The sequence below is a fragment of the Pavona decussata genome, unplaced genomic scaffold, assembly GCF_977016875.1.
Source record: "Pavona decussata unplaced genomic scaffold, jaPavDecu1.1 SCAFFOLD_602, whole genome shotgun sequence".
Classification (NCBI taxonomy): domain Eukaryota; kingdom Metazoa; phylum Cnidaria; class Anthozoa; order Scleractinia; family Agariciidae; genus Pavona; species Pavona decussata.
In genome coordinates, this window is record NW_028145860.1 from 766,535 (window position 1) to 817,153 (window position 50,619).

The 50,619-nt window shown below is 39.0% G+C and overlaps 3 protein-coding genes across 5 annotated transcripts; 1 reads left to right on the forward strand and 2 right to left on the reverse strand.

The window, feature by feature from the left end:
• The first annotated feature begins 5,275 nt into the window (after window positions 1-5,275).
• On the forward strand, window positions 5,276-33,246 carry LOC146449223 (uncharacterized). 3 transcript variants are annotated; one of them, XM_085101496.1, is made up of 17 exons: window positions 5,276-5,418; window positions 5,735-5,776; window positions 7,466-7,539; window positions 8,432-8,509; window positions 9,379-9,493; window positions 10,597-10,735; window positions 11,424-11,489; window positions 13,796-13,922; window positions 14,520-14,622; window positions 15,331-15,389; window positions 16,886-16,950; window positions 17,775-17,817; window positions 18,627-18,741; window positions 29,555-29,654; window positions 30,483-30,552; window positions 31,033-31,136; window positions 31,614-33,246. In XM_085101496.1, exons 1-17 carry the CDS (start codon window positions 5,280-5,282, stop codon window positions 31,876-31,878), a joined length of 1,704 nt encoding a protein of 567 aa, XP_084957622.1. In that variant the 5' UTR covers window positions 5,276-5,279; the 3' UTR covers window positions 31,879-33,246. The 3 variants fall into 3 exon arrangements, with proteins under 3 accessions (XP_084957622.1, XP_084957623.1, XP_084957624.1); XM_085101497.1 differs by having other exon boundaries at window positions 15,331-15,368; XM_085101498.1 differs by lacking the exon at window positions 5,735-5,776.
• A 280-nt stretch (window positions 33,247-33,526) lies between these two features.
• Window positions 33,527-38,580, reverse strand: LOC146449224 (mannose-P-dolichol utilization defect 1 protein-like). The gene is made up of 6 exons (XM_085101530.1): window positions 38,364-38,580; window positions 38,127-38,192; window positions 37,152-37,200; window positions 35,540-35,623; window positions 34,499-34,703; window positions 33,527-34,125 (listed from the first exon to the last, which is right to left on the reverse strand). The coding sequence occupies exons 1-6, from the start codon at window positions 38,458-38,460 to the stop codon at window positions 33,892-33,894; spliced, it is 735 nt and encodes a 244-aa protein (XP_084957656.1). The 5' UTR covers window positions 38,461-38,580; the 3' UTR covers window positions 33,527-33,891.
• A 358-nt stretch (window positions 38,581-38,938) lies between these two features.
• On the reverse strand, window positions 38,939-44,804 carry LOC146449225 (mannose-P-dolichol utilization defect 1 protein-like). The gene is made up of 5 exons (XM_085101522.1): window positions 44,660-44,804; window positions 44,458-44,523; window positions 43,669-43,801; window positions 41,554-41,758; window positions 38,939-40,492 (listed from the first exon to the last, which is right to left on the reverse strand). Exons 1-5 carry the CDS (start codon window positions 44,754-44,756, stop codon window positions 40,259-40,261), a joined length of 735 nt encoding a protein of 244 aa, XP_084957648.1. The 5' UTR covers window positions 44,757-44,804; the 3' UTR covers window positions 38,939-40,258.
• Between the last annotated feature and the right edge of the window lie 5,815 nt (window positions 44,805-50,619).

Genomic DNA, 50,619 nt, shown 5'->3' on the forward strand with positions numbered 1-50,619 from the left:
GGATCCGAACTCTTTTTATTTTTGTTCTTGAATAATTATTGTTTTGTTTTTTGATTATGTCTGTATATTTGTTTTGGAATTCCGTCTGTAATTACCTCTTTCTGCCTTGACGTGACCAGTCCAATTCGCGCGAAGAGGAGAAACCTTGAGTGACGTCTCAAATAAAGGCCACCCCTTTCACGATTTTCTCTGTTGCAAGATGTGCAACAATAAACGAAATAAAAAGGAAAAACTACTGACCAAATCAAATCAAATAAAAATCTCTACCACATATACAACTGACCCGATAGAAGACAACTTCTGAGAATCGAAATATTGGCCTTTAAATCTGACCTATTGTGACCTATTGCGCACTGTATACAGTGCACAGATAACCAAAGATTAACTTCAGTCGTATGAGCGTGTCGGTCGGGTCACAGAAAAGTGTCCGTTGTCCCTAAACTATGAGCCTGTGTTACTAATAAACGTCTAATACAGGAGAATATGTTGAGCTTTTTGTCGGCCAACACATATCCGCCTGACGAAGCGGGTCTACCGCGTAAAGCGGAGTTCCCCTGGTACGGTTATCAAAAGCCCGTGCCAGCAGGCCACTGGCAGGCACAAAGCCCTGACTATCTCGTGCCGAGCGACTGCAGTTAGTATCGCGTGGATATAACGTCATGCCACAAGTTTTCACCTCTCAGCATATCCTCCCATTCCTCCGCTCTTTATTACAGAATTACAGAGCAGTTATTAGCACGAAAGACGTAAGAAAAATGTTTGTGAACAAGGTTTCCTTCATCCTAATTGGCTTTCTGGCGTTCTTTTTTAAATATAATGCACTGTGATTAAACAAGTTTAAAAAGACATCTGTTTAAAAACGAGTTTTTTTATCCTTCAGTTCTTATCTGGGAGACTTGGAATTAGTGCTCTCTCAGTTCCTTAGTATTCTTGACCATTTTGGCAGCAACAGTAAGCTGTGATATAAGAGATATAATCAAGGGGAAACTCAAAGAACCTCGAGCACACAAATATCTATACCGTTAATTGTTGTTCGCAGAATTTCTGCGGTAAAACGATGCAATAAAAAAAAATTCTTTTTTCGAATTCTCCAGAGTCTCTCCTGGCGCTGTACTGCAAGTGACTGTCAGCGGTCGTCCATAAAAATACGCATGCGTTGGAAAATGTCAATCATTCTCGACCCCAGAGCCGCTCGGCTTTTACTACATCATCGTCAGTCATGCGCAAAAGGGAAGAGCTCTGAATGAAATGTTAATCTAAAGTGCCGGATCCGAACTTTTTTTTTTTTTTTTTTAGTTCTTGATTAATTATGATTTTTGTTTTGTTTTTTGATTATGTCTGTATATTTGTTTTGGAATTCCGTCTGTAATAACCTCTTTCTGCCTTAACGTGACCAGTACAATTCGCGCGAAGAGGAGAAACCTTGAGTGACGTCTCGAATAAAGGCCACTCCCTTCACGATTTTCTCTGTTGCAAGATGTGCAACAATAAACGAAATGAAAAGGAAAAACTACTGACCAAATCAAATCAAATAAAAATCTCTACCACATACACAACTGACCCGATAGAAGACGACTTCTGAGAATCGAAATACTATTGCCCTTTAAATCTGACTTATTCAACGTCTGTTTTATGAGCCTAGCATTTAAAATTGCGTATCTGGACGCTTATGTTAGTCGCACTAAGTAAATTTTTGCGAAAATTTGAATTTCGACAGTTACTCCCACAAGTGCGACTCCACTCCGTTTGAATAAAAATTCAGTTCTTTTCCGATTGTGGCTTTCAATTTAAATGTAGTGCTTGCCTTATTTGGCAAACTAAACACTTGTCACACGTCACGCAAGTGGACAGCGCCTTGAGACGATAAGTGATTGAGCGGTCTAGATGACTATGATGCAAGGAGTTCTCATTCTGTTTGGAGTTTTGGCTTATTATGGTTCTGTGTCGTTAGGATCCCCTGTTAAATTCGGACCGTGCAAAGATTCGCCGGATCGGGAGCCTAACTCTGTGGATGTTACGCCGTGTCCGGAACAACCATGCGTTTTCGATAGAGGAACCACAGTGAACACCACGATCAGGTTTACTCCTAAGCAAGCCATGACAAGTGGAAAATTGGAGATTTTTGGGGTAATTTTTGGAGTGAAGACTCCTTTTCCGTTGAGAAATCCAAAGGCGTGTGAAAAGCATGGCCTCGTGTGTCCATTGAAGGAAAACGTGGAAGTTGCCTTAACACAGTCCTTGCCGATAAAGCCAGAATATCCCCCTATTCAGCTGATTGCCATATTTGATTTGAAAGACCAGGACGACAAGTACGTTTTTTGTTTCGAGATGCCCATTAAAATCGGGTAATCGATCGAAAAATCCAGGGATTGATGGCGATGGTGGAGTATGCAGCCGATTAGAATTGGCTTAAATTTAAATGACTTGGATATTGCTTGAACACTGTCCAATATAATTTTGTTTAAAACTGTTAGTATAGAGGGACTGTAGAGCCGAATGGAAGAAATTCTCAGCAATGCGGACTGTTTACATGTAAGTCATTAGAAGACAGAGCACTTTGTTCGCTGGCGAAGACGAAGGCGGAAAATAGTTCAGTATAAATTAAATTACTAAAGAACGTCGTTGATCACAGTAATTTAAATTGACCAGTAATGTTGATTTTTTTTTGCGCTTAAAATAAAACTTTCTTAACGTTTTTTAGCATTGCCTTTAAATATCATTTAACGCTGAATTACGACAAGATACTCGCTGAAATAGCCGGACCGTAGACTGAACAAGAGCTAGTAGCACGGTCTTATGATCACAAGATAGTAAAGAAATAAGCAATCCGGGATCGGGGCCGAACATAGTAGCGATTGGCAGGGTGAAAGATTGTCGAGAAATTCAGTTGAAGTTGTCTTAATTGATTTAAGTTTATATTGTCAATGAAACAAGGTTATTTCCCCTATAAAACAACGCTTTTATTGATACTCAAACTACTCCCTCCGTACTCCGTTTTCCACACGGAGGTGTAGATCAATCAAAAGTGTCTCTCAATTGTTCATCCCAAGAGCTATTACGTCAAGAATTGGTGGCGTGATCGTTCAGGTGGTGTCTCGTGATCGAATGATTTATTCGCGTGATTTAAACAGAATATGAAAAGGCCTTGGCCTGGCCACTCACTGACATGACATCGACAGCTCAGCTCAGCTCAGTTCCGGCCTTGTTACGGGCCGACCGCGTTAAAATCTCGGTCGAGTTTCTTTGTCGTCGTAGGAGGGCCTGAATAGGGTTTATTGTTGAATGTTATTTGCCTATAATTTTTAGCGTTTACTGCTAAATTGGCCAATTTTTTAATGTTTACCGTTTCCGGAGAAAATACTGAAAAAATCATATCTTTACACTGTAAAAAGAAAAAAAGATAATAATAATACTAATCTTTCATATGTGAATATAACGACGAAAGATAGCCGAAAATTTTCGGATTTCTCCTCGAAGATCTTCGGCAGTCTTCGGTAGTCTTTGGTGAATCTTTCGAAATGATCGGGAATCGTCGGAAAATGGCTGAAAACTTCTTGGTATACCAAACAAAATACTATTGGCCTTTTTGGAGCCATTTACGTTTCTTTCTGGCTAAATTTTACTCAGTTAGAGTGAATTTTGTTCTGTTAGTGTTAAAATGCTTAAAATTTAACTGTTTTATGTTACAGCGAGAGCCAAAAAAATAAGTATCTAGTGTTATCGAGGTGCCCCCATTCCGATCCTCTCGTAGTCATCCGTAGTTACAAATGTGCATACTTCATGTAATTCATTAAACCTGGATTAAAACCCTCTTCTCCCCTCATAGCCCAGTTCAGCGGCAATATTTTTTAATGTTTTAGACTCAAATACGCCGTTCCCAGAAAGAAAATTAACCCTTTTGAAGCGGTAAATCGAAAGGATACGTTCTGAGAAATACTCGACAGTTTAAATGGCGGAAATTGGACAGCCCATGGCGAAGAAATTAGGTTTTTGCTGACAGATTGTCAGTTTCGCAATGCGCAGAGGAAAGGTCAAGCTTTTAAAAGCTTACATCATTACTTGCGCTGCAGACTCTGTTGAGCTGATGCCTAAACGTTACTGGTTATACCGACCGTAAGCGAACTTTTTTAAAAAGCTTCATACAAACGCTTCTAATCATAATACGCCGGAAATACCCGCGAAGTTTAACTGACAATTGACCGTTACGACATTTGCCCATTTCAATTCAGTCGCTTGCACATCCGGAACTCACATGTACAATGCATATGGTTACAGTTTTCAGTTCTCGCGTAATTTTAACTTGGAAACCCCGTATCAGGGCCCGTATATTTTGAGCGGAATTACAGAGCGCACAGAGGTCCAAAGTCAACCAAACCTCATACATTTTGATTTACTTCACTTTTCAAACCCATCGTCTTTGTTCCCCTTCCTCTCCCCCCCCCCCCCCCCCCCCTACAACCAAGGCGTCCGAAATCAATGGTTTTCAATCAAATGGTGATTTGAGATTTGTAGGAATGAGGTATAACCACCCATGGACTTACAGAGAATAAAGGGTAACCCAATAATCCTTTCTAGGGTGGGTTTCGTTTCTAAAACTCTCAAAGCTGAGAGTTTTGGGCCGGAGAAGTTCAGTTTTTTTTCTCGAAATCCGTTTTCATCGGGTTTATGGTAGTTTTTCGTGCTACCTATGAAAAGTATGAAAAGTTGTTGTAGTTGTTGTTGTTGTTGTTGTTGTTGTTGTTGTTGTTGTTGTTTTTAATCGTGTTAAATTTTCTGATGATGCTACAGCTTACCGTGGCTCTATCTTTGAAAAACATCTTATTTCACTGGACCCTTATAACCTGCAGCTGCATTGCTCAGTTTTAGAGCTGGTAAGGCCTGTTCGGCAAACGTCGTGCTACTGCTGTGCCGAACTTAAATCAATTTGTCCCGGCAGTGGCCCGGCAGTAGCACAGCAGTGGTTTCAAACGTCGAATTTAATTCAGTGGCGCCAAATTCTAAAATATAGAAATGCGTAGAACGAGCAAATTAACCCAAAATACATTAAAACTAAATAATTTATGAATTTAGTTTCGCACGGCAATAGCACGCCGTTTGAAACCAAGTCGCGCTACTGCCGTGCGGCACGACAGGGCCTGCCGTGCTACTGCCATGCTCAATAGTCGTGCCGAACTAAATGGTTTCAAACGTCGTGCTACTGTTCGCCCCAGTACTTCCCCTCCCCTCCCCTCCCATCCCGGAGTACCACCCAGTACACTCTGCGAACCTTCAAAGAAAACATGGAGTACGAAGATGTAGAGGAACGCCAGACAGCTGCAGACGAACTGCTTTCGGAAAACCTTGGATTAAGAAGCTTGGCGACGGAAGTTGGGACCAGTGCCAAAAACAGATGGATAGCTCTAGGATATCTTCAATGTTGTGAGTTTAGTCAGCTCTTTAATTCGCTCAAAATAAGTAGTCTGGTCCCTAACTTGCAACAGGTTCATTTAAACTTGAGCTCGCATATTTGCATCATTTCGTTGTTTTTGGACAGCTCCTGAGTGTGCTCAATACTAGGTTTGATTTCTTAATGAACGTAGTCTAGAGATCCCGGCTTCGCTTTTTTCGTATTGTTTAAAATTAACTCATTTAAGCTTAAGCCTATATGCAGGTTAAAATTTAAGTGAAAATGAAAGAAATAGTAAGAGGTTGTTTTGTAATGCTTTGTTTAACATCTATAATTGTTTATTTTAAGATTTTGTTACCGTTGGTACAATTTTGGGAACTGGAACATTGGGTAGGTATTCTTAAATGTATCTCTCATATATTCAGTTTAACTTGTTGATTATATATTAACCTAATCCCTCTTGGAAGAATCATTTGGCTCACTGTATTTTCCAAATGAAGTAATTTCTCATTGTGCAGCTCCAGAAAAAAAATCCATACCCACCCCATGGAAGGTCATTGGAAATTCCTAGGGAGTGGGGGATGTTAAAAGTCAAAATTCAAGAAGTATGAACCTAAACTGGAATTTGCTAGGGGAAGTGGGGGGTGCAAAATAAAAAACCTTCCACTGAAGGATTATGGATATTCTCTGGAACTCCACATTTCTTGTTCATAGCCTGCGAGCAAGCTCTCTAAGGGGTGGGGGGCGAGAGGGGGAAAGAGGAGAGAGCTTGCAACGATGTCTCAGGAATTTGAATGCCGCCCCCAATACTCCCAGCAGCTCCGTGCTGTCCTAGCTGTCAGAATTTGGCCAATCAGCGCAAACCGGAAACAATAGCAAACGAAAACAATCATGTGAAACTAGGTACAATGTTATCAGATACACTTCGAAAGACGGGAATCCTTGCTGAAAAAAACTATAGTTTCTCTGATCGAGTATGCCTACCGAGTGCCACAAAAATTAGAAAATTTAGTGAAGGATTTTACTTAATTGTGAGCACACTAAAAGCCGATTGACCAAAAGGTCAAGGTCACAATGTCATCCCAAGGGTCAAGCGAATCTTGCCGACAGCAGTGTCAACGCCACAAAACTACTGGACATAAAAAATGTTGAAAACTTGACACGGGAAAAAAGAAGCACTGTAAGGAAATCGGAAGGATCTCAATTTTGCAGCCGGGTCTCCGAGAACGAGGACGCAATTCTCAATATCGACAATGTGGTTTCGTTGGAACACTCAAACCGTGTGAAATTTGTGATGTTGTGAACGAGCAGCAAAGCAGACATGAGAGTGCCAGATCAAAAGGAAATCATTGCGCTTCTAAAGAACGTTGCCCTACAAAACTGGCAGTTCGCTGCTAACCCTGTACCGAAGCTTTAATTTGTGGTGTAAGCTGAAAGATGTTCATATTTTTTTCGGCTGAGCCAAACACCAAACAAAAGCTTAAATTTGGCCGACCTTGACTCTCCCGTCTGAAATATCAGCAATCGAAGCGGCAGGCATCCCCATTCTTCTTGCTTCTACGATCAAGTAATCGATAATGATACTTTGTAATGGGCAAACAACTAGCATTGTTTGATGTTAGACTTTAGACTTTCAATTGCTGCAAAAGGTTGAAATATCACACTTTCCCAAATCTCGTAGGTAAACTGAACTGCAAGAACATTGCTACTTTGAAGTAAAACATTGGCAGCTTGACTTTGCTCGGGTTTTAATTCCAGAGAAAACCTAAGTTATTTATAGAAATTCTCGCAACCTTCACAAATAGAAACTCCGCCACCATTTTTGTGTTGTCAACACGATGCACGTGAAGAGCAATGACGTAAGCACCAAATTCAATACCCACCAATCAGCATTTTGCGTTGAAAAATTCAACGCAGAAATGAAAATTCCTGAGACATTTTTGCAAGCTCTCTCCTCTTTCTCCCTCCCGCCCCCCACCCCCCAAGAGAGCTTGCTCGCAGGCTACTTGTTCACAGCTAATTGAACTCACCATCACAAAATATATTTCACATGGAATTTATATATTATTCTTCATGTAGGCTTGCCAGTCACACTTTCCCAGTCAGGATTGATACCTTTTGTTGTGGTTCTCCTTACTGAGGCCTTGATACAGGTACAGAGCACACATAAAGTTCCTGCTTCCTGTATATTTGGAATTTCTCTGACTTTGATCAAGTACAAATTATGTATTATAAGCTACTGTACATCTCCTGTTGCATTAAATGTGGGTATCACCGCAGAAGCGTGAGGTCTGTATAGGAAAAACTCTACAACTGTAACATTGGTCATTGTAATTTATGTTTGGTTTTTTGGTTTTTTTTTTTTGTTGTTGTTTTGTTTTGTTTTGTTTTTGTTTGTTTTGTTGACATACAGGCATATTCTTTGGGAGAGTGAACCCTATACCCACCATTTTGGGTTTTAAAAGCAAGGGAAGATTGTGGAGAGTAGACTGCAGTTAAATGAGATTCTGGCACTCATGCACCCCCCCCCCCCCCCCCAAAAAAAATGCCTGTGTTGATGATAGATAGCCAATGAGGTGCACAGCACCAGTTTGTCTATACTTATCTTGTATCCAACAAGCACAAGTGCAATAATAATTGTTTTATTAAAAATAACCACGAAAGGATTGCTCAATCTTGCTGATTTAGTGATATTTCTTTTCCCTGTGATGCATATTCTTACCATATTTGTGGGACATGGTATAATGGCTCAAAAATCAAGGCCGCTAAGTCAATTTATACTTTGAAACTGCATTTATCCAGTGTATCAGTTTTTTATATTAATGCATTTTCTCCTAACTGTCTTTCCTTTAATTATTTTGTATCATGGTACATTTTAGTTGGGAGAATTTGTTCAAATTAACATTAAGGAATTGTCATTTTGTTTGTGGTGATCATTTTCCTTTTTCTCGTAACCTATACATCTGATCATGTTGTAATAGTATAATGAGAATTTAGAGGCTGATCAATGTTGGGGCTTTAATCAAGAGTTCATTGAATTTACAGATTTTGGCGATATTGTATTTTGTGGAGCTCTTACAACGAGGATATTTGGTGAAACAACAACAAATTCTAGAAACAAATGTAAGTAATTAATCTGTGAGTCTAAAGGGCACGCTTATGGACCCAAAACAGCACAAATTTTTCTTTGCAGAAATTATGGTTACCATACCATACACTGTACATAGTTGGTTTTTGTACATTAGTTTTGAGCAAGGAATTACTATAGCTTCTTACTTATCTTTAAGATGCAAGTGACCTTCGCAAAATGAGGAATCAAGAAACGCTTCAATTTAATTGGTTCACTTTTAAGCACAAAATGCATGTAATATTGTAATGTTAATTCTTTGCTTTAAAGCTTTTTGGTCCAAATAAATACAGAACAAGTTTGTTAATCACATTATAACCAGTCTTTCTTCCAAAATACAGCTTATTTGGAGCAATTTGATTTCACAACACAAAAACATAACTTAAAATAAATACAGAACAAGTTTGTTAATCATGTTATAAACAGTCTCTCTACCAAAATACAGCTTATTTGGAGCAAATTTGATTTCACGGCACAAAAACATAACTTCAAATAAATACAGAGCAAGTTTGTTAATCATGTTATAACCAGTCTCTCTACCAAAATACAGCTTATTTGGAACAATTTGATTTCACGGCACAAAAACATAACTTCTAATAATACAGAAGAAGTTTGTTAATCACTTTATAACCAGTCTCTCTACCAAAATACAGCTTATTTAATTTGGAGCAATTTAATTTCATGGCACAAAAACATAACTTCATAATCAGCTGTTGTGATTTATGTGCCTTGGATCATTTTGTTGTATTTTTTACAACATAAATTTTAATTCAAATTATTTATTTTTCAGGGGTAGCAACCCCCACAGGTCGAAATAAAATTGCTCATAAAACACAATAAAATGTGATTTTCTTTCTTTAATTAGTTTTCTGGGGATGAAGATATTCCCCTAAATGATGTGGACGATGAAATTGAGGAAGAAGAAAACAATGACAAATCAGAGATTGAGATGGAGATGGAGATCAATAGAAATGATTCATGTATGTACCTTTGTAAATTTAGAAATATTTGAGGTACGGCCAGTATAGACCTTATTCTAAAATGGCTACTTTTTTAATCTTTTCTTGTTATTTAATCAGCCCTTCTTACCTCGTTCTTAAGCTCAAAAATCAAAAGTACATTTTACTTTGAACGAGGCAAGAAGGACTTATTTGAATGCAAACAAAAGAATATTAAAATAGTAGCCATTTTGGAGTAAGGGCTATTTGCCTAAAAATAAGACCTGTGGTTTGCACAGGACAACTTACATCAACTGCAGCCAAATTTAAAAATATAAAATATAGGAAAAGTCCATTTAAAGATAACACTTTTACTTTGAGAAATCAAAGACTTTTATGAGTCTATGAGGTTTCAAAATTATCATACAATTTACTAAAAGAGTTTCAAGTCTATTTTTTTTAAGTGAAGGATGTTAAGTCTGGTTGGTGCTCAGTGTGTCATAGTTTTCTGTTTGAATATGTGACGTCCTTAAACCAATTCACCTAAAGACATTCAAGAAAGTTTTTTAGTATGTCATAAAATGGTCAAATAGTTAGTAAGCTTACAGATTCACAAACAACTCATAGGCACTGTTACACTAGGCAATTTTTCTTGCAACTTGTCTCACAATTTCGTTGCGCTGTTGCGACACAAGTTGGTCGAATTGTTGGCTAGTGTAACATGCCCTGAAATGAACGTGTCTCGCAACATTGTTGTTGCAGTCACCGTTGCGAGAAGTACAACCAACTTCTACATCTAGCAAGGTCATTACGCGAACAAAAAAATTGTGAGACGTGTTCACTTCAGAGCATGTTACACTTGGCAACGATTTGTGCAACTTGTGTCGCAACAAAATTGCGAGACAAGTTGCAAGGAAAACAATGCCCAGTGTAACAGTCCCTTATCAGCATTAAGCTCTCAAAACAAGAACCAATTGCTGTGTTTTTTAAAGGGCTCCTCTTTTTTTTCAACTTACATGATATCAAGGGATTTATGCAGCGACAGTACATTAAATACCTGAAAATGAATTCAGTTTTATTATCAAACATGAATTAATAGGTAACTCTATCTTACTCATTTATAATTTCAGTCTTTCGTCTTGCAGGTGAAGCTACTGGAACCATGTTACCAATACCAGAGAGCCTACATACCGTAAAAACTTATCCCAGTCTTTACGTACTAGCAGAACTCTTCCTGGCCAATGGTCCAAGGCAGATCTTCGAAGTGATCATGCTTCTTATGTTGTATGTAACACCAGTTTTCAATCTCTTATGTACAACTGCAATCAATGTACAACAGTTACTTTAATTAAATAGGCATTTCCCTTGGTCGAACAATGTTGAAGGGCTGCATGCATAACTGTCTTATAAAAATCATTCAACATAAAATGGTTACGCACACCTTCAATTATACTCACCTTTGCTGACAGCTGACACTTTTGAATCTTTAGTGATTGGCTTCCATTCTCTCAAACAACCTACTGAAACTTTCATGAAATCCTATTTGAATTTATAGACGTTACTGCGCCTTCCAATAGCAAACGGACTCTGAACTTCAACCCTAACTAATGATTTGCATGTTCTAGAACATGCAATATCGAGATACTGCTGTTAATCAAACTTATGCCGACAACTGACTTATTGCAAAAATACAGAAACTGACAAAGTGGATTGAAATTCACTAATCACAGCATATGAACATGACCTTTTGACTCCATTGATCCAAATGATTTTGTTTTCTTGGTCCGCTGCAGTGAATGACAGCAGTGAAAAGCATTATAGTTGGTTGAATCTTGAACTTCAGAGTCTGCATGTTATTGGAAGGGCGGTAATCAAACATTATCTCTTCCAGTAGGTGCTGTTTGATATCTTATGTTAGTATAATTTAACTACTAAGCACAGCTGGTTTGTATACTTGGTTTTTTTTTGTCAGTGTTTCCATTCTCATCAACTGCACTCTGGCAGCAGGTCAAGTGTACACTCATCTGTTGGATCTCAAGTGAGTTCTTTGAGTTGTTCACTAAGTTTGTACGGTCATGTGTATAAATTAAATTATTTTGTGGCCAACATAATCACTACTAGAGTGAAACATCGGGGGAGGGGGAGGAGAGGTGCCTGAAACCAAGATACTCAGTCCACAAAAAAATATGACTGCAAAAACCAGTGACAGTTATGTGTGAAAAACTAGAGACATATAAAACCTGATTTACAAATCTCATTACTAAGCATGCATTTCAGTTTTGCGGTGTCTGAATGATGATGAGGGTAATCTTTAATGAGGATGCCAACATCACAAAAGTGGTTTACAGAAGGGTCCCTTCAGGGCCGTACCTAGAGCGGGGGCAGAGGGGGCAGCTGCCCCCGCCAGGAAAACTCAATTTGTTTCTAACATCACACTGATCACAAGAAAGTCGACTAATTGACTGAAAAAATATTCCTTCAATGTGAATTCCAAATAATTATTTTGGAAAATCTTTTGAGGCAAAAGCCAGTACCGGTTTTCTTATGAAAATAATGATTTTGTCAGTTTGTGCTGCCTATGGTTTAGAATTTGGTGTGTAAATAAAGACTGACAAGCCTACGCCACTTTCTGGCGCGTGTTTTAGTCTTTTTAAATCTAGGTTATACAAGTATATTTTTTTTCAGAGATAAATTGGTTTTAAAAGCCTGCCCTGCTCGCAAGTATTTGTAGCGGGTTTGGATTTAACCATCACATGTTCATCATCCGACAGCTCATTTGCGCCTAATGATTTTTGAGTTTCCTCTTTTGAATTCTGTAGCCGCTGCTAATTACACTCAGCTCTCTACTTTATCACTTTATTCGAAAACTTCACCATTCCAAACACATCCCGACGGTAAACAAATCCGTACCAGAACGGTTCTTGAAATACAAAGATTAAATAAAAGATGTTAAAAAATACTACAAGTAACGACATGGAATAAGCAACTGAGAAACAATAGAAAACGAACGACTAACATAAAAACGGCGAAACACAACTTTGCAACACTGAAAATGACGCGCACACTAAAAACTTATGCAAAGAAAACTGGCTTAAAAAGGGTAAAAGGAGTGTCAGAAAGGCTCTTTACATACATAATCATCTTTAAAGGTGTGGGGGCGAAAGGTATGAAAGATGTAGCACAAACAAATACAACAAAAGTAGGTGTAAATTAGGCGCGCAGAAAAAGCTATAACTCGCTGTAACAAATTCTCTTCCTTTTGAATATGATCTCTTATTCCGCGTGTTCGACGACGGTGTTTTTATGCCACATAGGGCATTTCAGCTGGGTTTGGCTTGGATCTTTTAAGTGCTTGATAGTTTTAACTGCCTTTCTTGTTGAGATTTGTGTAATGTTAGGACAGAAATTAATCATTGCCTGTATCATGCAATGAGCTTCATTCTGTAATTGTTGGAATGCCGGGCCCGACTATTAGTGTTTTTCACAAGGAGTTGTGTTTCTTGGCACGGCTATTTGGTTTTTAGGTTCTCTAGTAATCGTTGTAGCGTGTTATAGAGCTATGCAACGTGTCACAGTAATACTGAAAAGGCTTGAATTGTATTTAAATAACAACTGTGTTTTTGCAAATGCTTCGCTCCACTGATATAGTGCGTTTGTATTGTGGAAGCTCAGTGATTTTCTCCCTTTGTTTACAGCAGTGTATCGACTGTGTTTTAAAATGAGAAACAATATTTACTTCAAGCTAAACAAGATGTTAACTCCATAAGAAGTCATGGCAATTAAAAAAAAAAAGCTTCGGTGTGTTTTTTTTCTCTAAACGTCGTAGAGGCAACTTTCTGTGTAGGAGTGAAAACAAAATTAATGTTCAACTAGAAACCCTGTCTACATACGGTAGACCCCTGTGAGGGGTGTGCGGAGTTTGCCCCCACAGACAAAAAATCCTAGGTACGGCCCTGCCCTTCTAGCTTAGATGACTTTGATACACCTGTGATTGGTTCTTGATGTTGTGCCTGGCTCCAAAATAAGAGAGATTTAGAATCCCGTTTATATATAGCAAACAACAAATGTGCGATTTACATTTATGTTTTCTTGAAAAAGTTAGTGCAGAGATGAGAAAACTTGCAAAATACACCTTTGATGCTGATACAAAACTACTCAATTTTACTGGGAAACTGAAAACAGCAAGCGAAAAATACTTATTGGGTAAACATGGTTACATGGTCATTTCTGCTATTTGCTGTTTGCCGTAAACGCAATTCTAAATCTTGTATCCATCTTGAACGTGCTGGAAGAGGTGAGAAGAGACTGTGTATTTAAATTGATATATTCTTTTGTTATTTACAGTATGGAGTGCACATTAGCAGTATTTGTGGGGAGCTGTGCATTTCTGATCATCTTTGTTAATTCCTGTATTATACCCTTTGTGTCACTGCTGACTTTTGTGGTTGGTTGCCTTCTTCTCACTTTCACTGTAAGTATGGCTAGTTGCAGGCTCTGCAGTAGTTGTATGACTCATGCAAACTAATATCTTGCATGATTGTCTCATTCTGTGCCCTTTTTTTTGAGGCCACAGTCCATGCATTAAATTATTATTTTAAAAACTGGCCCTTGCAAATAAAATGTATTGGTTGAACATCTAGATTTTATCCACTGGATAGTGACGAATCTGTTGAATAGCTCTAGTTATCCCCTCCTTGAACAACCGGGGCCTGGTTGACAGCCAGCTAGAGACCAGTCTTTTAATTTGTCCGAGGTTAGGAACAGCTCTAAATCAAAGAAAGGAAATTCAAAAGATACCAGCTGAGCTTCCTTATTCACCCATTGGCACACAGGGGAACCAAGAAACATCTTCTCACAGGGTACACTTTTTTAGTCCACCTTAGTAATACCTTAAAGCTATCCCCCATATTGGCCTAAAGAGCAGCAAAATTATGTTTGCTATTGCGGACCATTTAGGCAAAACATTCCTTATTTCAGACACCATAAAGTTCAAAACCTATACTCAATTTCCTGAACCAAAACGGCTCCCAAACTCTTAGAGTGTTCATTGAGAAAATCTTTTTTGCAGGTGTGTTCTAAACTGTTTATAGAAAGTCATTTGAATCAAAATCAGCATCAAGGTGAATTCAAGCATATTGGTCAGCCTTTTGTCCTGGCTACAGTGGCAATGGGTGAGTAAACCAGTTATTGAGAAAGCGTGCTGTCCATTAACACACACCTTCGGCTTCCAGTTTTTCATGATAGGTTTGTGTCGGTATAGAGAAGAGGATGGTTGGTCAGTGTCCTGAGCATGATGTAGTAGCTCTGATTTAGCCTTGGCAAGAACTATGAACAATCTAAAAAATAAATTAAATTATCATGGAGGCCCTGGCACATATGCAGAGAGCTTTAAGTCTCCTATTTGCACTTTCCATTTTCTGTTTCCATAGAGTTATAGAAACATTGCGCTCAACTTATCAGTGCTCACTCACTAATCAGGATATTTTGTAATGACTATTAAACCAAAATATGATGATGATGATGATGATGATGATGGTGATTGTGGTTATGGTAAAGATGATGATGATTTTTAATGGTGATGATGATGATGGTGATTGCGGTGCTCTATGGTAAAGATAATGATGATGATTTTTAATGATGATGAAGATATGATGATGATGATGATGATGATGATGATGATGATGATGATGAAGATGATGATGATGATGATGGTGATGGTGATTATGGTGCTCTATGGTAAAGATGACGACGATGATGATTTTTAATGATGATGAAGATATGATGTTCAAATGCACATTATCCTTTACCTAAAATCATTACTTAACAATCATGTATGTCCATCTTGTTTCAATGCTTTTACTTCTGCTCTTGTGTTCTAGGCGTTGTTGTGAATATCCTGCCAGTACTTTTTGAAAAAGTAAAGCCTTCAGCTTCACAGGTACATGATGCATGTTGTTAGTGGTAACCTAGACTTGACCTGTGGAATGCATGGATAATTTACATAAGTATTAGTGCTGATGCTTACAGCTACATTGGAACCCCTCCTTACAGACACCTCTATAATACTTAACAATTATTCCACGAGCGCGCGTTGGATGTGAGATGATAGATAGCCAACGAGGCGCATAGCGCCGAGTTGGCTATAATCATCTCATATCCAACAAGCGCAAGTGGAATAATTGTTTTATTAAAAGCAGTCCGGAAATATTGCTAGGTCGTGCTGATTTCGCTTTGCAAGAACAACCAGAAGACAATTTAATGGTCCCTATTTCTCGGGCATGGTATAATGGCTCATATACCATGGCTGCTATTAGCCAATCAAATCCCTGGAATTGCATTATACAATGATCCAGTTTTTAATAAAGACACTTATTCCTGTCCCCTTGGTGTCTGTAATAAAGAAGTTTGACTGTACATGTAAGTGTACTGTTACTGAGCTTAATTATTTCATTGCATTTAACATTGCGTCATTAAAAATGACTTGAAGTTATCTAAAATCATCTTCTAGATAGTTTGTCTGTTTTTGTTTTTGCTTTGTGAAAAATTGGTTAGGCAAACAATAATAATATTATTAGGAGTGATTTTTCCATTATATCTGTGAAGTTACAGTCAGGTTTTTTCATTTGTCAAGATATAAGTTAGATTGTAAGGTAGCAGAAAATATCGATACCTCCCCATGGAAAGTCCGTTTCAAATTCCAGGGGGAGGGGGCTCTCAAAAGCCAAAATTTTTAAAGGAAAATATAATGCTAAATTAGAATTTTCAGGGGTGGGGTGGGGTGGGGGGTTGGAGAGGAGAGTCCCCACCAGAAATCCTTCCATTGGAGGAGAACTAGAAGGGATATTTGCTGGAACAACACATTGTTGTAAAGGGGTATACGGAAATAGAGCAAGCCCGCAAATATTATACTATGAACATCTGGATCTGAATGTGACAGGGGTATTTTTATCAGCTAATGGTCAAGAAATGGCTGTTTTAATTTGCTCTTTAAACACAATCAGCCAGTTATCATAAGGAGTGGTTTCAATGTCGTTACAGTGGAACCTCCTCTAATGGACACCTCCCGTAGGTGGGCAACTCTCATAAGCAGATACTTGGTCATGTTCTCAGCTTCATACAAACACTACATCTTTAACCTCCTATAAGCAGACACCTCAGCCTTTTTCTGGCCCCAAGGGTGTCTGTTAACAGGAGGCCGTAACTGTAAAGTGAAAGTCAAGTTTTTCATTTGTCACAATATGCAGTCTGATTTGTTTATCCACCATTCAAAATGGTGATGAAATATTGCATTTGATATGAATGGGAACTCTGTTAACAGTACAGTACTGTACCTGTCTCTCCATCACCACCTTCAAGATATTAACTGTTATACTTGAGTTTGCATAATTTATTTCAGTTGTTAAGACCTTTCCTAATCATTTTAAACCTTAACAGATCCATGGTTTCTGCCAATCTGTCATTGCTGGACTACTGACCGGCGTTCTTATAATTATTCTATGGTGAGCTCACATGCAATTCCTTAGAACGTACTTTAAACTGAGACAATCGAACTAAGACTGCAGACAAAAAGATCGAGACACCTCCAGGTAGACACCTTACACCCCCTTCCCCCCCCCCCCCCCCCCACAGAAAAGTTGACACTGTGCAAAAGTATGGGGGCTTTAAGTGAAAATGTGTTTTTGGTTATTTGATTAGTGGGGAAGGGTTGTGCTGTACAACTGTAATTTTTTTTTTTTGTCTTGTCCCGCCTCGACTAGCTTTGTGGCTATTTGCAGGACAAGCCCTTTATATAATCTAAATCTGTAAATAAATTGTTGTTGTTGTTGTTGTTGGGTTGGTTGGGTTTCTTCCATCAAGTGTCTCATAGATTTTTGTCTGCAGTTGTAGCTAGCTTTCACTTCATTATGAGACTACCTTGTGTTGCTAATGACATATTTTTACTTCCAAAATAATATTATTTAACTTTCAAAAACTCATTAACAATTCATAAGCCCATTGACCTATCAAAATGGTTTATAATACATCACGTGCAGTGACTGTATATCAATAAACCTCCTCCTTATTAGTATGCAGTGTTCCAATGTTCTCAAAAGCATTATTGTTATGAACTCTATTGACACACGTTTTTCCAGGAATGTTTTTGAAGCCATTCACAAAACTCACAGCACGTGTTTTATCGGGTCTAAAACCACTCAGCTGACTGCCTTGTGGTTTTAAACCCGATAAAACACTCCTGCTCGTTTTTTAAACATTACTTGTAAATCTTACATCACTTTTTAGTTACAAAGGTGCCATCAAAGTTTGTTTTCCTTATTCTGAACAGGGCTTCAACACATGGATATGTTTCAGCTGTTCCTGGTACAGAGGTATGAACACTTGAGCCCAGTGTTTTACCCCCAAACATTCATTATAGAAGCAGTGGAGAGAAAGAATTATATTGTTGAAATACAGTATCAAGTTGGGTGATCTGATATCCTTAATTCTCACAATCTTACAGATTGATTAAGTATTGATAGTACAAGGAGAAATTTGATGTTGATCACTATCTTTGGAATTGTAACATAGCAGCACATCTTGTAACATTGATTTGTTTTCAAGATTCGCTTGACCACCTGTGCCATACAAGCCCTGTCTTCAGCATCCCATTGTAATTTCTAGTCTGTGCTTTGTTAAAGAGTTAAAGGAGTGAAAAAGGATTAATTAGTAAGCTCTTCACTTCCCACAACAGAATTGGCCTGTGAAGGGTTTATTAATGACTAACTTTTTTCCTTTCTCAAATTTTTATTGATCGTTTCCTGTCTATTCGTTTCAACTGTAATTGTGATACAAAAGGTTTTGGTATTCTTTAACGCTATTAAGTTTGGTTTATGTTCACATAAAACTTCATTAAACATAAACCGAACTTAATAGCGTTAAAGAATACCAAAACCTTTTGTATCACCTGAACAAGACGCTACGCAGTTTAAACAATATTATCAGTCAACTGTAATTGTATCAACCGTCTCACAGTCTTCAAACATTATATGTAACAACTCTGTAATAAGAAAGCCTTATTCTATAAGCTCTATGGTTTCTCCTAAGGCTTCCTCGCCACTTTCTCTGTAATATTTATTTTTTGTACTCTTATTTTGCTTTTATTATTTATTATTATTATAACTTTCCTTGCTGCCCGCAGATTATCAAATCAGATCATCCAGACCTTGGATGGATTGCTGTTCTCATTCAAGTATTTGTCGCCATTAGTGTCACTGTGTCGTTTCTCACAATGGGCGCAGGAATGAAACACATGGGTAAGCTGACATTTGAATCAACATACCATGCAGAGCAGATAAGCCTTTGAATACTTCACAAATATTCTGCAAAAACTAGTGGAATATCACATGATACTTTGCCAACAAGGCCATAGGCCGAGTTGGCTACAGTCAGAGCATATTCTGCAAGATTGAGTAGGATAATTGATTGTTTATTATTCAACACAATGCTAACAGAGCACAGAAAATTGCAGAAAAGCTGGAGAAAACCTTTATTTTCCATTTTTCTCCCCAACACACAAAATTACGTATACCGCAGGATATCTGTTGACTACCATGACCATATTTGAGCAGTGTTACATACAATTTTCTGAATGATATTTCAGATAGGCCAGTTCATAAGTTCATACAGTTTGTATTTGGCAATTTTTCAGCCTTAAGGACGTTCGCGCTAATTGTTTATGCGCATCTTTAGTGCGCAAGTAACGCATACGCCACGCAATGTCACGCGCAATTCATGATTGACGATACACGGAGGTAAACACACATGTCAGCCGATGTGACAGCATTAAAAAGAGGGAAAAGAGGGAAATTCATTTCCGTTGCGCAGTTTTAAAAAAGGAAAACTCGACGTGAAACGATTAGACGGGTTAAGGTTGCAACAAGGCGTTGATACGGTCCTGCGGGTATTTCGCGCCAAGAGATTTATATATTTACTTGACTCTCGATATCACAAAATAATTGAAATGCAACACTTTATGTAGTCTATTCGTCAAACGAAGTCACCTTTAAGCTTTTTTAAGTGTTGATAGTAAACGAGAAAGTCTTACCTTACAAGAGAGCAATTTTATTGATCACCAATCCCGTGTACAATCAATCTCCACCTACCCATTCTAGGTAAATAAATAAGCTTACCTCTCACATTTTCGCCTCGCTAACGGCTATAGATGCATTTTCTTGGCATTGGCTAAACAGCTGTATAAGTTTTGAAGGTAGAATAACAATAAACAAGATGCCTGCTACACTGGCATTACGCGTGATGCTGGGGCTGATTCATTTATTCCAACTGTATGCTTCGCCGATTGATAAATCTATCCTTGTTAATGGAATAGTTTGAGTCACGACGATCGCGTTACGTTGTTTCCCTTGTATAACGTGACCCAGACTTTCACTGGAAATTTTTGAAATTCCATTACGATAACATAAAGCTTCTCAATGACCTCTTTTCAGTCTCGCGTCGTGGTCTAAGACTGTCAAGCAAAGCACGATTCCTTCGCCAGGAACTCACCAATTTCCACCGTTTTAAATGTCGGGTGCTTCTTAGAAGTTATTCTTTCGATTCACCGCTTCAAAATGGTGAAATTTTCGTTTGAAAACGGCACACTTGAGTCCAGAACATGTTAACAATATGGCGCCAAATTTAATCCAAATTTGATAAATAAATCAAATGATGCGTTGACGTCACACAGGTAGGGGTGAGTGGATCCCCTCCCTCGCGATATAAGCGACAAAAAAGGATTTTGATTGGCCTTCTTTTGTTGAAGACAATCAGGACAATACATCCCGAGTAGGAGAGGGGATAGTTTAATGAATAAATTAATGTACAGATTTGCAGCTACGAGGAAGAAAAAAAAAAAACAAGATGCCTGCTATACTGGCATTACGCGAGATGCTGGGGCTGATTCATTTATTCCAACTGTATGCTTCGCCGATTGATAAAACTATCCTTGCTAATGGAATAGTTTGAGTCACGACGATCGCGTTACGTTGTTTTCCGTGTGTTACGCGACTCAGACTATCAGCGGAAATTTGTCAAATTCCATTACGATAACGTAAGCTTCTCAATGACCTCTTTTCAGTCTCGCGTCGTGGTCTAAGACTGTCAAACAAAGCACGATTCCTTCACTAAGAACTCACCAATTTCCACCGTTTTACGTGTCGGGTGCTTCTTAGAAGTTATTCTTTCGATTTACCGCTTCAAAATGGTGAAATTTCCCTTTGAAAACGGCACACTTGAGTCCAGAACATGTTAAAACAATATGGCGCGACTTAATCCGTCTTTAATAAATATATCAAATGATGCATTGACGTCACACAGGTAGGGGTGAGTGGGTCCCCTCCCTCGCGATGTAAGCGACAAGAATGGATTTTGATTGGCCTGCTTCTGTTGAAGACAATCAGAACAATACACCCCGAGTAGAAGAGGGGTGAGTTTAATGAATAAATTAATGTACCGATTTAAAGCTACGAGGAAGAAAAAAAAAAAAAAGAAAAAAAAAAAAACAAGATGCCTGCTACACTGGCATTACGCGTGATGCTGGGACTGATTCATTTATTCCAACTGTATGCTTCGCCGATTGATAAATCTATCCTTGCTAATGGAATAGTTTGAGTCACGGCGATCGCGTTACGTTGTTTCCCTTGTATATATATCATGTATTACGCGACCCAGACTTTCACTGGAAATTTTTGAAATTCCATTACGATAACATAAGCTTCTCAATGACCTCTTTTCAGTCTCGCGTCGTGGTCTAAGACTCTCAAACAAAGCACGATTCCTTCGCCAGGAACTCACCAATTTCCACCGTTTTAAATGTCGGGTGCTTCTTAGAAGTTATTCTTTCGATTTACTGCTTCAAAATGGTGAAATTTCCGTCTAAAAACGGCACAGTTGAGTCCAGAACATGTTAACAACATGGCACCAAATTTAATCCGGATTTGATAAATAAATCAAATGATGCTTTGACGTCACACAGGTAGGGGTGAGTGGGTCCCCTCCCTCGCGATATAAGCGACAAAAAAGGATTTTGATTGGCCTTCTTTTGTTGAAGACAATCAGGACAATACATCCTGAGTAGGAGAGGGGATAGTTTAATGAATATATTAATGTACACATTTGTAGCTACGAGGAAGAAAAAAAAAACAAGATGCCTGCTACACTGGCATTACGCGTGATGCTGGGGCTCATTCATTTATTCCAACTGTATGCTTCGCCGATTGATAAATCTATCCTTGCTAATGGAATAGTTTGAGTCACGACGATCGCGTTACGTTGTTTTCCTTGTGTTACGCGACTCAGACTTTCACCGGAAATGTGTGGAATTCCATTACGATAACGTAAGCTTCTCAATGACCTCTTTTTAGTCTCGCGTCGTTGTCAAGGACTGTCAAACAAAGCACGATTCCTTCGCCATGAACTCACCAATTTCTACCGTTTTAAATGTCGAGTGCTTCTTAGAAGTTATTCTTTTGATTTGCCGCTTCAAAATGGTGAAATTTCCGTTTGAAAACGGCACACTTGAGTCCAGAACATGTTATAAACAATATGGTGCAAAATTTAATCCGTTTTTAATAAATAGATCAAATGATGCGTTGACGTCACACAGGTAGGGGTGAGTGGGTCCCCTCCCTCGCGATGTAAGCGACAAGAATGGATTTTGATTGGCCTGCTACTGTTGAAGACAATCAGAACAATACACCCCGAGTAGGAGAGGGGTGAGTTTAATGAATAAATTAATGTACCGATTTGAAGCTACGACGAAGAAAAAGAAATCGTCCCGTTTTTAGACACGGTATGCCCCCTCAGGGCATCCCGCGTAAAAAAGAAATCGACCCGTTTTTAGACACGGTATGCCCCCTCAGGGCATCCCGCGTAACAAGGTTAAGAGAGTCATCATTGGTCGTGCATGTACATGAATGCTATTTACAAAATGAGAGAGTTTCTTTGCTATAAGGGATTCAGATTAAAGTTTATTTCAGTGTGCACTATAGTGCATTATATGTTATCATTTGTTTCAATGTCGGGAGACACTTCCGGTAGCTCCGGCTGTGAGACTTTTTAAAACACTTTTTATTAAAATACGGTATCCGCTGTAATGATGTGGGCCGATATGTTACAGTCAATTTTCGCCCGTGATAGAAACAGCAGATTGTGTGTCAAGTGGTCGCTTACGGGAGGTTAAAAACCATTGAAAATTATAAACAATCATCTCTAAAAGTGGTCGCTTACGAGAGGTGGTCGCTTACGAGAGGTGGTCGCCTACGAGAGGTTCCATCTATGGTGATTTGACTTGAAAACGTTTGGTATTTTGGAAAAGTGGTTGCTCGTGAGGGGTGGTCGCAAAGGGAGGTTCGACTGTATTTCAAATGAGAGTAAAACTTCGCTGTTATTATCCTTTGTTCGATATGGCGAGAAAAGACTCTACCGAAGATTTCTAAATTACATGTACTTCACATAAGCCGTAAATACACGAGGTAACTTTCCCTACAACGCGATGTAATTAAAAATACAGAACATGACGTAATAGTTTTGCCCAACAGGCTCTCTTGTTTTTCCTTAGACGGCCTATAGGGATTTCTAGTGATGTTACGGTAAATGAGTTCCCCGTTACGACATAATAGAAAACGTTGCATCACGCAGGCAGTCACATTTCCGTGTGTAGGGCATTGTTATAATTAGAGCGGCTGCACATGAGGGTCAAGTCATAAAAATTCAAATACAGAGGTTGAGTATTACTGAGTTAACTGACGCTGCAATCGAGCAGCTTAAACTCTTAACGGGTTCTTGTTTCATATATTACATTAGCCTGTGACAAGACAGGAAGAGGTAGCTCATCCTCTCTGGCCTGTGAACAGGGTCCCAAGTCGGGTGCAGCGCGAAAAGAAAAATGATGAACGTTGTTGAAGCTTCCTTTCATCAGAAACAACAATTCATTATTGAGTCTTTGGTATGCTACCAAATGCAGTCTTAACACAAAAGTATAAGGATGACAGTTTCCTCAATCGTCGCCTTAAAGATAAATTAAAAACCATCAAATCAGAAGTATGTATAAAAAAAATCAACGCTTTTTCAATTAATTCCAGTTAAGATAAATTACAAACCACAACCTTGCCGTGAAACACACGAGTGAACGTAAACTCTGAATATATAAATCGAGATCTGCAGGACACTGTTCGCCTATTTGTCATTTCGTACAAAATACCGCTACTGATTACAAGCTATATCAACCAAACAGAGTCTAGGTAAAAGCAGTTACCTCAAGCAGTAATTGGTGTCCTCCTCGAAAAAGATCTCTAAATACGACTAATGAAAACGTTTCGAACTCAACGCCAATCGCAAAGTACAATTGTTACCATCTAACTAAACGCTTAACTTGCTATTCGCCGTCACACTGGAGAAAGTTAACCATGGTAAACTCAAGTTTACCATGGTTAACGGCACCGCAAGTGTGACCCCCAATTTTCAGTTTACCATGGTAAACCTAACTCTGGTAAGTTGCCCTGACAACAGCGGCAAGAACAAAGTTGACTTGACCCCAGATAAGAATCTAGTTACCAAAAAAAAAAGGTGGGTACATCTCTTGTCTATCTAAACCATGCATATTTTGTTGACAGTTTGTCATCTTTTTGGACAAACGCAGTAATTACAATACATTTGTGGATTCATATTTTATAAACATGAAATTTATTTTCCCGCTCATTGGCGCGTGTGTTTGAGCGAACATGGATTTCAACAGCGCTAATTCTTCGTCCTTCACAACTTTTAAAATGAAGTCGAATGTTCCCCGTGTTACCCTGAAATGGTCTTTCCAAAAGGCTCGAAGGAGCCGGTTATCATACATTTCCTCAAGCCATCCCTGTTGTCGAGGGTAAACCCAGGCTTGCCTGCGCGCTCTTCTTTGCCTGTGTCTTTGCCGTCTACAAACCGCTGCACTTTCTTTGGTCCCAAGATCTAAATAGTTGTATGTAAGAAGGAAGCGAATTCTACATGCTCGTCTAAGCAGCAGAATTAAAAGCAAAATGGGAACAATTGAAAATACAACTCTCTCTTGTTGATCCATAATTTTATTACACGCCATGTCACAGATCAGTGACTTACAGCCGATATGAGCTCACGCGACATGTCAACATTTAGTGTACTCGTCACGTATAAGTTTACTGATCATGCGAAAGAGTGCACATGGAAAGCGTCAAATCTTTTTTGACAGCTTTACTATGGTAAATAGGTGGTTGCGCAATTTACCTTGGTAAAGCAATTTTTACCATGGTAAAGCCTCTAGTGTGACCTCAGCCTTTATCAACGTAGATTGCACCATTTCAACGTAACCTTGTATCCAGATTGATTGCACCATTTCAGCGTAAACTTGTACCCAGATTGATTGCACAATCACAAAGTATCATTGTACCCAGATTGTTTGCACCATCACAACGTAACCTTAGACCGAGATTGTTTTCATAGCATGGCAATAACATAATTGATTTTTCGCTCAAAACACCGTACATCATCCCTCCAGAGTGCACATAAGCTTGCAAAGATTAGATAGCATTTCATATTGACTAAGCTTGTTAAGGGATCATTTATTAAGGGAAATTATAACTTTTCAAAGGCTAATTTTCAATCAATTTCAAAAGTTGCTAATGATATCGTAATCGTATTAAAGGTCACAGCAATCTCAGAGATAGCGGAAATTCTCGTGAAGCAATCTGAGCTGAAAGAAAAAAGAATCACTCAGGCTAAAGATAACGGATATCATCCAAATTCATAAAATCCTATCAGCGTTTTCCATGTGTGCATGCAATAGTAGTATGAGTCACAAAGATAGCGTTATGTTGTTTCACCCACCGACATTTTCGTCAGATACCCCTCCTACCGGTCTGTTTGACGAAATTCTCATCTTTTGTTATTGTATGAAATCACAGCTAACGTAGCTAGAGGCGAACGTCATATACTTACTGTTGGTAGCTTTCTTGAGGAACAAATGACCGCAGAAAACAAAGGAATTAGTTAGTATGAAGTATCTGTTTGTGCGACGTCAGGCGACAATTGAACAATGAAAGTAATTTGTTCCTTTAGGATATTTATTCTCTGACGTATGCGTCTGTTTTCACAAAAATAATCAAAAGGTCAAAAATGCGCAATGACCCGCACATTTCTCCTACCGCTATTTGTTGTGAAAATGTTACTCAAGCCTCAAGGCTGTTAAAATCAGATGTTTGAAAAAGAGAACTTAATACGGTCGGTACACGAGCAATATTTTATGCGTTTATGGGTAAACTGACAAGGCCCATCGTATTAAAGCTTGAATAACACATTGCGTGATGACCCGGGGAGTGATGACGTTAGCCTGTTTTATTTTTTAATTTTAGAAATGGAAGTGTTGATAAGCACGCGAGCGACGATGAGTGACATGACAGATCGTTGACTTGCAAAACAATGTTTGTAATACCTCAGGAAACATTCCAACACACCGTAGTATTGCCAAAATGGCCATTCTGCTGCTGTAGCGTCCCATTTTTGTTGTACATGGACGTATTCAATAAGAAACTTACTGTATTTGCCAATGAATAGGTCATTAAAGGGGGAAAAAGTGCTGTAACGTAAAAAACATGAGATGATCAAATGCCCCGGGGTAAATGGGTATTAAAAAGTCTAATGCTCGACTACCGGAATGGACAGTGTGGGAAAATACCCAGTTATTTCCCGGGGAAAGGGGTATCAGTCTCCCATCGTGTATCTAAAACTGTCAAACAAAGCACGATTTTTTTTTCGCCAGGAACTATCCAATTTCCACCGTTTTAAATGTCGAGTGCTTCTTTGAAGTCATTCTTTTGATTTACCGCTTCAAAATAGTTGCTTCGCAGATTGATAAAACTATCCTTGCTAATGGAATAGTTTGAGTAACGATGATCGCGTTCCATTACGATAACGTAAGCGTATCAATGATCTCTTCTCAAGTCCCATCGTGCTCTAGAACTGTCAAACAAAGCACGATTCCTTCGCCAGGAACTCTCCAATTCCCACCGTTTTAGATATCGACTGCTTCTTAGAACTAACTCTTTCGACTTACCGCTTCAAAATGGTTAATCTTCCGTTTGAAACGGAACACTTGAGTCCACAACATGTTAACAATATGCATGGCGCCACAAATTTAATCCTAGATTAACGAATAAATCAAATGATGCTTTGACGCCACACAGGTAGGGGTGAGTACGTCCCCTCCCTCGCGATATACGCGACAAGAATAGATTTTGATTGGCCTGCTTTTGTTGAAGACAATCAGAAGAATACATCCCGACTAGTTTAATAAATAAATTAATGTGCAGATTTGTTGCTACGAGTACCGACATTTACGCGAGATACTGGGGCTAATTCATTTATTCCAACTGTGTGCTTCGCCGATTGATAAAACTATCCTTGCTAATGGATATTTTGAGTCACGAAGATGGCGTTATCTTGTTTCCCTTGTGTTACGCTACAAAGGGTCCCACAGGAAATTTTGGAAATTCCATTACGATAACGTAAGCTTCTCAATGACCTCTTTTTAGTCTCCCATCGATCCATCGTGGATCGGGACTGTCAAACAAAGCACGATTCCTTAGCCAGGAACTCTCCAATTTCCACCGTTTTAAATGTCGAGTGCTTCTTAGAAGTTATTCTTTCGATTTACCGCTTCAAAATGGTGAAATTTCCGTTTGAAAACGGCACACTTGAGTCCACAACATGTTAACAATATGGCGCCACAATTTAATGCAGTCAGTAATGAAGAAATCAAATGATGCGTTGACGTCACACAGGTAGGGGTGAGCGGGTCCCCTCCCTAGCGATATAAGCGACAAGAATGGATTTTGATTGGCCTGCTTTTGTTGAAGACAATCAGAAGAATACATCCCGGGTAGGAGAGGGGAGGGTTTAATGAATAAATTAATGTACAGGTTTGCGATTACGAGGAAGAAAAAAAAAAAAAAGAAAAAAAAAAAAAAAAAGAAATCGACCCGTTTTTAGACACGGTATGCCCCTTCAGGGCATCCCGCGTAAAAAAAAAGAAATCGACCCGTTTTTAGACACGGTATGCCCCTTCAGGGCATCCCGCGTAACAACTTAAACGATCAGAGTTTTGACAGCACACTCGAACGAAAACATTGCCTCGAGCAATCATTGTGAGCTGTGCATGATGGGATAGATATCCCTGTTTAGGTTCCAGTGCTTCTCTGACCTGTCACGCAAAAACGTGACTTTGGAATCTGTCACCACAGCGGCTAGCTTGTCTTCATTATAACTCTCTTAGATGTCTGGTGACCCCCACTTTTTTTTCGGTTGATCACTTTCTTTATCGATTGTCTACGTTTTAGAGAAAAATCAAAAAAATCTATGGGGCAAAAGTTTGATTATTTTCTATTTTTCTGTCCACGCGCCATCGAATTACACTCTTTTTTGTCTGTGAGACGATCGCGAATGTCCTCTTTAAGGGCTACATTTAATTACAAGGATGACACCAGCTGGACTAATTTACGAAACATATACGCTTAGATAAAATTTGACTAAAATAGTTTGTCTCCAGTAACTCATCTTGAATATTTTAAACTTAAAACTGTGGAGATCATTTTGAGTTACGAAGGCCCAACTTTTCAAAATCAGGGTATTTTTCCAGCGCTGTATCTCTGAAACGAAGTCCGTGACCCCCCATTTTTTTTGCATTTCTGACATCAATAAATTATTAGCTGACCATACCTAAAGTATGAAAAAAATCTGTGGGGCAGAACTTTTTCGCGCGAACGTCCTTAAGGTGTTATGCTTGTCTTAACTTCCAACATGTAGTAACTAAAAGAACTGTTCTTTGTTGTGGAATATGAAGAATGTGTTCCTGAGAAGGAATTATGGTTATTTCGCCAACGAGTCATTTCACAAACATTTTATGATGTTCGGCCATTTGCAATAGACCCTTCTCCAATATGGCGGCCGAAAATTCAAATAAGTAAAAATTAAAAACGTATACCAGCACTAGAAAGAGCACTTTTACTTTAGTAACCCTGCAAAGTTTCAGCATATCGGGTGTAATATCAGCTGAGAAAATGTAAGTTGAAAAATGAACAATTTACAGACATTTGTATGACTGGGGGTATGATGTATACCCCCAGTCATACAAACGTCTGTAAATTTGTCAAATTTCATCTCACATTACCTAAGCTGATGTAACACCTAATATGCTGAAACTGTGCAAGGTTACTAAAGTAAAGGTGCTCTTTCCAATGCTGGTATCAGTTTTTCATTCAGTTCAATTTTAACTCATTCAAATCTGTTGCCGCCATTTTGGAGAAGGGTCTATTACACAAAGATCCTACGGTTTGTCTACATTGAAATAATTCTTACATTCTCAACCATTCAATGATGTTTTGACATGATTTTTATACGTTTGCGAATTGACCTCTAGTCCTTTGCGAACTGACCGTTTGCGAAACGACCGGTTTCCTCCTGAAAAGGGGTGCTGTTATTGGAGGGAGGTGACATAAAGGGGAAGTATCATGTGGCTTTTCATATCTTTTGTTTAAAATGATGATATAAGACCTTCAATCAGCTGCCAAATAATTCTAGAATAACGAGAAGAAAGAAATTAGCTAAATTCTTGAAGGAACAACTCGTGATCTGTTTGTTCTAGTGCATTTTGAAAACAAAAATGCGAGAACTTGAAAAACATTAGCCTAACATTTTTCAAGTTTCCATCCATACCGGCCAACTCTGTCTTTGACTAGAGGCACCAATCGACAGTTTAATTGCACTGTGGTGATAATTTATAACAAACTTGACAATTATTTCTTTGTTTCTGCTGACAGACAAACATTTTTGGGTTTTGAAATGACAGCAAATTTGCGTGATACTTCTCCAAGTCTTAGTAAAGGGAATATGTTGCCAAAAGCTCGTAACTACAGCAAATTTACATTAATTTTGAGCAACACCATGACAAAATGAATATAGCCAACGAGGCATGCAGCGCCAGGTTGGCAATAACCATCTTGTATACAATGCGTGTGTATGGAATAATTGTTAAAATATTGAGTTGTTTGTTTAATTCCACAGTGGAGAGTTGGTTTGACTCGTTTTACTCAACGACACAAACAAACTGGCAAGAGGTGAAGTCCAAATGGGAGGGTGTCTACTGTAGTGCCAACATACGATGGTAGGTAAAGCCCCCCCCCCCCCCCCCCTCACCATCCTCAGCAGCTTCTACACTCCTCTCGTTCTAGCACTACAAATTTAATAAATCACATTGTCATATACCTAGACTTCACTCAACAAAACGAGCACTGTGATTGGTTGATTCTTGGTCACGTGCCCCTGATCAAATACAAATGTATTGTTTGTTTGTTTTGTTGTGATTGTTGAAGGGAAAGTCTAAATTTATAACAAAGCACTTAAGGTATGGTCCCTCGGGAAACTGGTTAGTTTTGTTTTTCCTTGAATCCTTATAGGACTCGGGAAAACAAAACTAACTGTTTCCCTCGGGACCATACATTAAGTGTATAATGTATTTAGCACAGAAGGGCACTTTCCAGATCGAATTTGAAATATTGATTTTTGAAGAACGGAACAAAACAGTTTACCCGAAGGAAATCCTCACAGAGCGAGAACAAGAACCAACTACAAACTCAACCCACATATGATTGGTGGGAGGCGAGTGCTCTCACCACTGCGCCATCTGGGCTTCTCCCCTGAATCTACAGTATGGCACGGCATTCCAGAAGCAAAAATGAATCTTATGAAATGTGTGTGACAGGGCAATTTGAGCAACTGCACTCTTCCAGTGAAACAGCTAAAAAAATTATTTCAAAAGTTCAAACATAGGTATCATCTAAAGAGCCAAATACCCCCAGTCGCTTTCTCCCTACCCCACCCATGCTGGGCAAACTTGTTAAAATGCTGATTAGCATTCTTTCATACTTCAGCATTAAAGACAAGTGACCTGGCTCAGTTTTTGTTGTAAATTCAGTATTGATTTTCTTGACAGGTTTTTGAAGACAAGCATTCTCTTGTCCTTGTTTGGATTTCAATTTGCTGTAGCTGCTTTGAACCCCGAGGTAAGTATCCTCACATTTTACTTCTTGTAAGCACTCATCTTCACATGTAAGCACACATTTGCACTTGTATTCACAGGGGAAGCAGGGATGGCGCAGTGGTGAGAGCTCTCGCCTCCCACCAATGTGGCCTGGGCTCGATTCCCGGACTCGACTCGGCGTCATATGTGGGTTGAGTTTGTTGTTGGTCCTTTTTCCCCGGGTTCTCCGGTTTTCCTCCCTCCACAAAAACCAACATTTCCAAATTCCAATTCGACCTGGAACGCACGGACACCTTTGAACGAGCTCCGAGAGCTCTTTGGTGCTTCGTGAGTAAATAAATTCCATTTACATTTTACATTTTACATCTTTACTTGTATGCACTCACCTTCAATTGTACGCACTCACCTTTACTTGTACTTGTCTGTTCCACAATGGTGTTCTTCATAAGAGAGCTGTGCCTATCGCCTGTTAGTTTACTGTATCCTTTGCCATTTGTTTCAGGGAACTGCGTCAGTGTTGGGGAATGTGGCATCAATAGTTTTGAATGTAGAACTTGGAGTATTTGTCATCATTATGCTTAGACGATCGCATGGCCACAAATTCAGGTAAACTCTGGTTTCCATGTTATGACAGAATGAAAAAAGAGTATCATTGCTTTCTTGGTGCTTTTTATGGTTTCCCTAACAACTGACTTGTTAAAGAGAAAGACAAATGCAAATACTAGCGGTTGATCGGTCAAAATTTCAACGCACTGAATTCAAATAGCCCTTCCTAATATCAGCTTTTCCCGCAGGGAGACCTGCGCCGTTTGCAACTTCTTACATGGTTGGTCGAGTGGACAAAAGAACGAATAATAGAACAATGTTCCAAGGTCTATAAAACAATGCGGCTGCAGGTTATAAGGGTCGTCCAGTGAAAATAGAGCATTTGAAAGGTGAAGTATTTCCCGCAAAAATACTTCTGCATTAGGAGGCACCTTCCTTAAACTCCTGGTTGGAGTGAGGCAATGTGGACCGACGACCGCAATCCAAAGCTCCACCGCTCTTCAGTCCACTGACTCTGTTTTTGCTTTCTGTTTTCAGTCACCTCCGAGTATCGGTGCCCCTATCACGATATCTGTATCACCTGCAGTATATTGTGTTCCTTTACTTTTTGATTGCCATTGGCTTCAACATTGCCGAGATTACCCAGTTGTACAATCCAAACACCTTGACTGGGGTTGAGCCTTTTACAAACCAATCCCTAACGACTTCAAATAGCACTGCTGGCGACAACTCCACCCTGGAAAACCTGCACAACCGGCGCTGGCGTGTTAACAATCATCTCTTGACTAACTTGACGCTGTAGAAGTTGTAGAAGATCGAAGAGTTTGGCAACGTGTGGCGCATTTTTTCGTTGTAAAATGTAGACAGCCAATCACTGCTATGTAGCACGAGTTAAGACCAAACAACACAAACAAGCATGGAAAAGCTGCTGCATCTTGCATAGGACTATTAATTCTGAAAAGTGGGCTCTCAATAGGGGGTCGTGCTTTCAGTAGCAGCAGCAAATTGAGTTCTGTTCACACAAGGCGATTTTTGGTGGGTGGGTAACTTGCTACACGCAGCACAAACACAAGAACTTAGTGAACTACTGCATTTTAACTATTTCGACATCTTACAAGTAGTTGAACAACTTGCACCGGTTGGTGGGATGAAATTTCCGCAATATTCTTGTTGCACGAGTTGAAAATATCAGCAGTCACGAGGAGATATGTCGCTCCCAACATGTCCTCGCTGTATTTTCTTGTATGTGTACACGCTGTGATTTTGTCCCTGTTAAATGCCCCACCATACACCTTTGGTTCATGCTTTGCCCATCTGAGCACCAAACTTGATTTTTGTCCGTGCAACATAACCCCAGTTTAGAGCCTACGTCAAACAATACACAGTTTTGTAATACAAATTTTGTGAGGCAAATTTTCGAATCAAATTTTGTACACCCCGTTTGATTATACTACCTGCAGAAAATAGCCAAAAAACTCGTCAAAGACGAAACCTTCAGACGTCTAATCCGCTACTTTGAAATTTAGATACGGTAAAGACGTCTTCAAATACTATTAACAAAACTGATATGCAACTCAAATCTGAACAAAATCAAGCAAGCATTTATTTTCGCCCTGATTTAATCGCAGGACGGTTCTTGTCCTTAAAACTCGTCCCGTACCTGCCAAAGGTGGGTTAAGTTCTTCGTGTTAAAGTGAATTTCCCATAAAAGACGGTTCTCCGTCTGATATATTAGTCATGGATAATTGTAAGAAGTTTGCATGCCAGATATAGATGCTTCTTCGAAAGTCGTGTCTCTGAAAAACTATAAAGCTTTATTTAATAATCGTAAGTGTCCTCAAGGTTAGAAGCCTCGATAAATTTAACTAGGGATTGAAAAGGAAGAAGAAGTGTAAGTAAGTAAGTATAGAAGAAGTATGTTTGCTTTTCTGTGGAAAAAGTATTTATAAAAAGAAACTTGAGCAGTCTGTTTTAGTATGCGAAATATTTAAGTTGGTTTTCTCCAGAACGAAAATGACCATTAATATTTAAAATGTAAAAAGTGAGCGTCTTTGTCGTTTTTGTAAGATCGTTTATATTACAAATTTTCACATTTCGTTTATAGGGCATAAAATGTCAAAAATTGGCACTGTTGAAATTTGCAATAAAAGTTTTTATCATTAAAAAAAAACGATCAGTTTGTGTCAGGTTTGTTAGGAGAAGTTTCTGCTTGGCAAAACGATGGTTGGTCAGGGACTGAATATGAAACCCTCTTGCAAACTTAGCCCTTTAACCCCAAAGGCAAAACGACGTTTTCTCCAGATCCAGGACTACAAACTCGATGTCCATGAATGATTTACCATTTTAAAGCTACTCATGAGTGTATTTGATACACTGATATAATTATGAATGAGAAATGGGAAAGGACCTCAAGAATGCCTTGTGTTGAGTGCTTAACCCTTTAAGCCCTACTTTACGATTAAGAGACAAATATGCACAGTGCAGTATTGTCGGCAATGCCTCCGCGTAAAGAAATGTCCCAACAAACGGCTCACAGAATTCACAGCTTTTGTCAGGTGTTTTGTCCAACACGTATATTCACCCGTCTCACATGCGTTTACATCTCAACATCGTGTCACGTGGTCTAGCTGGAGCAATACCAGTGCCCAGTCTCCCACAATAGTCAGCTCTGTTGATTGTCATTTTCGTTCGAAGAGCTGTGCGCTCTATTTCAGTGGCAGGTTCTAGGAACGAGGATAATCAATTGCCAAAGGAAAATACTCGAGGAACAATAGGAATTGAAGAGATCACAAGTCTAACACCGAGTGTCTATATACTAAACTTTCTTCTTCCGATCATCGACCTTCACATTCCAGTAATAAAGAACCTGTGAAACCATGGTAACATTGAATACGGTGGACGTGGTGAAAATCGCGAGTATGTACTTGTCACCAGTCTCCTGCAGAGTTGTAAAGATGCGCACCACGTGACTGTACAATAACATCAGCAGCATGACGAACGACAGCTGACCGGTATGACCGTTACGGAAGTTGGTGGCGATCTGTGAAACCTGAGTATGAAAGTTGAACTAATTAATGAGCTGAAATTGTTTGTTAATCTGCTATATTTTTTTCGTCTCCCCAACCCACTCCCCACCCCGGTTCAATGTTGGATCCTCCACGAACAATAATGCATAGCGACATTTCACCGTTGAAACCCAAGGGGGAAGGGGACGGAACTGAAGGCACCGTAAGAATGTGGTAACCTTTCCAAGAGAATTGACTGCGACGATGGCAGCTTTGTACATGGCTCTTAGGAAAAATTAGTCTATCTCGCACCCGTTTTTAGTGTCGTCACGCAAAGCTCCTCCCCATAGGAACGTTGCGTGACCGGACACAGAACGGCAGCGAGGGAGACTAACGAAAAATGAAAGAAACACTCACTCGACTTATGAAAAGAAAAAGGACATTAAGCGAAACAAGTTGAACCAAGACAGCCATGGGTGTTAGACCAGATACCAGAATGTAAACGATGGCACCATACAGGAACGGGAACAAGATCGCAGCCAGGGGTCTGTTAGTGAAGTAAAACAACAAGACCACAAGAAAGGAAGTCTGGCTGGCTTTGATTACACTTTCGCCCCAGGCACTGAAACCAGAAAAAAAGAGAACTATAGTGAATATATAATACAATTTACTTGAAGGAAATTAATTTGTTGTGCTGAAACATAGTTTATTGAGGAACTGGTTAGGAAACCTTGCCATGAAAACAATGGTGCTGCAATTTATGTTGGAAGGGCCGCGATCCTGCACAATCCTTTGTTTTAACGTTCACACTACGGTTGAATATCTTAACAAAAACGTTTCTATTGGTCAGTTGCTCCAACACATTCCAAATTCTTTTGTGGTTTGTGCAGGGTCAAGGCCAAAAAGTCAAACAAAAACATATAACAAAGAAGTTTGTCAGGTTTCATAACCATTGCCTCTAATTAACTATGGCTGAAAGTAAGTCTAAATTAAACATGGATAAGGGGGTTAGTTTCTAAAGAAACTGTGGTTCTGCGCCGGTTGGGAGTAGGAACGAACGAACGGTTTTATCAACAGAGTTGATGAGGTAATTTGACCACAGTAGAGAGATTCGAGTGCTGACGTCTCGAGCGGTTATAACCCTTCATTAGAGCGAATCCGTGGGCAAACAGCCTTTCTGCCAGCATGTGGTCGGCTTTGGTGTGATTCTCTAAAAGGTTTCTGAGTGAATGAGACCAGTAACTCTGTATAACAGCCAGGAGTCAATGGGATTTGCCACTAAGTGCTGGGAAAACATGTACAACGTAGATAAACTAAGTCGTAAGCCATCGCAAGTTTGGAATTGCTGAAACTAGAGACTGGCTTTTGATTCTTTGGAATTATTCACTTCAACTGACCTCTGAACGGAGCTACTATCAAATTATTGCTCCTTGGTTGAATGAAAACTAAATAACATACCTGAATGGAAATCCTCTGGCACAACTGTAGCTAAACGTTGCTGTTTGTGTCATGAGTTCAGTGACAAACGAGATGATACTTAGTGGAGGGGGACAGGGGGGCGGGAGCCCGGGAGAATAGGGGGCGGGAGGGGTACGGGAGACGGGAGAGAAAAGGGCGGGAGGCGGGAGTTCTAAGAGGACGGGAAGCGGGAGAGCAATACAAAACGGTGAATTTCTTTACTTATTGATGCGTTAGAATACTATCAAAAAAAGAACTCAACAATGTTTTACAATGTTATTTGTCTTCCATTTAACGTCCTCTGAGGCTTTACACAATATTTTATTTCCGAGCACACGAAAATTCGTGCTCAGGCGATAAACAGGGTTACTTCCGGTTAAATTGTTAACCCTTTCATGGTGTTACGTCATAGCTCATGAAATGTCAAGCGTGGCATGTATACACATGTGTGAGTGCCGCGCAAGTTGTTAGAAGTCTCAAAAGAAGTGAGCAAGGTGAGCAAGTACGCGTCTTGTAAATTTAGTATCAGAGATATAAAAAAATTCAAGTTCGTCAAAGACCATTTTAGTTCTTAGAATTTTTCAGTACGGTAGTTAGAAATCTGGGGCATGGGCGACCTTCTTGGGAGTTAGCTCCCAATGACCGTCAATCAGACCGTAGTAATCAAGATTTTGCTGTAAGGTGTATGGGAATTTGCGAACGGAATGCTGTTTCAATGAGCACGTCGAGAGTGCAGAGTGGTTCGTTTCACGACCCCGTTTTTCTTTGTGGACAAGGCAAAATCGATTCCTATTACAATAGGCAGCTAAACAGCATGTGAAGCAATCAGGAACGACTTCATAGAAAAGAGGAGTAGGATTAGGAGTAGGAGGAGATCAGTGCAGCATCCCCGGAACATTGATGAAGACTTCGTTTTGATGAACAGTTTGCCCGGCTTAATTTCGCACGCTTTTTGCATTTAATTCACTAATTCTTTCCTCAGAGCAGTAACAACGAGCTTAGAATTCACCACCAGTAACCCAGAGATTTAAACCTTGGATTGAAAGCAGGTCCTAAAATTTCATTTTACCTTTTCCCACACTAAAAGCATTTTTTTCACGCAGTTTTAGGGACTAAGGATATCAAGAAAGATATCAAGATAACCGCTGAATTAGTGTATCAAGTAAACGTGATGGATCCCCAATAAGGCGCCGAGAATTAGGCAGACATACCGAACCTTCTAACTGGGGCTTTTGGCTGCCAGCTCGCCATGTCTTTCTTCCCTATTTGAATTACATGATCCCAACAAATGAATGATTAAGAAATGCAACACTGCACGATGGACAAGACTGTTGTCACTGAAAGAATGGTTAAACCGTCAAACAAGACGAACATGTTAGTCAAAAATTAACCTATCGATAATGTTAACGTTAATCAAAATATATATAGTAAAAAAATGAACAATGAAAGGCCTACGAATGGTACGTCCTGGTACAGTTTATGACTAATACGGGTTTTGAAGCCTTCTAATTTACTCGGGGACGGGAGAAACGCGAAAAAAGGGCGGGAGGCGGGAGACAAAGGTACGGGAGGCGGGAGGTTCTGACCCCCCTGTCCCCCCCCACTACTTAGACCTTCCACACTGGACGCTCGTAAAACCTTGATTATCTGAGGCAGTTTAACTAAAACCGGGAACACACAAAAAATCACTTATTGTTTCTGTCTCTCAGAGACTGAGGTAAACTTGGTTACTTTGTTCGCGATTAGAACTTTGGAGGCTGATCTGTGGGAAAAGCAAAACCCGTAACTTGCAACCATTTGGATGAAAAATAGGGAGAGTACTTTCCGGTGGTGCTGTTTATTATGTTGTACAAGGTGGTACTGAGCAGTGCTTTCCTGTGGTGCTGTTTGTTATGCTGTGCAAGGTGGTTCTAACTTTGAGTCTGTGGAGGAAATCCTAAAGTGTGACCATTCAAGTGAAAGCTACTGAGCAGTACTTTCCTGTGGAACTGTGTATTATGCTGTACAAGGTGGTTACCCAGATGAAAGCTATTGAGCGGTATTTTACTATGGTGCTTTTTTTATTCAATATTTTGCAAACTGAAAAGAAGCTTGAAATACTTTCCGTTTAATCTTGGAAGTGACTCTGCCATTCATGCGAACTGGGTTAAGCAACTTTCGGGTGTTTTTAAAATTTAAAACTTTTAGAACGTCAACATTTTCGGAATACTGGATTGAGGAATTAAAAACTGCGTTAAAAAAGGGAGGAACGATATGAAAGGCTTACAAATCAGTTCTCGTTTCCTTTTGCTTCAGTCGAGTCCCGTCCGGTTGCAATATTTATTTTAGCATCGCGTGATTCCGTGACCACGTTGAGTTTCGCGTGACTCGACTTTCTTGGAATCACGCACGCTGCAAATTTGACCCACTTTCGCTTTTAAACATAAAATCAAAGTCCTCGCACGATTTCATTTTCTTTGAATCATGCATGTTGCAAAGTTTTTCCACCGCCTCATTTTAACCAAAGAGAAATCCAATTTTCAGTTCGCCCCAAAAAATTGCTGTTAAAAAAATGAGATTGCTTTTGGTGCAACAATTTTATTCTTACCTACAACTGCTAAAGCGACGACAGAGTAACCCAAGCATTTACTGAGAGCAATCTTCAGACAAGTGACTAAAGAAAAACAACACAATAGTTAGCCATCATTAATTAGCTTCCGTGGCGTAGAAACGAGAAAATAGGGCATCACCATGAGAAATTTTCTGTAGATGTATACGCGAGGAAGCAGGCAAAATATAGACTAATTGAGGGCAATGACATTGCGTGTATTTATTTTAAACTCACCGTGAAAAAAGTTTAACTTAACGAAGAATTCATCTTGGCAATGTTTGGGAACAATGAATTGAGCCAAAGGAGTGAAGAAAAATTCGCCGGCTGACATCTCAAAAGGAAAGTGTAATGTGTTCGTTGTGTTAATCTCCGGATAAGACCGCTGATCAGTTTTAAAAGGGTCGTGTCACGCGATACTGGTAATAGGGTATTTAACGGCTCGAAACGGTAGAAAAATACAAAATGAATATCAGACATAAAAAGGGAGTAAGTATGAACACAAGGGACGCAAAAGGATTGGAAAGATTTACACTTTACAGTGCGACGCGCATTACCGTGGCCACCCAACAAACTGTCTTTTTTGAAACAAGTAAGCCAATCAGGAAACGCGAATTTGATTAACGGTCACGGCTCCTTGCAAAGTCCAACAGGCAAGAGACGCAACAACAAATTATTGAAAACATGTTGTTTTGTATTTTACGGCACTGTAAAGGAGAAAACGTTTCACGTGTTTTTCTTTGCAATGTCAGAGTTTGGAGCCAGAGAGCACATGTTTTATTCAGAGGTGGCAGATTAGAGAGAGAGAAAGACTTGGTTACTTGATGGTATTTTTATTATGATCTTTCATCCTCAAATAAATGAATTAACAAGTAAACTCAAGCAAACCCCTAGCCTGCATAGCAAGCATTTCCATGGAGTTAACGCATGTTTCTCTCCTGTGCAGCCAACTCTACAGAAACGCTTGCAACACAGGCCAACAGACTTTAAAACCATTCCTTTTATTAAATACATTATGTTATCACTCAATGTCACACTTGCATTAAATAAAATGCACACAAATTGGCTACACACTTTAATACAATGTTTCTTAAGACTGTTAAAGACTACCCTAGTCCTCTTGATGCAATTGCATCAATGTAACTACCAGTTAACTAATTTATAAAATCAGAAACCTTACCCATCTGAATTGAATCAGTAACCCCTTCAGAGATCCACAATATATAGGGAAAGTTTCTGGGTTTGGACCAGGTCTTAAGAATATCTACTTATATTAAAAACCCCTGTTACAGGTAGGGTTGTTTTGACGGAAAATTTAAATTAAGATAATTTCAATATTTTTTACTGTAACAAATTGTATTTTCATGCAACAACTGCCACTGAACTAAGAAAAACACAAACTAACTTAAACAAAACTTCTGAAAATAGATTCCCCATAAAACATTATGAAAATAAGACTGCCAAAACTTCACACACAAAAATCCCTCAAGCCTGATACTTAAGTAAATATGGTGACTATCCACTCAATTTATCCATGCAAAACTCAACTTACAATGAAAACAAGCCATGGATTAAAATAAATAAAAAATTGGGGGAGAGTGAAAATACTGTGAAAATAACAGTACTGTAAGCTTTACATTCAGATGTCAAATTAAGTAGGTTAAGCTATTGTTACAATAATCTGGATGTATCAGGATGAAAATTTCAGTCAGACCAGAATGCAAGCAATCCACACAGTTACGCAAGTGGATGAAAAGATTGATTTCCAGATCTTGTTTTGTTCAAAATAATTATTGGTAACCATAATTATAATGATTGATTGATTGAGCGAGCGATTGATTGATTGATTGATTGATTGATTGATTGATTGATTGATTGATTGATTGATTGATTGATTGATTGATTGATTGATTGATTGATTGAAAAGCATACAGTATGCCCATTTCATAGAATACAACACAAACATAAATTGCCCTGTTCTAAGACTGTTGTTTCAGATGACACAAAAAGAGAAACAATCTAGATATAAAGGCCTTCAACTAAACCAGAAAATGCATTGACGAAAAGGAACACCAACCCAAAAAGACTAACCCAAAAATTTATAATATTAACAAGACTTTGAATGATACTAACTAAGCTTGCTTTTTCTTTAAGTCAGGCTTGACATTCCAGTAATACAGAACTTGTAACACTAAGGTAGCATTTAATGAAGTAGAAAAAAGGAACGTCACAAGCATGACTTTGTCGCCAGTCTCCTGTATGGTGGTGAAGATGCGAGCCATCGCTCCAAGGAACAGCAGCAGAACCATTATAAATGACAGTTGACCTGTGTGGCCATTTCGGAAGTTGGAAACTATCTGCAAAAGCTTTAAAAGAATACAAAAGAATATGTGAAACATTTGAAAGGTTTTTATAAGAGTATTGTGTCTTCTTTTGTCGTTGAGATCAAAATTGATTCCAATTATTATTATTGATTTGAGCAAAGAGCTAATGAAACAGGAAATTAGCTTACAGTGAAAACCTGGTATTACAGACATCATTTGGACCCGAAATAGTGTCTGTATTACGGAGTGTCCTTATTAAGTGGAAAATGTATGGGTGGGACCAAGAAAAACTGTCCATAACAACAAGGTGTCTGTATTTAGTGGGTGTCCATAAAGCAGGATTCAACTGTCTTATTTTTGATTGTTCCCTTGACATTCACATTGCCACAATTACCAACAGTATCACCTACGACTTGATCCCATCTGGCCTTGTAGCTCAGTTGGTAGAGCAATGGATGATCAAATCAGGAGGTCATGTGATTGATTCCTGCTGCAGTCAGAGATTTTTTCTTTGGCTCGTCCAATCCTGCATTTCCTTATTAGCGCTAACATTCAGTGGGAAATTCAGTAGTTCAGTTTAGCACTTAAACGTACACTGTAGAGTTAATTCTCTAATCCATCATTTGTACACAAAAGAGGAACTACCACTTGATAGATTCCTTTCGTTTATTCAAGCAAAGCGACCAAGTTTATAAGGTAAACAAAGAAAATCAGTCAAGCTCATTGGCACGGTGGCCCAAAAGTGTCACGGCAATTTCAATTTCACCATGGCAATTTCAATTCATCACGGCAATTTCAACTTCACTCACGGCAATTTCAACTTCATTCATGGCAATTTCAATTTCACCACAGCAATTTCAATTCTATCACGGCAATTTTTTTCAACCTGCCTAAGAACCGGAAATAGTCGCCTTGATTCTAGAGGCCCATTACCATCTGGGTAATAACCCACAATGAAGCTGAAATTGCCGTGGTGAAATTGAAATGTCACGGTGAAATTGAAATTGCCGTGAGACTTCTGGCCCACCGTACTGGTATGTGTTTAAATTATATATTAAACACAGAAAGCTATATTTATGCATTGAAACTTGGTTTCCACTCACCCTACTGATGACTATAAAGGCAACTTGCAGTGAGACCAGTTGAACAAGAACAGACATGGGAGTCAAACCAGACACTAGAACATAAACGATGCCACCATACAGGACAGGAAACAGGACAGAGAGCAGGGGTTTGTTTGTGTAGTAAAAGTACATGGAAACAAGAACTGTATTCTGGATTGACATGAACAGACTTTCACCACAAGAACTGCAACAGAAAATTCAAAATGAAGTGAGCAATTTTATAATAATTATTGAATCAATGTGATGCTGTTCATTATAATAATACTGTGCAGGATTGAAAACACTTCAGCATTTCAGTCTTAAGTGTAATCATTCACATGAAAGCTACTGAGCAGTACTTTCCTGTGGTGCTGTTTATTATGCTGTACAAGGTGGTTCTAACTTTTGAGTCTGTGGATGAAATCCTAAGGTGTGACCATTCAAATGAAAGCTACTGAGTAGTACTTTCTTGAGGTATTGTTTATTATGTTAAACAAGGTGGTTCTAACTTTTGAGTCTGTGGATAAAATCCTAAAGTGTGACCATTCTAATGAAAGCTACTGAGCAGTACTTTCCTGTGGTGCTGTTTATTATGCTGTACAAGGTGATTCTAACTTTTGAGTCTGTGGATGAAATCCTAAAGTGTGACCATCAAATGAAAGCTACTGAGCAGTACTTTCCTGTGGTGCTGTTTATTATGCTGTACAAGGTGGTTCTAACTTTTGAGTCAGTGGATGAAATCCTAAAGTGTGACCATTCAAATGAAAGCTACTGAGCAGTACTTTCCTGTGGTGCTGTTTATTATGCTGTACAAGGTGGTTCTAACTTTTGAGTCTGTAGATGAAATCCTAAAGTGTAGCCATTCAAATGAAAGCTACCAAGCATTACTTTCCTGTGGTGCTGTTTATTATGTTAAACAAGGTGGTTCTAACTTTTGAGTCTGTGCGGGATGAAATCCTAAAGTGGGACCATTCAAACGAAAGCTACCAAGCAGGACTTTCGTATCATGGTGTTCTTTTTTTTAACATTTACAAATTTAATTTTTCCCTATTTTGCACTTGAGTTGAGTTCTCTTGGAATTGAAAAGGCTACATGTAAGAGGAGTTCATGTGCAGAAACCAAAGAATTGTGGGGGGGAGGGGGTTAGTTAAAGTTAAAGTTTTCTCCATTATTACAGTTATAATACATTCTATTACTTTAACATTTCTCAATGCCATCTACTAAATAGAGAGATTACAGGATGCCACAGTTTTCTAAATTATTTCCATTGCAAATAAATCTTGTTAATAAAATCACTAAGATCAAGGTTCTTTTCCCATACTTTACAGCGATAAATATATTTTTTCTGATATAGAAGAAGTATGTCTAGTCTGCATTTTTGGGGAATAGTCAAGTTTGAAGTAAAGAGGTTCTCCATGAACATATAACAAGCAAGTTGATTGCTAGAGAGATCTATCTCTGTATTATGCATACTATTGAACCACTCAAGTGTAAGGTTGTAGAAAGAAGTGGAATCAAGACAATTAATGAAAGTGTGCTCGATGGAATCGGGATTAGAACATCGCCCCAGTACAAATATTTTGTGATCACAGCGTGATCACAGATCACGCCTGTGATCACGGGCGTGATCACTCCTTTCACCTTGACCACGCCTTCAGCAAGGAGTGATTGGAGTGATCACAGCCGTGATCACGGTGTGATCACTCCAGTGACCGTGATTCTCAACAGTGACGGCGTGATCACGTGTAAAAAGTTTTTACGCGTGATCACGGCGTGATCACACCCAGTGATCACACCCGTGATCACGGCGTGATCACACCTTTATTTTTACTGGGGCGAGGACAGAGATCAGACAATTTATATCTTTTCAACTCTTTTGTAGTCGTAATTATTCTATGTAAAAATTTAAAGGAGAACTGTCTTAATTTATTATCTTTAGATTATAAGAGAGCCTCATAAATTATATAATCTCACTAAGCTATACTGAATGAAATATTTCCAGCAGTTTATTCTATGCCACAAAGTACACAGTATACTGACATTCAAGTCCTTATTGAAGGATCATTATTTGAACAGGTTGGTGATACCTACAGTGTATACACAATAGTTTTATACCTGAATGGAAAACCCTTGGCAAAACTATAAGCTGCAGTAGAAGTCAACGCTACCAACTCAAGAAGAAAAGACAGCAAGCTGAGGCCTTCCACACTTGATGCTTGTACAATCTTGATTATTTGAGGGATTTTTACTACAAAGAGAAGGGCATACACAATCTTGAAGGTAAATACAACTAAATTCAAGGTCATGCCAGCCATTCTAAACATTTAATTACCTCAGTTTGGGTGTTCCATTGGGTAGTGACATAAACACATTGGTCACACTAAAACTAGTAAGAATGTTATAGCGGTTATCGATAACATGTGCCCTACGGCATTCAAAAGAATCGGATAAAATTACGTTTAGGTGGAGTCAATCAAAGAAAAGCCATTGAAATTGTTTTGAATTCCGACAAGATTCCAAGGCAAGAAACTAACAATTTTACCTCCCTAAGAGAAGGTAAACTTAATTTAAATTGATTTCCGAGCCAGATCAAGCAAAAATAAAAGGTATTTTTGAATTAAAAATCCCTCTAATAGCCCCGCCTCAAACTTCACTGACATCACAAGGACAAAAGGATTTCCAATTTTACTGTACATGCATAAAATGCTCCAAGGTTGACATTTAATTGAAATTCCCCTGTTATATGGTAGTTGTTAAAGCTAGGAAAGTTGAAATCAAAACAAATACACAAGGACGATCTTGGCACCCCTGCCTTTAACCTTTGTCACTATATTTTGATCAGTATGATTTTTATAAAGTCAAACTAAATTCAAAATAAACTGCCACCAGTACTTAAGAACTTACTCATTGCCGATCCAGCCACAATGCCATAGCCCAAAACTTTGCTGAGTGCGATCTTCAGACAGGGCACTAAAAGGTCAAAGTGTAAGCTTTATAACTTAACCCGCTTTGAAATCGCAAATTATGCGCAAGCTCAGTATAGAAATTCACAACGTTTTTACCAAAACATGCAAGTCCACAGCTGTTAAAATGGTATTTAACATACCGTGAAAGAAGTTCAAGTTGATAAAAAACTCATCGTGGCAGTATTTAGGGACGATGAAGAGAACCAAAGGAGTGAAGAAAAATTCACCGACCGCCATCTTGAAGTCCACGTCTGAACTCCAGCATGGGCGTTATGTAAGCTCTAATGATCTTTCCACAAGGACTTGTTCCCAGTCTACTCTACTGTGAAAATATTCCCGGTACCGAAGTATACACTGCGTTTTTCCTAAGAACGTCTAATTTTGGAGCTGAGGCTGAACGTTCTTATTTTTCATTGCAATTTGAGGCTGAAAACGTTCTTAAGATGTTCTTAAATTACATGGTATACACTACATGTATTTCAGTAAATAAATGAGGACGTGACCAGGAAACCTATCAAAGTACATTGCCTGTAGAGATATGGTATGAAGAACTGCTGATTATGACAAACCGAGATGTGTGTCACCATTGTTAATGTTATACAAAACATCCCCTTAAGTATTTTGGTTAATTTCCATTTGTTACCTTGATTTTATATACAGATTAGCAAAATAAAAACGTTCTTAATCGACTCTCAGCCTGAGGAATTTTCTTAATACGTTCTTAAAATTTTGGTTAATCTCAGCCTCGACGTTCTTATAAAAAAGGTTCTTATAAAGAAAAAAACAGGGTATTAAGACTGGTCCAAAATTATTCTAGGCAAAAAATCTTAGGGTCTATGGTGATTATTGTTTACATCTCACCAATTACTTAATACAGCGATTGAGACATGATTGTGAAAGGAACTTCACTCTTTTATTACTCCAGGTGGCGCTGTCTAGATTTTTCAGGGAATGATAAGCAAAAAGTTAACAACTCTTTTATAAAACCTGTGGTGTACGTGGTTATAAGTATAAAAAACATCAGTAGGCCTGTATCGCCCCATGTAACGGAATCCACAGAGGTATTGGATTCCGGATTCCATCCCTCTGGATTCCGGATCCCGACCCTCTGGATTCACTGGATTCCGGATTCCATGCCTCTGGATTCCGGATTCCAATAATTTGGAATCCAGATTACGGCGTCCTTGGTTCTACTCGTATTTTCAGCTCTGATACTAGTGTAATAATTTAAACAAAACACACACCTTTATCCCATATTGTAGTGGAACAATAAGTCATGATTCCGTTGGGAAAAAACACCGATACCCTCTCATAGAACAAGACATTTCGAAAACGTCATTCTGCAATTCCTATATGCCATTTACATGATCAACAAATATCGAACAACGTCACATGTAGTATTTAGTGGCAATTCCTATACTGTTTACATGATCAACAAACACCGAACAACAAATATTGACGGCTAATGTTCAAACTTAGTTACAATATATTACGTAACTTTCTGCATAAATCAGTGGCAACAATGGAAAGTTCAAATGATGCACAAGCTATAACTCTAAACGTTCGTTCCCTTAGTTTATTAGGAAAACGATTTCCCTTAGAAATTAATGCACGTCACAAAAATGAAAAAGCTTTTGTCATTTGATTCTTAGGAAGTGCGTTAACTAAATTTAAAAAGTTCTACTCATCGTCGACTTGAGCGTTACAGTAAAGATCATGATGGGCGGCGCTTTTTGAAAAGGTTTTGCTTTTGAGTCTTTCATTAAGCATGGTTGCGAATGGTTGATTATTATATTAAAGCCTGGTTCGTTTCACTAGCGAAATATGCACAAGTATATGCATAACGAGAATGATGATTATTCAAGAAAGTGACGCAGGCATACTCGGAAAAAAGAAATCCGAGTGGCCTTAGCTCCCACGAGTCTCCTGTAGCTCAGTGGTAGAGCATCCGAACTAGTAATCGGAAGGTCTTAGGTTCGACTCCTGATAGGAGCACTCGGATTTCTTTTTTCCGACTATGCCTGCGTCACTTTCTTGAATAATCATCATTCTCATTCATTCACCAGGCTGGAAATATACCATCACATTTCTTTCATATATGCATAACATCGCTATGTCATTGTCAAAGCGAGCATATAAGCAGAAGTATAAAAGCTTATAAAAATCCAAAATTTCCCTTTTTGTTATGCTTCCTATTATGATTATGTTCCTCTTATGCTAGGGAAAACCACATATGCAAAGCATAACCAGAAAGGACTATTACATCTAATAATATAACAATCCTTCTTGGTCTCTTTTGCATAAGCTGTCACATGCATTTATTAAAAGGTGGCTGTTCAAAGCACCATGCTTATGTGTGTATTTCGGGCCTGTTTTCAACGACTTAAAGTCGTATGCTTTCGCTTCCGCTTATGTCCCTAGTCAAAACTCACAAAACTAGACATAAGGAGGGCGCGTTACCCCTTCCATCCCGTGCATGAGACTTGTATAATTGTCGCTACCAAAGATTTTTGTGTCAGATCGGAGAAAGAAGAAGTCTTTCCCTGTAGCAAGACAGCCACGGGTATTAAAACATGAAGGAACTTCTTCAGGGGCGGATCCAGGATTTTTGAAGAGGGGGTGGCTGACGCGACAGAACGATATCGGAAATTACGATGATAATCAATACAGCAATAAAATGGTACTATATCGTGATTTTATTTGTAGAGTAAGATTATATTTTACGTATAGTAGGCTGTGATCACAAACAAGCAACTCTTTCTGTTATTACTGCGTTTCTTAGCCACGCGTGAAGCGGCAGGTCTATTCCGGGGGTGAGGGGTGGGGGGTGGGGGGTGAGGGGTGGGGGGTGAGGGGTGAGGGGTGGGGGGTGAGGGTGGGGGTGAGGGGTGAGAGGTGGGGGTGGGGGGTGAGTTTAACAGACGTGGATCTAGACTCTCATATACTCTCATAGACTCTCATATATGTTGACATTTGCAACCATGTTACTCTCCAAAGTCTCACGACGTTACGGCCGTACCACGTAACTCAATTTACATACATCGTGTATGTCAATACTTTGACATTTGCAACCATGTTACTCTGCCAAAGTCCCACGAAGTTACGGCTAAATCTTTAGATGATAGGCCACCCTCTCATTTTTTCAAGTAAATAACTAGAGACCGATGCCTTAATTTTCTTGAGGGGGATACAAGTCAAGATGTAATCCATGCAGGTTATTTTCACGGTATCATATTGGTGCGAGCGCAAACTGAAAAAAAATTACATAAAAATAGAAATGTCATCGTAATTGCATGCAGCAAAGGACGGAAATTTCCCCCTGTGCATCCTCGTTCAGTATAGTTCCGCTTGTAAGCACCAACATGACTACAGTGAATACCACCACTAACATGAGATTCGTTGGCATGTGTACATTATTAAATGAATTTTTCGCGACACGTGAATTTCGAGATTTTGAAGTGTACATCGCAGCACTTGACTTTGGCCAATTTTCTAAAGGCTTGCACGGCAAGTCACTTAATTTAATTTTCGTGACTGAATTTTCCCGTTTTCACGAAATATGCAAAATTAGAAAGTGTCGCAAAAAATTTATGTGCTAAGTTTGTTTTTCGAATTGAATTGATAATTTTATCGTCAGCTGTAATTGTTTGTGCCACTGAAGTCCCAGTACACGTTACTTCAGCTTTATTTACGCACGTCCGTTAAAAATTTTAAGGACCAATCTTATCAGCGGCCAACCTCAAGCTTTACTCAGTTGGACGATTCGACCATTGAAATGCCTTAATCGGCAACGGCAAATACACTAGAGCTTACTGTCGTGAGAATTATCTCTCGAATATAAGTGATACCAGCATATTTTAGTTACTAAAAACATGTTTGTTGTTTATTTTTATGTTCCGTTTTCTATTAATGGAACTCTGATTACAAGGAAGGGAAAAACTGAAATCTGAAATTGAAAGAAATTATAAACTGAAGGCAGTGAACTTTTTTCTTTCTTTTTCCTCTTACCCTAGAGAGAATTAGAAATGAAGATTCGAAATGCAACATGCTCAAATCCCAAATACAAACGAGAAAAAGGAAAAACATTTTTTCCCTGCCCACCAAAAAAAAAAAAGGTGGGGGGGTGAAGGAAGGAAACTGCTCGCTAGTTAAAGTTAAAGTCTAGATTCCGGTTTTTTATAAGCCACTTTGGCAAATTCATAAAAGTTAATCCAGATTATTTACAGTTACAGTTGTGTTGCAGTTTTAAGATTCCAAATTAATGTGAGAGTGAGTAGAGGGTTCATATCGCAAGAGCAGAACGTTTGTTTGTGTAATGACAATAACGACATTTGTAATTGTATCATGACAATAGCGACATTTAGAAGTATTGACGCTTACACTTAGTATCATTGACAAACCAGCCTAACAACCGGTTTTTCGAAGGCCATATGGTAATTGATTAACCAGGGAAAGTTAATCTAGTTTATTTGTATATATAAAGTTACAGTTTTGTTACACTTTGAAGAATCAAAACCAATATGACGTCAGTTGTATCATTTAGTCGATCCAAGATTCAAGATCTTACGAGTCTCAAACAAAAAAGCAATACAAAAAACGATAGCCACAGTTTGGATTACTTTTATGTGTTTGTCAAACTCAATAATGTTAAGGTGGATCGCAGATCCCCACAGCTCGCGCCATGAACAAATTAAACGTACCCTCACCCCCGAACTCGTGATTTCGTGTGAGATTGCAGGATGTTCGTTTATCACGTATATGAGAGTCTAGATCCACGTCTGTTAAACTCACCCCCCACCCCCATTCCTCACCCCTCACCCCTCAATTATTTCTTTGCGTCGAAACGTTTACCTGTAAAGAGTCAAAATGGTGTTTTATTCTACTAGTAATTCAAACAAAGCGCTGTAGATACTTGCTCTTTAACCATCAGTTTTACTTGAGTTTTACCGACCATTGTTTTTCTGAGTATGTCAAAGACCTTAGATCGCTTAGCGTTTTGAGTTTTTGGACTCTTAAGAAAGAAAACATCGAGAAAAACAATCAAACGAAAAGCCCATAAAAATGAAATAGTTTTTAATTAATCTGCCTTTTCGAAGATTCACTTTTCTGATTTAAAGTCGTATATCAACGGATTTGAGGACGGGTTTTCTTTTCGGATTCTTTTTGTCTTCACTTATCCGACACGTATTTCTTATTACAGCCTCAATCAATCATATAAACAATATCTCGCAATATCTTAAAGCTAAACTTCTGTAAACATACCTGTCTTCCTTTGATTTGTGCTTTCCCATAACCGAAGTGAAGTTAAAAACCACTTGATTCGACTTGATACACTTCAAAAAAACTTCCGATGCAAGCACTTGAAAGCGTCAACGAGCGAATCTTCGAGCATCTTTTTTGTCGCATGTGCTTTGAAGCTGACGTCATGAGGAAAATATCCCCCCCCCCCCCCCCGAGGGGTGTGTCCTGCGTGGACAAGTTCGAACACGTGTTTCGAGTGTCGCAAGTGTAGAAGAGTCAGAGGTAGACCGCTAAAAGGTGACTGGGTAGAAAAAAAGAAGAATCTACCAAAACAATTCGACACAAGTAGATTCTGGATTCCAAAACTTTAGTGGATTCCGGATTCCAGCTCACTGGATTCCGGATTCCAACATAAAAAATGTCCTGGATTCCGGATTCCAACATGAAAATTTCTCTGGATTCCGGATTCCGGATTCCGTTACATGGGGCGACCTGTAGGTTGTAAAACAATCCCACACTTGTGCGTCGATAAGTTTGGAGCTAACAATAAACCGCTGCAGGACAGTTCAACGCACTTTATTCTCTCAGAGGCCGCTCGTGTCAGTTTAGTTAAAACTTAAAACGTGCACTGACATTTTAAAAGTATTAAAAAATTACACACTGCACGTCAGCTCAACACGCTGGACTCTCCTACGAGGGATTCAATCTTGATTAAAGTTTACTGTGTACAGTATAGTGCATGTGTATTTTATCAACTCAATGCATGCTAAGCTATATCGGGAGACACTTCCAGTAGCTCCGACTGTGAGATTTACGGCGTCCGCTGTTAATGATGTGGCCAATATGGCCGGTGATTCCA

Bases quoted from the DNA above. Each gene is read 5' to 3' on its own strand.
- LOC146449224 (XM_085101530.1), bottom strand. From the start codon at position 38,460: ATGTCAGCCGGCGAATTTTTCTTCACTCCTTTGGCTCAATTCATTGTT. The intron at 34,704-35,539 runs GTATGTTATTTA...TTCTGGTTTCAG, and splicing joins GCCAGAGGATTTCCATTCAG to TGCCTGGGGCGAAAGTGTAA. The intron at 34,126-34,498 runs GTGAGTGTTTCT...TTTCATACTCAG, and splicing joins TTTTTCTTTTCATAAGTCGA to GTTTCACAGATCGCCACCAA.
- LOC146449223 (XM_085101496.1), top strand. From the start codon at position 5,280: ATGGAGTACGAAGATGTAGAGGAACGCCAGACAGCTGCAGACGAACTG. The intron at 14,623-15,330 runs GTGAGTAAACCA...CTTGTGTTCTAG, and splicing joins CCTGGCTACAGTGGCAATGG to GCGTTGTTGTGAATATCCTG. The intron at 17,818-18,626 runs GTATGAACACTT...TGCTGCCCGCAG, and splicing joins CAGCTGTTCCTGGTACAGAG to ATTATCAAATCAGATCATCC.
- LOC146449225 (XM_085101522.1), bottom strand. From the start codon at position 44,756: ATGGCGGTCGGTGAATTTTTCTTCACTCCTTTGGTTCTCTTCATCGTC. The intron at 44,524-44,659 runs GTATGTTAAATA...TTGACCTTTTAG, and splicing joins CAACTTGAACTTCTTTCACG to TGCCCTGTCTGAAGATCGCA. The intron at 41,759-43,668 runs GTATAAAACTAT...TTTCTGTTGCAG, and splicing joins GCCAAGGGTTTTCCATTCAG to TTCTTGTGGTGAAAGTCTGT.